The following is a 72,089-nucleotide window of genomic DNA, read 5'->3' as shown; positions in this document are numbered from 1 at the left end:
CATAGGGTGATTCATGACATTGAAACAATATGCGATAGAAAGAAGTTTCTAGAACATAGAGTCTCAATATTTGGTCTGGTCCCTTTTGTAGAGATTTGAATCGTCCCAGTAGTAAAATTTGCATTCATGTATGAGCCTTTTCTTTTGATGGGATGTGTAGTTTTCAGGGAATTGCTTACAGACCAAGAAGTTGACAATATCCGCATGCTAGGGTAGTTCTTGAATCTTAAGCAATTACTCATCAGGAAATAAGGCGTTCACCTCCAACAGGATGCAATCCACTTCTAGATTTTCTAATCGCAATAAATGGTCAGCGACCTTGTTCTCTGTTCCCTTTCGGTCGATTATTTCCATATCAAATTCTTGGAGTAAGAGAACCCATCAGATTAGTATAGGCTTCGAATCCTTTTTTGTCATCAAATATCTTATCGCAAAGTGGTCTATGTGGACAATCACTTTTGACCCCAACAAATAAGGTCTGAATTTTTCAATCACAAAAATCACCGCTAAAAGTTCCTTCTCAATGGTGGTGTAATTCGCCTGCGTGGAGTTTAGCGTTCTGTTAGCATATGCGATGGAGTGTAACATTGTCTCTACTTCTTGTGCCAAGACTGCCCCCATCGCATATCTGCTGCCATCGCACATCAGTTCGAATGGCTTCGCCCAATCAGGTGCGATCAGAATTGGTGTTGTAGTCAAAGCGTCTTTTAGTGTTTTGAATGCATTGAGGCAGTGTGAATCAAAATCAAAGGGTCTATCAGCTTCCAACAACGCATTCAAAGGTCGAGTGATTTTAGAAAAGTCCTTCACAAACCTTATGTAAAACATCGCATGTCCTAGGAAAATCCTCAAAACTTTCACATTCGATGGAGGTGGAAGTTTTTCTATAGCTTCAATCTTTGCTTTGTCCACCTCTAACCCATTCCTTGAAACCTTGTGCCCTAGCACAATTCCTTCCTTGACCATGAAATGGCACTTTTCCCAATTCAACACCAAATTAGTTTCCTCACATTTTTTCAGTATTTTCTCCAGGTTTCGCAGACAGATTTCATATGTTTGTCCATAGACTGAGAAGTCATCCATAAAGATTTCAACCGAGTCTTCAAGGTACTCTTAGAAGATCGCCATCATACACCTTTGAAACGTGCTGGGTGCATTGCATAATCCAAAAGGCATGCGACGAAAGGCGAATGTTCCATATGGACATGTGAACGTGGTCTTCTCTTGATCCTCTGGTACGATCATGATTTGGTTATAGCCTGCATACCCATCATGGAAGCAAAAATAATCATTCCCCGCTAATCTAACGAGCATTTGATCAGTGAAAGGTAGAAGAAATTATCTTTCTTTATCACCGCATTGAGTTTCCTATAGTTCATACAAATCCGCCAACCCGTGACGGTCTTCATAGGGATCAATTCGTTGTTTGCGTTAGGAACCACTGTCATCCCACCCTTTTTGGGGAACACATTGCACGGGACTGACCCACGTGCTATCTGCGATAGGGTAGATAATGTCGACATCAAACCATTTGATGATTTCTTTTTTGACAACCTCTTTCATTGTAGGGTTCAGTCTGCATTGAGGTTCTATTGAGCCCTTCTGATTTTCTTCAAGCCGGATTCGATGCATGCAATACGTTGGGCTAGTACCTCTGATGTCTGTGAGCGTCCATCCGATTTCTCTAATATATTTTTTTAAAACACTGGTCAACGTGGTTTCTTTTTCTTCAGGTAATGCGAAGGATATGATGACTGGTAAGGTTCCATTCTGGTCGAGAAATACGTACTTCAAGTGGGTTGGTAGAGTTTTTAGTTCTAGTGTAGGTGGTTTCTCCAAAGAGGGCTTCTATGTTTTTCTTTCTTCATCCAAATTCAGCATTTCATCACTCTTCAACATCTCTGTTATCGCATGGCAAGTTTCAATGGATGTTGTAGCATCCTCTCTTTCTTCATTCTCTTCTTCGGACTCCCAATTTTCAACGAAATTTGTTCATTAGGATTCTAATAAGCCTTTCTCATCTGGGAACTTCATTGCCTTGATAATATTGAATCTGAGCTTCTTTCCATTGACGCTCACTGTGATTTCTCCCTTGTGCACATCTATTTGAGCACGACCAGTAGACAAGAATGGTCGTCCCAATATGATTGGGACATCTGTATCCACCTCATAATCTAAGATAATGAAGTCTGCAGGTAGAATGAATCTGTCTATTGTTATCAAGACATCCTTTAATTTCCCTTCAGGGTGCACCAAGGATCTATCGACGAGTTAAACAGTCACCGTTGTGGGTGTTAGCTGTCCCACATTCAATCTTTTGAAAATTGAAAGGGGCATTAATTTTATGCTTGCCCCAAGATCGCATAATGCTTGACCAATATAGATTCCTCCTATTGAGCAGGGTATTGTGAAACTGCCTGGGTCGCGCATCTTTGGTGGAATTATAGTGTTACATTCTTCTGTCAATGTGATGCGTTATTTTATGTGATGAAAAAATGGTAGGGATTGCGTTGATGAAAAATGCGTTAAGCATGCAAGTTTTCTCGGCAGGACCCAAGTATAAATCCTACTGAGTTTCCTGGTAAGCTCAGGGTCGAACTCAGGAACTAAGGAAAACAATATGCGGTGATAATTTCGAGATCACTTTGCGGTAACAAATAAATCAAAGAGTTTGTTGGTTTGTTGTTTACAGTATAAAATGTATGTGACGGATTTGAGAAAAGAGTTGATAATATGGAAGATGCGATGAATATGCAGGGGAACAGGTTGAGAAGGCGTTTAGCTAACACTTCCTAGGATTGCATTCATGTTATGCGATCATGCTACACACATACAATAGTAAATCATCTCTCAATGCAAATGCTATGGCTTTTAGTTCTAGAACGCATGCAATATATGCGATGATGTTTATAGAACTTACACATAAGCATTTATTCTTGTCTATGCGATGACAAATGACACACACACATACAAGGCGAGCGCATATTACCATAACCTATCTCTAGGGTGCATGCGATGCATGTTGGCAAACAGAGCTTATCTTTAAGTCTCTATCTCTTGTTTATGCAGATCTAGTCTTGCTCTCTCGAGTCTAGATTCTAGCCTAGCTCTCTCAAGTCTTAGGATATTTCTTTAGACTCTCTCTCGAGTAGCTCTAAAGGGGTGATGGATGCAACATAAGAAAAGATGATCGCATGCAATGAAAATCCTAGGTCATGTTAGCTAAGTTCTTCTCAACCATTCGATAGATTTAGCTATTCATGCGTGCTTTAAAGAGAGTGAACAGATGTAGATAAGCAAGTTCCATTTTATAGATATATAATTGAAGTACAGAATGACAATGCAGAATAAAAATAAAGAGCCTGGTAGCAATTTCTTGCTTCCCGAGGCTTTTACACTGTTCTTCTCTACTTTGTTCAAAAGATAATCTTGCTCTCGCAAGAGTCGACACTCTCTCTGTTTTTTCACGCCTCCTGGGTTCTCTCTCGAACTGACCAGGGTAATCTTCCGACATCTTTTACCTTCTCTCGCTTCGCCTTCTAAGTATAAGAAAACTATGAACAAGGCTACTTCTATCTATGGGAAAATTATCGAACTGAACGAACTCCTTCACTGAAGGTGGCCTTTGGTATTTATAAAGCTTCGAGGTGAAAGGCTTTTTCTCTCTTATGATTGCACTGATGGGATGACATTAACTCTCTGTCTGATGCGCTGAATATTTTTCACCAAAAAGTTGAGTGTACTTGCTACAGTAAGTCAATAACAGCTTGTCAACTTAATTCGGAATCGACCGTCATCAGCTTTCTGTTCCATCTTGATTTATTACACTTTTCACCCAGATGCATCCACCATGATGCGCCAGCTCTATGCGACAACCTTCTTGAGCAGATATTCGTGAGCGCAAATGATTGCATAGCCTTGTGTTAATGCAATCTCTTAATGCGCTCGGACGTTAATTTCTTTGGATTGCATTTCTGCCTTGCTCAACGCATTTTCTTCACAAAAATACATAAGTTAGCTGTTTTAATGCGATGGATACATGCGATCACAATGTTGTGGACTTAATGCTTTTGGACGTAATATTGTATATTTTTATCAACGTAATCCTGCATTGTTTTATAACTTTGCGTTGTAATAATGTGCATTTCTGCCCGTTATCACACCCCCAAATTTAAACAATGCTTGTTCTCAAGCATAAGTTAAAGATTTCCTTTAGAAAGTCTACCGCCTTCTTTTTTCTAGATTTCTCAAGGATTCCTTATTCAAATCCTATACATCAAAATCTCTTTAATTCTCATCCAGATCTCTTCTTGAAATATTTCTAAAATTTAGGGACCGCAAGTTTAACCTTCAAAACTAGATTCCAGAGCATCACATGATTTATTTCATAAAAAAAACTTTTTTACTGGGGTATTTCCAAATGATTTTTATCCTTGCATATTTTAGACATATAATAATTTTTTTCTATGACCTTGCGTTGATCCAAATGCCTAGCCTTCGTTTTGGCTTGCCCCGACGTGTGTCATGCAGACATCCAACTACGAGCAAGGCACTCTTTCTCAGTCTAAACACATGCCTATTTGGCAGCGGAGTTGTGATCATTTATTTATGCGTTGATCACAATTCCTACCTTCGTTTTGGCTTGCCCCCACGGGTGTCATGCGGACATCCAACTACGAGTAGGATCTGATCGCAACATTATGATTTTTCTTTTAAATAAGGCTAAAAATAGCAAGGTCGAAAAATGAATACCCCCAAATTTAAAATGCGGCAATGTCCTCATTGCTAAAAGATTTAAAGAAGGCATGCGATGCTCTTAGGAAGTTTCATAAAAAGTCAGTTTGAAAGAAAGCTAGCAGACCACTAACTTCTTGAAATATTTCATGAGGTGACTGTCCTAAAATTTAGTTGACTCTAGCATATACGAAAGAAATAGAAGCATGTGTTTCATCATTGAAATCATCATTGGCAAAGAGAAATAATGCGGTGACTTACTAAATTAATCAATGTTAAATGATTGCGCCAACCAAAGAGGATGCGGTGATAGAATTTTCAAAATTAAAATGCGATACGATAGTGCAAAATTTGGAATAAAGTCAAGGAAAGATACAACCCCCAAATTTGCACTGTCATCTGCATTATTTGTGGACGCATCCTGCTTTACGGCGATCTGCTTTCTTTTGATTGCGGTGACGAAACAAAGTATTTACGTCTTCGTGTAGCACCTCCACAATCATTCACCTCAATCATTGCAAAAAAACATTGAGAAGGTCAAATAAAGCAAAGTTAGCGAAACCCCCTTTTTTTTTAGGCAAGATAAACGATAAACGAAATAACATAAGAGTAGTGAGAGTTCATGAATCATTAGTAAGAAAAGGATATCCTAAAAAACTTATGCCCCATATGATTTTCTATCGCATGCCATCACAGGGACCACTCGATTTTTTTTCTTCATTCCGAATTCCTCAGGTCTACGGAGGCGACCTTGCGATACCATCTTCTCCGTGATATATTTTCACTCATTGCCCATTAACTTTGAATATGTTGGTCCCATCTTCATTGGATAACTCAACTGCGCCATGCGGGAATACCTCTTTGACTATGAAGGGTCCGAACCAATGTGACTTTAATTTCCTAGGGAAGAGTCATAGCAGTGAATTAAATAGTAAGACCTTTTGCCCGACTTGGAGATTCTTTCCGTATAATTGTTTGTGGTGCCAGCGCTTTGCGCGCTCTTTGTAGATCTTTGCGTTCTCGTATGCGTGAGTTCTCCATTCCTCCAGCTCGACCAATTGGAATTTTCTTGCTTCCCCTGCTGCCTTTAAGTCGAAATTTAGCTTTTTCACCACCCACAGCACTTTGTGCTCCAGCTTCAATGGTAAATGACATGCTTTATCAAACACCAACGCATACGGAGACATGCCTATAGGTGTCTTATATGCGGTCCTGTATGCCCACAGTGCATCGTCCAGCTTTATTGCCAAATCTTTTCGCGAAGGCCTTATTACCTTCTCCAATATCAGCTTGATTTCCCGGTTGGACACTTCAGCCTAACCATTCGTCTGTGGATGATATACGGTCCACTTTATGGAGAATATTATATTTGCGCAGCAATTCTTTGACAGTGTGATTGACAAAATAGGAGCCTTCATCACTTATTATGGCATGTGGAGTGCCAAAACAAGTGAAAATAGTTTTCCTCAATAATTTGGAGACTACCGTTGCATCGCTTGCGGCGCATGCTACTGCTTGTACCCACTTGAACACATAGTCTATGGCTAACAAAATATATTTGTGACCATTCGATGGTGGGAATGGTCCCATGAAATCAATGCCCCAGACGTTGAAAAACTCCAGTTCTAAAATGGTGTTCATGGGCATCGCATGTTTCCATGAAATATTACCCATGCGTTGGCACCGGTCACACTTCATCGCGTAGTCTCTATCATCCTAGACTAGTGTTGGCCAATAATACCCACTTTGTAATACTTTCGCTGCTATGCACTAGCCTCCGAAGTGCCCTCCATAAGGCGAGTCATGACATTGTGATAATATGCGTTGGTGAGCAGCATCCGGTACACACAGTCACAGAATCTGGTCTGACCCCCTCTTATACAGATTTGGCTCATCCCAATAATAAGATCTGCATTCATGTTTGAGCCACCTCTTTTGGTGGTCGGTATAATCTTCAGAAAATTGCTCGCAAACCAGATAATTTACAACGTCTGCATACCATGGCAATTCTTCAATATGAAATAGCTGCTCATCTGGGAACGTTGCGCTCACCTTTGACTGATTACGGTCAACCTCCAGATTTTCTAATCTGGATAAATGATCCACAAATTTGTTCTCCATCCCCTTGCGATCAATTATTTCCATATCGAAGTCCTGGATGAGGAAAACCCATCTAATATTTTATCGCCGAGTGGTCAGTATGGATGAGTACTTTTGTTCCCAGCAAATATGCTCTGAATTTCTCCAATGCAAATATTACTGCAAGCAATTCTTTTTCTATGGTGGTGTAGTTAATTTGAGCAGGATTCAAAGTCTTACTTGCATATGTGATGGGATGTAGCATTATTTTTCTCTTCTGCACCAGCACTGCTCCAATGGCATAACCGCTCACGTCGCAAATTAATTCAAAGGGCAGTGTCCAATCTGGTGCGATCAACATAGGCACGGTCATTAATACGTTCTTCAAAATCATGAATGAGTTGAGGCATTTGTCATCAAAGTCAAACTTTCTATCTGCCTCCATCAACACACTCAGTGGTCGTGCAATCTTTGAGAAGTCTTTGATAAAACGTCTATAAAATCAAACGTGTCCCAAAAAGCTCCTGACAACCTTTACACTCGTTGGAGGTGGGAGCTTTTCAATCGCTTCAATTTTTGCCTTGTCCACCTCTAACCCGTACATAGAGATCTTGTGCCGAAGCACAATGCCTTCCTTTACCATGAAATGACATTTCTCTCAATTAAGCACGAGGTTCGTCTCCTCACATCTTTTCAATATCTTTTCCAAGTTGTCAAGACAGACTTCGTATGTGTGCCCATACACAGAAAAGTCGTCCATGAATATTTCTATATAGTCTTCAAGATATTCCGAAAAGATGGTCATCATACACCTTTAGAAAGTGCTCGGCGCATTGCAGAGGTCAAACAGCATGCGTCGAAACGCAAATGTTCCATACGGGCAGGTGAATGTGGTTTTTTTTAAATCTTCGGGAGCAATCATGATTTGGTATAACCGGTATGCCCATCCACGAAGCAGTAGAAGTCATTTTCAACTAGACGGTCCAGCATTTTTTCAATAAAAGGTAAGGGGAAATGGTCCTTCTTTATTGCCGCATTTAGTTTGCGGTAGTCCATGCAAATCCGCCATCCGATGACGGTCCTTTGCGATATCAGCTCGTTATTTATGTTAGGGACTACCGTCATCCTTTCTTTCTTCGGCACGCACTGCACGGGGCTGACCCACATGCTGTCTACTATTGGATAGATAATGCCCGCGTCTAACCACTTGATTATCTCCTTCTTTACGATCTTCTTCATCATAGGGTTGAGTCTGTGTTGATGTTCGATCGATCCTTTGTGATTCTCTTCGAGACGAATTCTATGCATACAGTATGTGGGGCTGATTTCTCAATATCTACGAGCGTCCAGCCAATTGCTTTTACATATTTTCTTTAAATGCTCAGCAACGCATGTTCTTGGTCTTTATTAAGTGCAAAGGAAATGATTACAGGTAGCTTTTCATTCTGCCCCATAAACGCATACTTCAAGTGGTTAGGAAGGGTCTTCAGCTCTATTATTGGTGGTTGTTCTAAGGAAAGTTTTGTTGTTTTTCTTTCTTTATTCACTGTCAGATTAACTTCTTGGGATGTGATCACCACATCTTCCTTGTTTGTTTTTTCTGTGATAGCATTGCATGCTACAATGGATGCAATCGCATCCTCATCTTCGTTTTCATCTTCAGGCTTCTCTTCTTCATTCAAACTCTGTTCATCATCGGATTCATTAAGAACTTCTTCATCAGAATATTTCATGGCTCGGATAATGTCAAACTTGAGCTTCTGTCTATTCACGCTCAAGGTGATCTCTCCTTTGTGCACATCAATCTGGGCACGACCGGTTGATAAAAATGGTCGCCCCAAGATGATGGGCACATTCTTGTTGGCTTCGTAGTCCAGGATGATGAAGTCTGCTGGTAATATAAATTTATCGATTGTAACCAGTACATCTTTCACCTTCCCCTCTGGATGCACAAGAGATCTATCCGCTAATTGGAGAGTCACCGTCGTGGGCGCAAGTTGCCCCACATTCAGCTACTTGAAAATTGACAGGGGCAAGGTATAGTGAAACTCCCGAGATTGTATAGCGCTTGCCCGATGTATAATACTCCAATGGAGCAAGGTATAGTGAAACTCCCAGGGTCGCGCAGGTGGGATTATAGATTTTGAACTCTACGTCAAAGCCACTGTGGCGCCAGTGCCTCTCTTCTTTGTCACCATATCTTTTAGAAACTTCGCATATGCGGGCATCTTCTCAATTGCTTCAGTGAACGGAATATTAATATGCATTTGTTTTAACATAGTCATGAAGCGTTGGTACTATACCTCATCATTTTTCTTTTTTATGAGTCTCTGTGGGAATGGTGGCAGTTGTATTCTTACGGTCCCCTATTCTTTTGGCTTTGAGGTGGATGCAATCTCTGGCTCCATCGCCTCTTTTTCTTCTGTTTTTTCTTGAGTCACCGCAATCTCAGGTTCCAACACAATTGAAGCAGTCCCGCTAGGCTTCTTCTTCTCCCCTGCCACAGTCCTCCTACTCCACAACGTCACGACTTAACATTGCTCTTTACCCGTACCCCCTGGGTTGTGTGGGAGTTCCGTTGAACTCGGCAGGGCCCTTTGCGGTATGTTCTTGTGTTTGCCCGCAATCTGGCCTATCTGAATTTCCAGATTACAAATGGACATCGATTGGTTTTGAAGCACAGTTTCGTTCTTTTCAATGTATTGCTTCAACAAACTTTCTAAAGTGGAAGATTGCAGTGCCTGCAAACTGCTGGCTTGATTACTCGTTTAACCGTTGGTTCGCTGGAAAAATGTGCGATCTTGGTTGGCCTTTCACCCCTAGCCCCCAGCGAATAGAAGATGCTCAGCTCCACACAACATAGGGATTGGCACGCATTCATTCGCAAATCAATCCTGTAGTGAAATTGAGGCTAAATAGCGCCAGTGATTCTCTGGTCCGAAGTTGTCGGAACGAATCGTTTGCTTTATCGAACAAAGCTTGAAAATTCTCAACGGGTGGCCCTTTTTTTTATACCACTGATTGGAAATTTTGCTTTTGATTTTTCCACGCGAACTTGGGGTGGTTTCTCCACCCAGGATTGTATGTGTTGGAAAACGAGGTTTTCTTCACAAAATAAATTGACTGTGGGTTTTTCGGGCATTCCTCCATTGCGTGTCCTTCACCGTAAGTAGAACACCTTGCAATCGTCTGGTTTATTGCGTTCACTTGCCCATTATGCATTGGCGGGCTATTGATTGAGATTCCCGGTATCAAGTTCATCATTTCAGTCATTTGACTCTGAAGGGATGTGATAGCACCATTGTTCGCATCACTGTCCTTGATTCTCAATCTTTGATCGCTTTCTCTCCAGTCCTCGTGATTTTTAGAAATGCGATTAAGGATGTTCTTGGCCTTATCATAAGTTTTATCCAGCAGACCTTCAGCTGCTGTCGCATTGGCAGCGATCTGCGAAGCAGGATTTAATCCGTGATAAAAAAAAAAAAAAAAAAAAAACTCCATTTGTAAGCAGTCTGGTAAGCAGTTATGCGGGCAATCTTTTACCAGCCTCTTAAACCTCGCCCAAGCATCGTTGAGCGATTCGTCAATATCCTGTTCGAAATTGGTAATCAACTTCTTTCTTCTGGCATTCTCCGTTGGAGGGAAGTATTTCTTCATAAACTTCTCTACTACTTGCTCCCATGAGGTAATCTCCCCCGGTTCGAGAATGTATGACCATTTTCGTGCCTGGTCACACAACAAAAAATGGAAACAAAGTTAGTAAAACTTCCTCGGTGGAGATATTTAGGAACATAAAAGTGTTGCAAATCTATATGAAACTCCGGAGGTGGGCATGTGGGTCTTCGCCACGCCTTCCATCAAACTGTCCGACAGTTTGGATCATCTACAGCATCACCCACTTCATTTCGAATCTCGATCCATCAAGAGCGAGCCTCATGATTCCTGGGGAGAAATCATGGAGGTTGGGCGACACATAGTCCCCAATAGGCCTATTACAGTCATTCACCAATAGGATGAGATTCGCCATGACATTATTTTCATTTGGTGCTCCATTTCCAGGTTATTCCGCCATGTTATCTTTCTCTTGTTGTTGCTGTTGGCGACTATCTCTCAATCTTTGTCGGAACGTTCTTTCAATCTCTGGGTCGTAATTCGCCAGAGATTGAAAGCTACAAAGAAATCAGAAAAATTACTGTTAGCACACTGTATTGTCGAAGTCCCCGGCAATGGTGTCAAAAACTTGATGCATTATTTTATGCGATGAAATAATGGTAGGGACTGCGTCGATGGAAAATGCGTTGAGCATGCATGGGAACGGGTTGAGAAGGGGTTTAGCTAACACTTCCTAGGATTGCATTCATGTTATGCGATCATGCTATACACATACAATAACAAATCATCTCTCAATTCAAATGCTACAGCTTCTAGTTCTAGAACGCATGCGATATATGCGATGATGTCTATAGGGCTTACACATAAGCCTCTATTCTTGTCTATGCGATGACGAATGACACACACACATACAAGGCGAGCGCATATTACCATAACCTATCTATAGGGTGCATGCGATGCATGTTGGTAAATAGAGCTTATCTCTTAGTCTCTATCTCTTGTTTATGCAGATCTAATCTTGCTCTCTCAAGTCTTAGGTTCTTTCTTTAGACTCTCTCTCGAGTAGCTCTAAAGAGGTGATGGACGCAACATAAGACAAGATGATCGCATGCAATGAAAATCCTAGGTCATGTTAGCTAAGTTCTTCTCAACCCATTTGATAGATTTAGCTACTCATGCGTGCTTTAAAGAGAGTGAACAGATGTAGATAAGCAAGTTCCATTTTATAGATATATAACCGAAGTACAAAATGACAATGCGGAATAAGAATAAAGAGCCTGGTAGCAATTTATTGCTTCCCGAGGCTTTTACACTGTTCTTCTTTACTCTGCTCAAAAGATAATCTTGCTCTCGCAAGAGTCGGCCCTCTCTCTATTTTTTCCTCGGCTCCTGGGCTCTCTCTCGAGCTGACCAGGGCGATCTTTCGATGTCTCTTCCTTTCTCTCGCTTCGCCTTCTAAGTATAAGAAAACTATGAAAAAGGCTACTTCTATCTATGGGAAAATTATCGAACTGAATGAACTCCTTCACTGAAGGTGGCCTTCGGTATTTATAGAGCTTCGAGGTGAAAGGCTTCTTTTCTCTTATGATTCCACTGATGGGATGGCATTAATTCTCTGTCTGATGTGCTGAATATTTGTCACCGAAAAGTTGAGTGTACTTGCTACAGTAGGTCGTTAATGGCTTGTCAACTTAATTCGGAATCGACCGTCATTAGCTTTCTGTCTCATCGTGATTTATTATGCTTTTCACCCAGATGAGCCCACCATGATGCTCTAGCTCTATGCAGCAACCTTTTTTAGCAGATATTTGCGAGCGCAAATGATCGCATAGCCTTGCGTTAACGCAATCTCTTAATGCGCTTAGATGTTAATTTCTTTGGATCGCATTTCCACCTTGCGTCAACGCATTTTCTGCACAAAAATATACACGCTAGCTATTTTAATGCGATGGACGCATGCGACCGCAATGTTGTGAACTTAACACTTTTGGACGCAACATTGTATATTTTTATCAATGCTAATCCTGCAATTGTTTTATAACTTTGCGTTGTAATAACGTGCATTTCTGCCCGTTATCATAATGCCACCGTGGCGATTCTTCCCGTGCTTCTCTTCTTTGAGATGATGTCCTTCAAAAATTTCGCATACACCAACATTTGCTCTATCGCTTCTATGAATGGATGATGTGCAATTGTTTCAATATTTCCAAGAAGCGCTGATACTGGCCTTCATCGTTATGTTTCTTTTTCAATCTTTGAAGAAATGGAGATAGCTGCACTTCCAATGTTTCATTGTCTGGAGGCTTAGAGGTGGTCGCAACTTCTGGTTCCCTAGTCTCGAACTCCTTTGATTCAGTCTGCAATAGAGGTTTCTTTGATTCAATCATAGGTTGCTTCTTTGATTCAGTCTTGCGAGCCTCCTTTCTGAATTCTATCGCCGCCTTCCACTTCTTAGGGTGACTGCTTAGCAATGTTCTTTCTCGGCATTCCCTGGATTGCATGGAAGCTCGGTTGAGCTGGGCAATGTCCCTTGGGGTTTGTTCTTTAGCTCTCCGCAATTTGTCCCATTTGAATTTCCAACTTTCGGATGGATGTAGCTTGGTTTTGAAGGACTATTTCATTCTTTTCGATGTATTGCTTCAATAGGTTTTCCAGGGATGATGAGGATGGTGGTTAACAGCTGCTAGCTTGCTGTTGCCCATTAGACCTATGGAAAAACCCTAACGGTCCCTCTCTCTGAGCCATAGGCTGACTACCTTGCTGTTGGTTGTTCTTCCCAGAAAAATTAGGGTGATTTCGCCATCCCGGGTTGTAAGTGTTTGAAAAATGGTTCTTTTTGACAAAGTAAATTGATGGAGGATTTCGTGGGCATTCCTCAAAAGAATGCGATTCTTCACATAAGACACAACTGGTGCTTGTTTGCTCTATCGCATTGACTTGCTCATTTCGAGCTCTTGAATTGTTTATTGCGATGCTTTGCAACAAGTTTATCATCGCGTTCATCTGATTTTGTAATGATGTGATGGCATCATTACTCGAATTACCTTCTCTGGGCTTCATTCTTTGATCGCTTTCTTGCCAATCTTCATGGTTTTTTTTAGATGCAATCAAGAATATTATTTGCTTCATCATATGTTTTGTCCAGAAGACCTTCTACTGCTGCCGCATTGGCAGCTGTCTGCAATGCAAAGTTGTCCATGATAGAAAATCTCCATTTAGAGGCAATCCAGTAATCCATTGTGTGAGCAGTCGCGTACTAGTCTCTTGAATCTCACCCATGCGTCATTGAGCAACTCATCTTCTCGCATTTTCTGTGGGAGGGAAATACTTCTTCATAAATTTCTCCACAACTTGTTCCCATGACGTTATCTCTCCTGGTTTGAGAGAGTATGCTCATTTTCTCGCTTTATCGCATAGTGAAAATGGAAATAACGTGAGTCGAACCTCTTCTGGGAAATATTAGAGAACACAAAAGTATTGCAGATTTCAATGAAGCTTCGTAGACGGGCGTGTGGATCTTCACCACATCGTCCTTCGAACTGTTTTGTTGTTTGTATCATTTGTAACATTACTTGCTTTATCTCAAACCTTGATCCATCCAATGCTGGTCTCATGACTCTTGGGGAGAAATCATACAAATTTGGTGACGCATAGTCCTGGATGAGTCTATTGCAATCATTTTCCAGTAGGATGGGATTTGCGATCATGTTGTTTTCATTCGCTACTCGTTCTTCAGGTTTTTCAGCTATTCTACGAACTCTTCCTTGCCGTTTACGTCTGTTTCTCTGCCTTTTGCAAAAAGTTCTTTCAATCTCTAGGTCGTCTTAAGCTCAGGAGTATTTCCTTCGCTCATACGATGCTTGCTTCTTCCTTCACAGGTGGAATGACAATACTCCAAAGGTCGAAAGCTGCAAAGATCAAACAAGTTTGATGTTAGCGCAATCTATACTGTAATCCCTGACAACGGCGCCAAAAACTTGATGCGTTGATTTATCATGCAATGAAAGGAAGTGTGGATGCGATGATCATGCAAGTTTTCCTAACAAATCCCAAGTATAAGCCTTCTTAGGGTCCTGGTAAGTCCAGGGTTGAATGCAGGGATTACTAAATAGATATGCGACAAATTCTCTGATCTTTTTGCGATGGTAATTAAGAAGTAGATAGTGATTTAACTTTGATTTTCTAATGCGATGGAAGTAAATGCACAGCGATGAAAGGGTGGTGTACTAACAAAGATGCGATAAAGGGGTTGAGAAGAGGTATTGCTAGCATTTCTTAAGATATGGTACAAGTCATGCAATCATGCTATACACAAATATTAAGCACTACATTTCTCAATGCATAATGACACATTGCTTATGTCTAGAATGCATGCGATGTGTATGGAATGCAGCAGATAGAACTTATTTCTAAGTCTCTACTCTTGCTTATGCGATCTAATCCGACTCTCTCAAACCTAGATTTTGTCTTTAAACTACTCTCTCGAGTACTCCAAATGATGAATGAAGCATACATAAGACAAGATGATCGCATAAAGTGCATAGCTTAAGTCATGCTAGCTAAGTACTTCTCAACCCATTCACAATTTTAGCTACTCATGTATGATGTGAAGAGACTGAACATAAATTGAAATGAAATTTCCATTCTTGCAAATAAAGTGTTTAAGTACAAAACAATAAATATGGTAAGTATCAAGCCAAGTAAGCAATGTCTTGCTTCCTCTGGCGTTTACACCACTCTTATCACTTCAATTCTTTCCCAAGTTGTAAACTCTTGCTCTCGCAAGAGTTTGGTGTTTCTCCTCCATACTGTTTTCGATAGTCTCTCGACCTCTCCGAAAATGAATTTCTTCTCAAGAATTCCTTTCCCTTTGCTTGGTCTCGCTTGGAAGTCCTCCTCGTTTGATAGCATTGGGTATTTATATACTTCCAGAAAAAACAGTTCTTCTCACTAATGATTGTGTGGATGGGCAGCATTAATTTTCATACTCTGTTGCACCGTCTGATAGTCACCAAAAGTTCAATGTATTTGCAACGATATGGTCTTCAACGGTCGTCAACTGAATTTCTGATTTGACCGTTATCAGCTTTACGTCCCATCACGTTTTATTACATTAAGCCACTGCCTCTATGTAAGGTCATCACGCAATCATCTTTGAGGTACCCTTGTATCGCAAACTCAGAACGTGCTATCGCATTGTTCCTGCACAGAATAACTCCGTTTAACTGCTTTTATGCGATGAGGGTTAGCGATCGCAATTTTTCTTTTAGTTCGGTGCATTCAATCGTAATATTTCCTATTCACCATCGCTTTCTCCCATTGTTTTAATAACTTGAGCTTTAATAACTTGTATTTCTACCAGTTATCAGTAGCCTACAAATAGGTACAACTTTGGGTGAGATTCCAGTTTCTTATAATTTACCTCAAGCACATATGTTGGGCAACCCCAGATCCTGAAATGACGTAAACTATCTTTGCAACCGTTCCATAATTCTAAAGGTTTTATGTTAACACTCTTGGATGGAACACTATTCATAATATATGTTGCAAGCGTAAAAAGTTTAGATCAAAGGTGCAAGAAGACACACATTTTCAAAAGGAGAGACCAAAGAGACAACGAAAACCAACCAAAAAAACATGTGCAAAGAATATAAAAAAGAAATATGAGACGAAGAACGAAGTACAACCTCGAACTTCAACTCAAGTATATGCAAAGTTGATGACGGACACTGCTCCAAGTTTTAGCTTGAACATTTCTCAAACTCAATCTCAACCTAAATCCCAATCTCAATCTCAGTCTCAATCTTGATACAGTTGTAAAGAATATAAAAAAGAATTACTTTATATAGTTGTAAACCTTCAAATTGAACATTTCTTTGTACTTAGTTTTCTACTGTATATAATTGTAAGTTTCATTCTTCTTGTTGACAATCAACTACTTCTAGAATTTATAAAATTAACATGTTTTTTTCATTGTTTTGTTGTACTATCACTATCTATATCAAGAACTTTAGCAACTATTGAAAAACTTTAACATCAATGTACACTTGTTTATCTGAGTGGATCAATTATTGATAAATTTGAATTGAGATAGTTCTGTCTTTATCTATCTGAGATAGAAAGTGGTAAAGCACTATCACTGTCTATCTAAGATAGCTATCTCTGTCTATCTCAGATAGGTAGTGATAGAGAGCTATTATTGATAAATTTGAATTAAGATAGTTAGAGATAGATCATTATCTCTATCTATCTCATATATAAAGTGATAGATGGCTATCACTGTCTATCTTAGATAGACAATGATAGAGGACTATCTCTGTCTATCTCAGATAGACAGTGATAAACTTCAATGGTTAACACTAATATCTGTCTGTTTCTACAGTATCTATATCGTTTGTACTCTATATTTATTTAATTGAGTGGATCTATTTAGTTGAGTAGATCTTAGAGAGATAGAGCACTATCTCTGTCTATTTCAGATAAACAATGATAGATGGTTATCACTATTTATATCAGGTAGACAATGATAGAAGACTATTTCTATCTATCTCAAATAGACAATGATAGACTTTAATGGTAAACACTAATATTTGTTTTGATATTTTTTATATCGTTTAAACTTTATATTTGTTTAGTTGAGTGGATCTTAGAGAGATAGAGCACTATCTCTGTCTATCTCAGATAAACAGTGATAGAGGATTGTCTTTGTGTATCTCAGATAGACAGTGATAGACTTCAATGGTAAACACTAATATTTGTTTCTACAGTTTCTATATTGTTGGCACTTTATATTTGTTTAGTTGAGTGAATCTATTTAGTTGAGTTGATCTCAAAGAGATAGAGCACTATCTCTGTTTATCTGAGATAGAAAGAAATACAATTTAGTTGAGTGGATCTTAGAGAGATAGATTGCTATCTTTGTCTACAGACAGAGAAAGAGCGTTATCTCTGTCTATATGAGATAAACAGTGATAAAACTTATCTCTGTCTATCTGAGGTATACAGTGATAGAGTTCTATCATTGTCTATCTGACATGGACAAAGATAAAGCACTACCTCTATCTATATGAGACAGACAGTGGTAGACTTCAATGATGAATAATAATATCATATCGTATTGTTTTGTTGGTAGATAATTGTTTATCATACAAACTAGTTTATGATAAACAATAATAATTTAATATCAATACATACTTGTTTGTCTAAGTGGATCAATTATTGATAACTTTAAATTCAAATAGATAGAGATAGAGTACTATCTGAGATAGACAGTGATAGAGGGCTATCATTATGTATCTTAGATAAATAGAGATAGATGACTATATCTGTCTATCTCAGATAGATAATGATAGAGGTTATCTTTGTCTATCTTAGATAATCAGTGATAGAGGGCTGAGATAGATAATGATAGAGGGTTGAGATAAACAACTCAAGAACAAAATTAATCAGAAAATATTATTCATAAACTCTAATGTCAATCCATATGTCTATACATGTATTACAATGAAAAAATAATGATTAAATCATTTGATTAATTGGTTCAAGTTTACAAGTCCTACTATTGTGACCAACGATACAACGAGTACATTTTGATGAACTTTTAAATTCACCTACAAATGGAATTTTTTGTTTTTTAGGTCTTCTAGCTTGACGTTTAACAGTAGGAGGTAATGTTTTCATGACATCATCTTCAGCTCTCTAATCCAAATGAACTCCAAAAGGTCGAACACAACCACTGTATGTTGCTGATAATGTTCTTCTATAATAAAAGTCAACTACATAAGAATAGGTATCTAAATTAAGCATTCAGAGAATAGCAAGTGCATGTGTACATGGAATTTCCTTAAAATCTCATGCTCAACAACTACAAGATCCCAAATCTAGTTTCACAATGAACTGTTTGTGTCCACATTATCTTGTATTTGATGTTGCTAATGGGATCAACCTAATAGATAAATATGAGAAAGTAATCAGTATCAACAAATAGAATACTATCATTGTCTATCTGAGATAGACAAAGATAGTACTCTATCTATGTCTGTCTCAGATAGACAAAGATGGATCACTATCGGTGTCTATTTGAGATAAATAGACAATAAGAAAAAGACAGAATTCTTACCAAGAAACTTTTTGACTTTTGTGTTCTCGTTGTAATATGTTCTCAAACCATGAAGTCAAAAGAGTTTTCATTGAAAAATTAGTTTTACTTCGATTATAATACCACTTTTGCAATATATCTCTAATGAACTTTGCATGCTAGCCAAGGGTAATTCTCTAGCATCTTTAAAAACTGAGTTTATACTTTCTGCAACATTCGATTTCATCATTCCATGGCTTCTTCTTCATGAATATGCCCGAGACCACTTCTCAAACCCAACACTACTAAGATAACTTCTAATATTTGGACAAATTGACTCCATGGTTCTCATGTGGTACTCAAAGTGAGTAGTGGTGTGGGCATTAATACAACTAAAGAAATAGTTATCAAGTAATGAATTCTTAAAATGAAGTTTCAAGTTTCTTAAGAGATGTTCTATGCACACACAATACTCAATATTAGCAAATACTCTTAAAACACCATTACGAATGCTAAGATGTTTATCAGAAACAATGGCTAGATTCTCTCGTCCCCAAAACTACTTCTTAAGTTTTCAAAAAATCATGTCCATGATGCATCATTTTCAGAATCTACGATACCAAATGAAAGGGGAAGGATTGATTGTTACCATCTACTGATGAAACTGTTAATAGCATGCCACCAAACTTACATTTCAAAAATACACCATCAACAGATATGATAGGTCTACAATACTTCCACCCCTCGATTGATGCACCAAAAGCCATGAAGCAAAACTTAAAATGATCACTATCATCCATTTCTCAAACGGTGTAGGTACCTGTAAAAACAAATAAAAACATTTCTATCAGCATAAATAGTAACAAGAATGTATGGATAGATAGTGATAGATGTCTAGATAAACAAGGATGGTTGTCTATCATTGTCTATCTTAGATAGACGGCTATAGACATCTATCACTGTCTATTTGATATACAGTGATAGACAACTATCACAAGATAGATAAGGATAGATAGATAGTGATAGGCATCTATCCTTGTCTATGTGAGATGGACAGTGATAGATGTCTATCACTGTCTATCTACGATAGACAATGATTGAAATTTGCTAGGAAAAATGGATCATACCTAGATTTATTTCATTCAACTTTTCAAAAAAATCTTGGAATTAAGATGTATCATTAAACTGCATCATCTTTTAACATCTTTACTATGTGTTCTTTTGCCCTCCAAGCTTTTTAATAACTTATATTAACTCCAAGTTTTGTACGAGCCTTATGGATAATGTCTCTAGGAATGGATTCATTAGTAGACATGAACCTAAAATCATCAATCAAGCAATTGTTAATTACTGATGAAGAAGCTTGCCTATGAAAACATTGAGTTTTGTTCAATGGACAGTCATGCTAAAAAATGTACTTCCTAAGCATCCACAACGCATTGTCCTTATACCAAGATGCCTTAACATACAAATTGCAGCCTTTTTGCAAACATTTGAACTCAACAGACTTTGAATTTGATCTTGTAGTCCTAAATTGAAAATTATTCTTCACTGTATTTATATTAAAAACACTTTGGAAGTACTTCTTTACTTTCAAATACACTTTTTACCTTCAAATTACCATAAAAAAAATATATCTCTTACAACTTCATCATTTGAAGAAGAAGAAGAACTATTATAAATAGAGTGAATATCAATCAAAGATAGAATTCTATCTTTGTCTATCCCTGATAGACAAAGATAGACATCTATCTCTATTTATCTGTGACAGAAAAGGATAGAGTTCTATCTTGGCATCTATATCTGTCTATCTGAGATAGACAGAAGTAGAGCTCTATCTATCTGAGATAGACAAGTAATAATATAATACATCATCAATCATTTATGCACTTTCAGTCGAATAAGATATTGATTGTATTCAAAATTTTAAGAATCTGATGATTCAACCATATAAGCTATTATAAATTGAGTGAAGATCAATCAAAGATAGAGTTTTATCTTTGTTTATCCCTAGAAAATATAGGTGTCTATCTTAGTCTATCTCGGATAGACAAAGATAAAGTTCTATCTCTGTCGATCTAAGATAGACAAATAATAGTACAATATAACATTAATCATTTATGCACTTTCAGCTGAAGAAGATGTTGATCAAGAACCCGATGTTCCAACCATATAAGCTATTAAAAATAGAGTGAAGATCAATCAAAGATAAAGTTCTATCTTTGTCTATCCCTGATAGACAAAGATAAGCGTCTATCTGTGTCCATCTATCTGATAGACTTCTATCTTTGTCTATCCCCAATAGACAAAGATAGGCATCTATATCTATCTGTCTGAGATAGACAGAGATAGAGCACTATCTCTGTCTATCTGAGATAGACAAATAATAATACAATACATCATCAATCATTTATGCACTTTTGGTAATAAGATATTGATCGTGTTCAAAATTTTAAGAATTCATTGTTTCAACCATATAAGCTATTCTCAATTGAGTGAAGATCAATCAAAGATAGAGTTTTATCTTTGTTTATCCCTAAACAAAGATAGGCGTCTATCTCCGTCTATCATAGATAGACAAAGATAAAATTCTATCTCTGTCTATCTGAGATAGACAAATTTCAATTGAGACATTAGAGGAATTATTTCCAAGTTCTTTAAGGTAAAATTTGACCTTTTTTGTTGTGTAACGGTATTTCTTGCAAAATTTTATTGTAAAATTGAATTATTTACCATTTAATTAAAATGTCAAAGCTATTGAAAATATATATGTACAAATATAGCAAACATTATTGTATATCAACAAACATTGATAGACATTGATATAAATCTATCAATGTATTTCAGTGTATTACTATAATTGTCATCTGGCTAGGAAATAAGAGTTTTTAATAAAAGATTATAAATTAAAGGGGCATTCCGAGAATTGAAATCGGGACCTCTCGCACCCAAAGCGAGAAGCATACCACTAGACCAAATGCCCAACATGTCTAAATAGTTTCCCCTTTTTATATTACTCATATAACAAAGTTAAAAGTTAAAAAAAAAATAAAAAAAGTTTAATAAGTCTTCAAACTTCCAATTTTATATCTAATAAGTTTTTTAACTTCAAAAAATGTCTAATAAGGCTTTAAATTTTATATCTAATAATTTTCTAAAACTTACAATTTTTTGTATAATGTTATTGGCCTATTCGAATTTTTTATAATGTATGAACCTATTTGACATAAATTTGAAAGTTCAATGTTTATTAGGCACATATTTAACTTTATGTTTAAAAGATTCATTCAAGTTAAAAAAAAAAAAAAAAATTAATTGTATATGTCATAAACCTATTAAACACAAACTTGAAAGTTTAGAAACTTTGACATTTTTAAAATTCATAAACCTATTAGACACAGAATTGAAAGTCTAAGGACTTTTCAGATACAAACATGCATGAATGTTCAATGATTAAACTTGTAATTTAACCTTGATAGATTTTCAAAGGATCAAATGCCGCTTCTTAACAAAATTCTAATCTTCAAGTTTATTTTTCAAATAACAGAGATCAATTTTGTTCTAATATCTTTCTCACACAATCAAATCTATTCTCCTAATTTCTTTTAATGGATTAGTTTAATGCAACTATTTTAAAGAAAAACCAAATTTGTACTTTTTTAAAAGAAAAAAAAAATCACACACGCCAAATTGAGTATGGCTCAAGTGGCATAGTGCTTGCAATATTAACCTTGAAGTTAGAAGTTCAATCCCTTCACCACATATATTATTTTTAAAAAAAAAGTTATGTACAACAATTTAATAATCATTTAGGTTCAGGACTGAAATTTATTTTACAATAATTTACATTCTTATTACACTTGATTTTTTTAGAAGTAAAATGGCTAATAATTATTTTAAAAGTTATAATAATTCTAAACTATACCTAAAATGAGAAAAATAATGACAACTTTTAAAAGTTGGATGAAAAATGAAGCATTAAAAAGTATTAAAAAACTCAATAGGAAAATAAGATGGGAAAATTTTTAAATCATGCTAAAAAAAGAAAGAAATTATGAGTAGAATCCAATTTGTTTAACATAAAGAATTTAAAAAGAAAATTGAAATAATATTGGGGCATTCCGAGAATTGAACTCGGGACCTCTCGCACCCTAAGCGAGAATCATACCACTAGACCAAATGCCCTTTTGTTGGGAATTGTTCAAAGCAACCATATTTAATGTAATTCTTTTTAAACCTTTTTAAAAAGTGAAACATTAAAATTAATTAGAAATAATAATTTCAAGGGAAAATAATCTGTTGGTCTTGTTAATGAAATAAATTTAAAATACATAATAATATACTTTTTACTTTTCATAAAATTTTTCTTCTAATATTGAAAATACAAATTACTAAAAAAATGTATAATGAATGGGTTCATAAGCTCTATCAATTTTGATGGGCTGACATTTCAAATTTATTAACCTTTTATCTTTTTATTCATAATTTTTTTCAAATTTCCTTAAAAATCTCAACTATTGATATAACTCTCTCAAAACTCTCATAAGCTTACTTTGGGATAAAGTTGGGATAAAGTATCTACCCTTATTCATCTGCTACAGACCATTTAGGTTATAACTTAAACATGATCCACTTGTATGTCCTTACTTAAAGAAACCGATTAAGGTTCGTGAGCAGAAGTGGGGATCGGACCCAAATCCCAATTTTACATAAGCATACAATTTTAAGAATCATTATGTATTAAATTTAAATTACAGCATGCTAAAATGAAATAGAGAAGAGAGGAAAGGAAATAGGAGAGAACTAATCCTTGAAGATCTTTTTCTTCACGTGAATCTCTTTGATCTGGAACAATCACGATAAAAAAAAAAAAAAAAAAAAAAACGTAAACTAAAATGGCCACGAACTCGAAATTCTAATTTGGACACCACCAATTAGAGCCTTCCGTATTCTCTAGAATGAGAATCACAGAAGTTTGTGGGTTCTGTGGTTTTTTTTAGAGGGAAAGGAGAATTGAGAGAGGAGAAGAGAGATTGGGAATTTTTTTGAGAAACTATTATGTACTGTCACCACACTTTTCTCTGTCAAACGAAAAGAAAAAAAATGTCAATCCCAACCACCCACTCACACTATGTAAGTTGAGAGAGAATATGGGAGGAAAGTTATTCCCTCCCTAAACAAAATTCAAAATTTAAATAAATTAATTTTAATTTTAATTAATTAATATGTATGTACGTACGTACGTACGTATGTATGTATGTAACTATATGTTATGTCATATATAACATTATGTATGTGTATAACTATATGTTATATCATATATATAACATATAACCTATAATTTAATATTGTATCACATACAACATAATCTATAGATTTAATTCTCTCAACAACGATATTTAATATAAATACCATTTATATTAAATTTAATTGTATGAATCCAATTCTCATAATTAATATTTGAATCATAGTCAAATATTTATTTCCTCTCAAATAAACTTTATAATGTATCAAATACATTATAGTAATTATATCATCTATAATTAAATTAAATTAATTATATCACATATAATTAATTCTCTCCATTAATTTGAACAATTCAAATTAATCCAAAATTGATTCTCATCTAATCCCTGTTGAGCTACAAAGGGGATCTCATGAACCTATAGCTTGAAGCTTCAATGGTACTTGAATAATTAATTAAACTCCAGTTTAATTAATTATTCAACATCCATTAACTGTCGGGCACTCCATTAAAGACCGACAACTGCACTCTTCGCACTACAGATATATTTCTGTGTTCATTGGATACAACCAGTCAATAGAGCGATAACCCTTCACAAATTGCTCATAAGTACAGCTAGGCCAAATTACCATTTTGCCCCTATAGTTACATCTAATTCCTTAAGTACCACTGATCCCTCTAATGAACAATAAGTCATAGTCTAACTATGACCACCCTTCTCGAGCCAGGAGAGGGTGCAGGGCCATATTGTTTAAACCCCAGAATCAGCCTTTAAGGGATCAATTTATCTACTTATCCTGACAATAGGAAATGAGTGATTCCATCTTGTGTAGCTGTATTCCCAGCTCCCCGATTAGACGAATTCCTAAAATGGTAGGCTTCTTAAATTGGCGATCTGGCCACTCTAACCCATATAAATCAAAGGACTACTTTCATAGGCAGAAGTTCACAACTCACTCAAGATTCAGATCATGTAACTTATGGCCATTCTAGTGAAATGTAGACCTCTATATGAACGACATTATATAATGAGACTAGTTATTTCGTGATTTCGTCTTATACAAACTCCTTTATAACATGCCTCCACATGAATGATCAAGATCAAATTATTTGTAGCACTTTACAACAATTGTAACATCTATAAAGTGGGTCATATTCGTAGTGTCACTAGGATAAAGTATACAGCTTTATTCATCTACTACAGACCATTTAGATTATCACTTAAACATGATTTATCTGTATGTCTCCACATATATGTTTAAGCTACAGAAGATAACCTCGGATGTTAGTTTATTGGTTTATGGGTTTAATGCTACTAAATGTAAAATAAAACATCTCATATTTTATTAAATAAATAAAATATTTGTACAATACAATTATAAACTACATGGCCCAGATTTAGGGCACCAACCCCAACATCTACATACATGTGTAAGCTATAGAAAAATAATCTCGGATGTTAGTTTATTGGTTTTGTGGGTTAATGCTACCAAATGTCGAATAAAATTCCTCATATTTTATTAAATAAATAAATCTTTGTACATTACAATTACAAACTACAGAACCCACAAGATTTAGGACATCAACCCTAATATATATATAATTTTGATATTTGAATTATATGATTATGGTACCTTTAATCATTCGAGGATTTTTCATAAATAAATATCATTATTTTGAGATTCATATTAATGTGATATGACTGCGGCCATAAGATGTATATTAAATTTTCCATAAGATGTATGTCCACCATTAGAGAATGAGTTTTCTCATAATTAAGACTAGACCATTGCAAGAATTACTGTGGAGTCTGTCTCGACATATCCTGTGACCTCATTCTATTTGTTTTTCTTATAAATACTCACTTGTTTCCTACATCTTTGATATTCTCTGATGTTTGGACTATTAGTACTCACGAATTGAAAAATGAGTTTATTTCTATTGGATTGTTTCTTTCCACATAAGTCAATCCTTTCTATGTTGACATTTAATACTCATTTTCATAGATAATATCGTAAGCAACATTGTATGCAAAATTGTTGTCAACTTATACAAGTATGGTTTTATCTTTTTCCTATCATGACATATAATTTATCGAGATCTCTTTATTATCCATATTTACTTCAAGATTCTTATGAATACTCATATTTAGGATTTCTTCTGAAATATTCATATTCTTAATTAAGTTATTTTGACTACCTTTTTTAAGATCTTTATCTTTGGAACCCATTTGTCTACCATACTTCAGGAATGGTGCATACTCATTAGTAGTGACAACTTTTTTGCATTGAGATATTACTTTTAGATCGTGTATTTGCAACCAATATATATAATTTAGTCACTTTCTTGCAACTCTAAATGCTCTATAAATACATCTAGCATTTGATTTATAATATTTTACAAATGAATTATCTTTTGAACTTCTAGTTCAAAGTGATTTGTATTATGATCAAAATGAGATAAAACTTATACATTTCATTCAATTTCTTTTTCCAACTTCTTCTTAATTCCTCACCCTAATGTTGGAAAATTTGTCTCATTAATGACAAATAGAAAATTGTGTTCTAAATACTTCACCCGTCTGGGGTTTGAAGTATTTATTAATTGATGTGAAATCAATTTCAATAGAGATTTATAACCTTTTTTGAGGACTCATTTTAATTGCTCCAATCATCGTAATTGTTGTTGTGGAACAATTTAAACATCTACTGCACATGAAATACATTTGGCTTCTGGCCATGAGCTTATAAGCCATTGGCTTAGAGCATATACAATAACATTATCTCATATAGATTTAGAAACTTTACTATTTTAACATAAGCTACTTGATGTTCAACATTTATCCCAATCAATTATCAAATATTTGAGATGCAAACTCACTAGCATTATCTAAACAAAACTTTTGATTTCAAAAACATGAAATTATACTTAACTATTTGAGCAACTAACCTTACAAGTGTAAGGTTTTGAAATGATAATAAGCTTATATGTGATCAAACTCAATGTGCCAACAAAAACCATAAGATATTTAAAGGGTTCACTTGGTAGATTAATAAATCCAAATATATAACCATGAATATTTTCCAAAAGCAAGAGAGACTCAATTTCAATTTTAACTAGTGAGAGTTCGATAATTAATCTCTAGAAGAATCTTTTAGTTCTTTGGTAGATATCAATGTATATTTCCAATAATTAGTTTCACTATTGACCCAAAATGACTCATTATGTCAAATAATAAATATATTTAGATCAATGAACTTCAAGTTCATTCACGTATATATTTCAAGTACACGAATATGTGTGTAATACAATTTAGAAGAAAAAGCAGATAACTTTTTTTATGCATTTCTCATAGGAGACAATAGATATAGTATATAAATATCAAATATTGTTCTTGTTATCAATCTCTCTTAGATGATATCTATTACAATGTATTCCTTCCAAATTTACTAAATTTCTCTTTGATTTACAAGAGAATAAAGTATATCAATTGTAAATTTTGCTCCTCTGGCAAAATATTATTTTCTTTTCCAAAATCTTTAACCAAGTCTACAGGACTTAATATCATGTTTGATTTTTCACTTCAAGCATTTGAATTTTGGAAAACATAAGTATAATATGCGTAGATGTACTATATACAAAACATAAGTATTATTTATTCTTAATCTCTTAAGGAGATTTAAAAGAAATCCAAATATCTCTTATACAAGTAAATCAAAAACAATAATCATTTATATCTCATTCAAATATTGATAAGACTAATAACCTTTTTCTCTTATTATTTAAAATATACTTACCATAATTCTCTTTTCAGTAATATATTTGAATCATAAAAATTAATGAATTTAATTTAATTTCAAAGAGAAAAAAAATACTCATGTGTTATCCCTTTCATAATTTTAGTACAATTTTGTAAATTGAGAGTTTGATTCTCAAATTTAATTTGAAGAATTTTGTAACTTAGTGATGACGGGAAATTAGATGTCAATTACTCGACAATTAAAGTTCTGTGGACGCAATATGTGATACATGTTCTTAATGTATGCGTTGATTATCATGCGTCGGTGATCATGCGTTGGAATGAGTATGCGTTATCAAATGTATGTGATGACCATGCGTTCCTGTCATAAGTTTTCTTGCGCTCATGCCAAGTATAACGCGAACGCAAGTTTCTCGGGTGATCCGAGGTCGAACTCAGGGACTTGTAGCTAGATGAATGCGGTAATGTGCATGCGGCGGTTGAATAAAAGAATGGTGAGGGGTTTCTATGCTAACACTACTCCTACTCCTAACTAACAGACAGTGCAATGAGAATATGACTGAGAGGTAGAGACACGAAAACTAATGACAGGAAGCAAATGGATGGAAAAATAGATAAAATGTGGAGATGTCTTCATTGTAACCCTTAAGAGTGACCACAATCGCAACCTTAATCAACGCAAGCTATGCGATCATGCTACACACACTTGAGCCTAATTCTAGGACGCAGGCGATGTATATGCAATAGTGTCGAGAAGCCTATTCATGCTAAACCTCCATAACCCACTCACGTGCTCTCGCCGCATGAGCGTACTAGCCGCATACCACCGTATCCTACTTCTGGATGCATGCAACATCCTATCCGTAGGGTGCATACGTTGTGTAATAGCAAACGGAGCTTATCTCTAAGTCTCCATTCTTGCTTATGCAAACCTAATCTAGCCCTCTCGAGCATCGATTCTAACCTAGCTCTCTCGAGTCTTAGGTTCTTTCTTTAGACTCTCTCTCGAGTAGCTCTAAAGGTGTGATGGCCGCATACATAAGATAAGGTAACCACATAAACTTGGCTGACGCAAGATTATTTCTATCATTAGTGAACAATAGCTTACATTGCTTAATGCGACCAACCATTTACCCTCCCGAACAGTTAGTTGTTGTTGACTTTACTCATAGACAAGCGTTGTATCCGCCTATAGAAAGGTGTAGCTACAGCTTCACACTAAGCAAATAAGGTTTACTCATACACTCACGCAACGCACACTTTTCGATGGTTTGCTACATGCTTCATATCCCTAATCCACATGACTAAGTATGCGATACTCTAGCAATCTCACTAAGTGATGCAATGAAAGTTAAGGATGCTAAGAGAAGAAGATGGAGATGGAATCGGAGGAAACATAGAAATGCATTGAACACATAATGTATTAATTCCTTAATCACAAAATGTAATACAATACAATATAAGAAAATAAGAGAAAATGAAAGGACCAGCTAGAAGCAATGACTTGCTTCCAACGGATGTACGTCAAGGCTGCCGGTGGTGCCATGGAAGGGCGGTGGAGCTGACTCTCTCGAGATCTAAGTCCAGTCGAAGGCTTCGGTCGTCACTCGGAATGGATGAGGGAGATGAAGAACTCTCAAGCTTTCTTCTCACGCATTAGTCTAGATCGTAGGGATAACCCTAGATCCGCTCTAAGGCGAACCTCAAGCGAGATCGTTGGATGAATTGAAATTCTGCTCATCGGCTTCTTTATATAAAGCTTGGATCGCCGACAGCATTAATGGACTGCTCTGATTCTGACTTTCGCAGCACGTTAGTCCTTTCTGAATCTCTACTGCTAATGGCGTGGTAGGTGAAATGTCAACATCGTCTTTTTTATTTTCCTGAGATTTGCGTTGATGCGTTCATTCCACCAACCTTGCATTGATCCTTCTATTATACGTTATCGTGTAGCCGCAATCGTGCAGTGACCGCACTCGCTTAATACCGCAACTTCTACACGATGACCGCAATTGCTTGACGATCGTAACTCCCATGCAATGGACGCATGTGGCTGATTACCGCAACACCCATGCGTTGATCGAATGTGTTCGCCTTTGCAATGGAGAGATTCTCCACATGCGGTCGTCTATGTAGTAGTCCGGCTTCCGCGTTTACATCCACTTCCTGCGTTAGCTACAAAAATAGACAATTTAACGCATAATAACACATAATAATGGGTTAGCTGAGATTCTCAATGCTGAACGCCGCAAGCTCGTTTTCTCATGAATTCCTAACATAATTGCCACATATTCTGTTTAACAACCCTCATAATTCTAAATAAAAGGTCTAAAATGACATGCATTTCTGCATGTCATCACTTAGGTTTCACATTAATATTAATCTTTATTTAAAAAAGAAAAGAAAAAAAAAAGAAAAAGAAAAAGAAAACTCTGCATAATATGAACTTAAAAAAATGCATAGTACACGTGTAATGCACGTGAGTAGAGTACTTTATAAATTTCGGTAAAAGTACTCTATAGTTTAAATCATTAATTTTTCTAGATGTGCTAATAGAAAACTTAATTTTGTATATAAAACAATCATTTTTAAAAAAGTTATTCCATGAATTTCAATGTGTAATTAAGTTCAAAAAATTAAAACAAAAGAAATGGTGAGAGAGTAATTAAACGACTAAATGTGGTCAAAATATTCGAGCTAGATTGAGATTGTTATGGAATTTGTTGCAATGATTATAATTATTATTGAGCTAATTTAAGCCAAAAATCAAATTAGTTGCTAAATTTGCTAATTATATCCATTGGCTTATCGTTAAATCAGCTACTTTAAACTAATCTCCACCACTTACATTAAAATTTACACCCCACATTTTTCTCAAACTTGTTATTTTATCCTCATCTTTTTCATTATTTAATCACAGCTTGAAACACAAACACAAACACAACACAAAAAAGAAGAACAACAAGAGAGTGGCTGGCCCGTTCCCTATCTTGTCATTTGATCGGTCGGTCAGTCGGTTTTAGAGCGTGCAGCGAACCAAACCAGTGAGGCCTATTATAAAAGGAAAGGATGGCTAGCTTTGCAGGAACCACACAAAAGTGCATGGCTTGTGACAAAACGGTTTATCTTGTAGATAAGCTGACTGCTGATAATAGGGTGTTTCATAAGGCTTGCTTCCGATGCTACCATTGTAAGGGCACTCTCAAGGTAATAATATAGCCATATTTAATCCCTCACTTCAAAAAAATAATTCTATTTGTTTTTCCCTTTTTATGTTTGGTTTCGAAAGCGGTTTTTAGGTGAGTATCATGAGCATACATTAGATGCATGTTTGATGAGAACGAGTTCATTTATAGCTTAATCTTCAAATTGATTTAAACGTGTTTTTTTAAGTGATTCTAAATATGATTAGTGAACTATTTCAAAATTACTCTCAATACCTAAATTCTCAATACATTTTTAAAATCACTTTATATATTGTTTGATAACCATTTTATTATACAAATACAAGACTGAAATTTCTTTTTATAATATTACTTCTTGTTTTTTTTTTTTTTTTTTATTTACCATGATAAATTTGAAGGTCAGTAACCTTTTATTGTAAACTTTGTTAAATAACTATTAGACCAAAATTGATCATTAAGGTAAATTGAACAGTTTATTTTTGTAATTTCAATTAAAAAAATACTAATTAATAGATTTTTTTTTTTTGGTGGGGTTTTGCAGCTTAGCAACTATTGTTCCTTTGAAGGAGTGCTCTACTGTAGGCCACATTATGATCAACTCTTCAAGAGAACTGGCAGCCTTGACAAGAGCTTTGAAGGCAATTTCTTTTTTCTCTTTTTGATAATTACAAATCACTCCTAAAATTTTCCCATTTTGCAAAATCATACCCCTCTTATTTTTCAAAATTATTTCAAACACTCACATACTCCAAAAATTATACCCCTTAAATTTTAGGAAGGAGTACACTTGCAAAATTGGAACATTATATTATTTAAAACTAATTTTAAAATAATATATTCATTAAAAAAAATATTCCAACTTTTTAAAAGGAAAATTCTTATAAATAGACCAATCCCAAATTTTTTTAATGTATATATTTTTTTTATATATTTAAAAAGACCCATTTTAAAATGATCAGGTAATTCTAAAATTGAATATTTTCTTCTCTTTAGGAACTCCGAAAGTAGTGAAACTAGACAAGCCCACCGAAAACGAGGTAATATTTCTTTTTTATCAATATTTAGTATAATAACCAAATAATTATTAAACGGAAAGTGAAATATTTCTTGTTTTTTTTATTTTTGTTAACCATTTACTAATAATTTGGATTGGATTTTACTATGGAACAGAATGCAAAGTCAGTCTCCAACATGTTCGCTGGCACCAGAGACAAATGTTCAGGCTGTACCAAGACTGTTTATCCCATTGAAAAGGTACTTTCCAATCAAAATATGGAAAAAATAATAATAATAAATAAAAGGATTAATTAATCATTTTTTATTATTCGATCACTTGATCTCCACTCCACATGTTATCCAAAACTTAAAACCGGTCATATTCTGAATATGTAATTCAATTGGTTAAGATATATATATATTTCTAAGCAAAGGTTCGGGGTTGGATTTTGGAATGGTTGGATATAGGTAACGGTGAACGGGACCGCGTATCACAAAAGCTGCTTCAAATGTAGCCATGGAGGATGCACAATAAGTCCATCAAATTACATAGCACATGAGGGGAAACTGTATTGCAAACATCATCACATTCAACTATTCAAGGAGAAGGGAAATTACAGCCAACTTGAAACTGAGCGCCAAAAGAACAATAATGCATCAGTGGCAATGACATTAACCTCTCCAATGGAAATTGCAGCTGAATCATAGTCTCTATTTTTAAATAATTTCAAATATTAATCTCTTCAGCTGGTTGTGTTCCTTAAAAAAAACAAAAAAGTTGTTCAATGTTTGTTGATTTTGTTGCAAAATTTGTGTTGTTTGTTTTCCTCATTTCTTTAATTAAGTGGGGATTCTCTGTGGAAGTCAGTTTGTTGATGTTTTCACAATTATTTTAAGTTGCAAACATTTCAACAGACTTTATAATATTTATTATTATTTCAAGAGCTTATTGGGTAAACCTATATTGTGTATCCATATTTAATTTTTATGAAACTCAATAATTATAATTACATCATTTAATCTATTTCATTATCAACCACCAAATTTCCCAAGACCAAATTGTATGAACAGAAACAACTTTGTGTGTATAAAAACAACTTGAGTTTTCTATATTAAATTTACTTGGTTTTGGACCTTTGGTAACAAAAACAAAGTATCATTCTTTTATAGTAATTTTGACATTATACTATAAAACACTTTTGAAAAAAAATGTAACTTACGCATTAGTACTTTTATTTTAAATAATTTTTATAACTGGTGTTTAAATGAAAAACAACTTTTTGAAAAATATTTTTTTTATGAAAAAAAAGTTCACAAAATTAAGAATAAGATATAATCCCCGGAAGGATCTTTTACAATTGTATTTTTCCCTACATTTTAATTCAATTCATGTAATAAAATAATTTATTAGATTTTGGTATTGAGAGTTCCTCCTCAATATTTTTTGTGTCATGGTGGTGGTCCTTGCCGCACTTTGTATGTTTTTGCATGGAGTTAGAGAATTGTCCAAATATAAAGTTTTCTTATTTAATCAACGTTATGAATTTTTAGCTTAATTTAACATTTTTGTTCAACGGTATAACTTAAAATTCAAAACCTTTTTAAAAATTGATCACCTTTTTATAAAAGTTCAACACCTACTGAAGTGAACATTATGGAAGTTGTGTACTCTAACGGGTCTGTTAAATTCTCCTTGCTACAGTTTTTATTAATATCCCTAGTTCGGAGCAATTTCACAAACCGGTGTTAAAATAATTCAACTTTACCATGTTCAACAGTGTTCTCACTATTGAAGTTTGCACATTAATTGAGGAACTCCCTCCCTCCAATGTTTTTAATGACTCCACCCGCTAGTGACCGGCTTCGTGACAATCATCGTCTTGTCAATGACATGCTTGGACAACCACTATACCTCCATGGCCAACTCCGATGATCAACTTCGATGACCAATTCCAACAACAACCACCCTCGACAACATGCTTTGATGACCACCTCCCACAACCAAACTCCAATAACCACCTCCAGCACGACCTCCGACGAAGGCCATCTTGGGAAATCATCTCCAACAACCATCTTTGATGTCCAACTCCACATGACTACCACCTTTGACGACCAACTTCGATGACCACCTCCAGTGGTCAACTCTATCAATCATCTCCAATGACTAACTCTAACGACCAACTTAACCGATCATATATTAAAAAAACAAAACAAGAACAAGAACATAAAACTTGGTCGATAAAAGTGCTTTAAATGCAAAATTAAAATTATTAGTTCGTGATGTTTAATAGTAGTCTTATATTAAGTTTATACCCTCATTGTTTTACTTTTGGTTTCACCCCAAATGTCTCATCTAATTGGTGATAATTATTCTTCTTTATATATTCATGAATCATGGTCATCCATTTATCTAGCTAATGTGGGATTTTGATCGCATTTCCAACACTAACATACATGCATAATAAATCATAATCTACAATTTGAGATAAGATTTTAAAAAAAAAAACCCTAAACACCTCAATGGCCTATTTTTCGTGTGTATATTACACTTATACATCCCACAAATGTGAAAATATATTACAATTTTGGTTTGTATAAAACAATAATATTTTGTATGCCTCATGTACAATGATTACATGTAAAATTGTAAAATATATGTGAGTTTTAAGTTACATCTCAATTTATTGTTAAAAATTTGAAGAAAAAAATATGTTCAATTGAAGAGTTAAACAAAAAAGTTAAGCAAACAAAAAATTGAACAAAAATGATCACAAAAAAAATCATACTTTTTAATATTACAAAAAGTTGAGGGTGAAGAAATCAATGCACAAGTTATGTAGGACAATCGTTGTGCCTCGAAAACTGTTACGATAAAACGTCTTTGAGAATCCCATTTCAAATCCAAAAATAAGATGGAAAGAAAAAACTAGAAACGAGGGAAACGAGAGCAACGATGAAAAACAAGAGGCGGAAAAAGAAGAAAAAAAAATGAGGGTTGGATTGGATTGAGTTAGAAACCTTATTCAGGTCTTTCTAATAATTGACCTGGCCAATCCAAGTTAGCTACACGTTGATCCAAAAAATTCCCTCACATCAACCCAAACCATCTACACCCCATAAAACCATATGCAGAAATTCAATCACAGCTTGATAGGAGATTTTAGGCCAATTGATCCGCATCAATTTCAAACACAACTTGGTAAAACCATAAATAACCAGCCCAAAAGTCGATGGTTCCTCCCACCATTGCCCCCTCGCAATGGTTGAACTTAAAAAAGAAAACACATATCTATACACACACAAGCAATTAGAAACGATCAATGCAAGTAAAAATTTTAATGACTAAATTCCATCTGTATTCACAAATGTAAATTTGAACAGACCACTTGTTTTCACATCTTTGCCACAACAAAACCTCAACCTAATCAAATCATCAACCTCGACATAATAAAAATGTACAAATGTTTAGGACAAATAAATTGGATTCGACAACTCAATTTCATCCGAGCCATAGACTAAAGGATACATGCATTTACAGTTTGTATATCCTAAACAAACCTACAGTAATGCACAGATTTTCATTATTTTCTCCAGTTATCATTTTCCTATGGTACAAATCCCCCTCACTCCATTTGCTCATCCATCAATTTGCAGAGCAGAAAAATGGTCAGTATCATATTCATAACCATGCCAGAATCCAAGGCCAAAGTAGATGAGAGCTCAATCAGTTTAATATCAAGAACCACTTACATCCATGTAATCCTTTAACAACAACTCAGCAACAGAAACAAGGAGCTCAACCATCTCAAAACCAGCAGCAGAAACAAAATCTACCTTTCCCAGGCTAGAGTCTCCTCCTAAAACATCACATGAATCATGTAAAGTTTCCTCACCGGATCCAGTATTTACCTCAGCTGACCAACTGATGGGTAAGGAGCTGCTAAGTGCAGTCTTTATGAGTTTTGCCTCGTTGATTATGCCCTTGAGAGCCCCCATCACACTTGTAGCTGGACCTTCAGAAGTAACTGACTCTTTAGCCTGCAAAATTAACAATAGTTACGATTGTGACAACTTGAGTCCCATAATAAGTCACTTGATATGCTTCTACATCCAATAAGCAAATATTATTAGTGATAGAGCAGGACTAAATTACAAATTTAATCCCTAAACTTTTAGAGTAGTGGAAAGTCTCAACTAAATCTATGAACTTCTAACTTTTATTCCAACAAGTATTTTTTTTTTTTTTTGAAAAAAATTCTAACAGATCCTTATCATTCATGCTATTATTTAAACGTTGACGTAACATGCTCGTTTGATGATTTGGTGTAACATAGCAACTGAGTGGTCCAAGGTAGCATGTCAATTGCATAAAGTAGGAGTTTGAAATGTTTTCTACCAGCCTACCCCATCAATATTTCTTTTTACCTTGCCATTATTTTCTCCACATGGTATATTGCACCAAAGCATCACTCATTTGTGTCGCAGGTCAACATTATATAGTCAAGGTATTAGTAGCAGGGACAAATTAATATCAAAATTTTGAAGATGTAATCAGATAAATGTAGATCTATATGGATATGTGGTCCAAGGTAGCATGTCAATTGCATAAAGTAGGAGTTTGAAATGTTTTCTACCAGCCTACCCCATCAATATTTCTTTTTACCTTGCCATTATTTTCTCCACATGGTATATTGCACCAAAGCATCACTCATTTGTGTCGCAGGTCAACATTATATAGTCAAGGTATTAGTAGCAGGGACAAATTAATATCAAAATTTTGAAGATGTAATCAGATAAATGTAGATCTATATGGATATGGTGTATGTCTCCCAGGTTGGTTATAAAAGTATTCGTTTTTAGTAATATTAAAAAGAAAAGTTCAAAGATGTGACTGAAACTCATTGAACTGTAGAAACTAAATTTAGGAACTAAATTAATTCAAGTCGAGGATTAAATAACAAGTTTAGTTTCTGAACTTTTAAGTTTGTCTAAAAGTTTTCTAAACTTTAAAAAGTATCTAATAGATATCTGAACTTCGAACTTTTAATTATGTCTAATAAGTCACTACTTTAAGAAATGTCAGTTGAGATTTCAATTGGACCCTAAAACTTTCAACTTAAAACATCCAATATGTCAAGAATCTAATAGACACAATTGAAAATTAGGGCCTATTAGACACTTTTTAGAGTTTGTAGACTATATAAACACAAACCTGAAAGTTTAATGACCTATTAGATGTCTTTTAAAGTCTAGAGACCAAATAGGAATAAACTAGTTCAAACAATAAACTTGTAGTTTAAACTTTGAGAATAAAATGTTACCTGAAAAAATGTTGCCAAATCATTAGTGCTAAATAAATGGTGATGAACTTTTCATAATAAGAAAGACGCCAGGATAATCACATAAATGATGAAATATGACCCATAAAGAGAGACTAACAACGCTCAACTTCAAGAATCAAGCAGCTGCTGCAAGATCAGAAATCCCTCATACATGAAAAGTAAACTATTAAAAGACAGCTAACGTTTTTTAACTATGTATGTGGAACGTTTTTTTAACTATATAACTGGAGTTGTGAAGGTAACCACCTTCAGAAGAGAGAGACGAAGCCTGTGAATTGAAGAGGTCAGTTGCTCCATGCTTTCAATACTTTCTCTAAGAGTTGCGTTTTCAATTTTCATTCTGCAAACAAAATCAAAATAATCGAGCCTTTCATACATGAGTAGATGCCATTCGATATCACATGCAATACCCATACATACATGAGTCAAAATCCTACAATTCTAAAGAACACCATAAATGTTAACTAACCTGGCAAATTCCAGAGCAGACTTCCGAGAAGAGTAATTTTCTTCATTATCCAAGTGAGCTGCAGCTTCACTTCCACTGATTTCCGGTGCACCTACCCAACGTCTCAGATATGTACCCTTCAGCAAGCCTTTTAGTTTCCCCTCTCTCTCGTGAGTAACAAGTTTCCTTTCCACAGTGTCGACTCCTCGTTTCAAGTCATGAACGCTTTTCCTTGAACAAGAACATATCATGCGGGTCAATTGTACTATCCATATCCATAATATTAATCACTTTAGTTAAAAGGTGTTCAAATCATTTTGAGGGAAAAATACAAAAAGGCAGTTGCAGTCACAAATTGTATTTACTGGACCCAGCTCCTTGTTTCAAAGAAGCTATCCACTATGGTACATTGTCATGAGAATCAAACACAAGACCACAACGTCTCAAGTTGCTATGCAGACATAAACATACTCTTTAAGTACTTGTAGTTCTTGCTTTACTTGTGCAAGCTCCATTAGTGCTTTAACTTTTTCATGGGTAACCTGAAATCAATATCATTATCATTTCAGAATCAGCTCAACCCACCATCACTTCCATTCCAAATAATAGCAGCCTGTAGGCACATCATCTTTGAGACATTTTATGACGATTATTCTGAAATCTTGAAGCCAAGGTGAAGGGTATAAAACCTGCAGTAAGTTTCTCTGGAGCTCCTCTGTTTTTCTTTGAAGAGCTGCATTGACATCTCTCTCCAGCATGTGCCTCTCTTCTTGTTGCGAAAGAAGTAACAGAGCTGAAACCTAAAGAAAGATCCATAGTTAAGAGAACAATTAGAAGAAAGATGGGACAATACATCCGAAGATAATATAGAAGTGGTTATTGCTGAATCATACAAGACTAGTTAACACAACAGAGAAACAGAAAAGAACTATAGGAAATAATAACCTTTTCTTGAAGTGCCAAAGCAAGGGCTTCAGAGGCCTCAACATTTCCATCAGCAACGGAATCTGGTAAGCCAGGAATTTTCATCTACAATGCATTCAAACAGTCGTAAAAAATTTAACCCCATCTTCATGACAAACCTTACACTCGCTCATGAAACTTTTCACTGAAGAAATGATGAAATAATCTGGCCTTAACATTTCATTCCACGTGAAACCAAAATACCATAAGAGTAAAAGACCCATAGACATCATGCACATTAAAGTTCTCATTCAGTTAATATAAATTAATTTAAGAAATTACATCTAATAAATAAAAGATAAATTTACAAAATACTTCTCAGAAATTCCATTCCCACATGTTAAACACTGCTTATATATTTTCAGACTTGTAGTCAATATCAATCTCATGCACATCCAAACATAGGTTAAATCAGATTCTTTTTAATCCTAGGCTTCAGAATTTCATTCCTGCATGCTAAATGCCTCGTTATAGCTTTAGTCTACAAGATATCACCTGACTATATATGGATATCATGTTACTCCACCCCAAAGAAGCACAAAGAAAAGAAGAGCAGAATAAGGAAACCCATTAAAAAAAAGGATTAAAAGTAGTTTCGCTGAATGACACTATATACAAACTACCAATAGACAAATGGACTACGGTGTGAGCCGATAATGCTATTGATATAACAAGAAACTGCATAGATGCTCTATTATCACTTTTCCCAGTTGAAAGGCAGTTCATTTCTACATCTAGTATACCCACCTTGGTATTGGTATTCAAATGCTCATCCTGGGAATCATTTTCTGCTTTCAGCAGTTTCTCAGAATCCTTCATATTCTGAACTCCCCAGCCATATTGCATAATCTTTTCTTCAATCTCTCCAATTGTCGAATTCATATTAGACATTTCTTTGTCCAATAAATCCAATATATGATCTCGATATTGAGAATAGTATTGACAAAACCCTGAAATCTTGCTCTTGACCATATCGTCCATGCGAATCTGCATCAGAGGAAAACAAGATGATTTATGCATAAAATTAGGTTATATCTACTCAAAAGGTGGAAGTACTGACCAGCTTCAATTCCAAATCATGCACCTTCAGCTTTAAATGCTTTTCAATTTCCACACCCTATGCCCACATAAAGATTCCCAGTTAAACCCATGAAGTTAAATGCGAAGTTGAAATATTGGAGAAACCAATCATACCATCCGTAGCTTATTTTGAAGATTGTCTACTGTTTTCTTCGTTTTCTCCAGTCCTTCTTCCAAAGAATTCTGTCTGAAGAGAAGTTAATCCATTTGCACACAGAACATATTTAACCAAACGATTGGAATAGCAGCACTATGTGCAACAAGGATGATTTGATTTGCTAGTAATATGAAAAGAATTATAAGTCGAACAGACTATTTAGCCTACGCAATAATTAAAGATCGTGCATGAATGGTTAACAAGCTATTGGAAAGAATTCGACTAAAAAAGACTCTTAAATAAATTCTTAAAGAAGAGCCCATCGAACTGTATAATGACACTCTAACTAAAGTGGGATTATAAAAAATAGCATTGATTTTAAAGAAATTTACAAGTTCCCTAAGCACTTTGAGAAGCAAGAAATCCCACAAACTATTTTTAGAAAACAACCTACCCCAACACCTTTTTTTTTACAAGAAACTATTTCATGGATAGAATGAAAATAACCGAGGTATATAGAAGGATTCCATAGAATATGTGTTAGAGGATATATGTAAATAGAGGAGCTCATTAGTTTCTTGTCCGTTATTGTCTTTTCACTATAGTCTAGGGCTTTCATGTATGCCTATATATATTAAACTCTAATGTATAGAATGAATGAGATTCTTAGTATTTTGATATCACAATAACATGGTATCAGAGCTCTAGCCAATTAGGGTTTGGTAGACCTTAGGTTTTGAGAGTTTAGAACCCATTCATGTTTAGGGTTTTGGGAAGTGTTTGAGTTTACACTTCTGCTTGTCGCTGCTGTCTGCAGTGTGTTCACCATCCGCCGCCGCTGCCGTTGCAAGTTTGGTTAGTTTTATGTGTTCTTTTTGACACCGCTCGTTCCAAAGGGAAGCCCAACCGCTGATCTACAAAACCATGGTGGTTCGGCATCCATCTGATCAACGCGTGAGCTTCACGCGCCGCCATAGTCCTCTGCCGTCAGTCTTGCACACCGGCGTGAGAGCACGTGTGTTGCTGGAATCTTATCCAACTTTTGGTTTTTTTCTATTTTCTGCTACTCTGGACATGTTTGTGTTGTTGCTTTGGTCATATTCAGCTGGTGGTAGCTGTCGGTTTGGAAAAGAACCAATTTTTTATAGGAAACCTTGTTTAAGTTCAGGTTTTCAGTGGATTTTTCAGAAGTTACACAATCTATTGGGTATGCTTTCATGGGTTCAGATTAAATTTTGTAACTCTACATTTGTTATTCACATATGGCTGAACAAGACCGTGTAGTGATATCTACTGTGGTTCAATTACGATCTCAATCCATCCATGGTATGTCTAAAAAGCCCGTTCATTTTTTCGTTGAGTTTGCTAAACCTCAACAATACCAAATATCATCAAAAGCATCTTCTTCATCATTTATACATGCCCCTATTACAACCATTGCTAATTTAGGTAACATGAATCATTGTCTTCTTTCATCCTCTACGCAATGGGTCATAGACTCTAGTGCTACTGCTCATATGACAGGTAATCCCAACTTATCTTCCACCCCTTTGTCTTCCTACACCCCTCTCCAGTGTTACCTTAGCAGATGGATCAAAATCTTCTGTTCTTGGATTTGGCACTATAACTCCCACTCCATCCCTTTCTCTGTCATTTGTCCTACATTTACCTAAGTTTTCTTCTAACGTGATCTCTATTAATCAAATAACTCGTGACCTTAATTGTTGTATCTTATTTTATCCTAGCTATTGCTTGTTTCAAGATCTTGTGACGAAGAAGATGATTGGGAAAGGACATGAATTTCGAGGACTTTATATTTATTATCACCCAATATAGACATCAACAACCGTTGCGGGTTCTGGCGTTGTTTCTCCATTTGATGCCCATTGTCATCTTGGTCATCCCTCTCTCAGTCTCAAAAAAGCTTTGTCCTCATCTTCATTAGATCGTGATTCATGCCAGTTTATCAAACTTCATCATATTAGCTCACGCCCTAGAATTGATAATCGAGCCATTTCTCCTTTCGAATTAGTTCATTCCGATATTTGGGGTCCTTGTCCAATTGTGTCCAAAACTGGTTTTCGATATTTGTTACCTTCGTTGATGATTACTCTCGCATGTCTTAGGTATATTTTATGAAGAACCGTTCTGAGTTACTTCATAATTTTTGTAATTTTCATGTTGAGATTCAAACCCAGTTTGGTTTTCCCAAGTGTTGAGAAGTGACAATGCCATTGAATATTTTTCAGAAGCACTTACATTGTATCTAAATAAGCATGGAATTATTCATCAATCATCTTGTGTTGATACTCCTCAAAATGGAGTTGTTGAACGAAAGAAACAACATCTTCTTGAAACTGCACAAGCATTATTCTTTTAAATGCATGTTCATAAAGCAATTTTTGGGTTGATGCAATTTCAACATGTTTCTTGATTAATCGCATGCCTACATCAGTTCTTGAAGGTCAAATTCCATATTATGTTCTATTTCCTACAAAACCTTTGTTTCCTATTGAGCCAAAAATATTTGGTTGTACTTATTTTGTTCGGGATGTTCATCCTAATCTGACCAAATTAGATCCTAAATCTTTTGAAGTGCATTTTCTTAGGCTATTCTCGTGTTCAAAAAGGATACAAATGTTATTGTCCTAGTTTAAACAAATGTCTCGTATCTCATGACGTTACCTTCTTTGAGAAGAAGCCTCAAACTGCATCTTTGTCTAGTACGAGTCAAGGGGTGGACGATGATCTCTTTCTATATACCATTCAGTCTCCCACACCCAATCTTAATCCATCTCCTTCAACTCCAACACCCAATCTTATTCCATCTCCTTCAACATATGTCCTCCTTGTCCACCTATTATTAAACAAGTCTACTCTAGACAACAACCACCTCTGGATGATTGTCCTATTCCAAGAGTTCCTACATCATCAAATCCAGGACCGAGCGATGACCTTCCTGTTGCTTTTCGTAAAGGTAAACGTTCTTGTACTTTCCCTATTTCTTCTTTTGTCTCTTATGACCATTTATCAACTTCAACATGCCCTTTTGTTGCATCTCTTGATTCTATCTGATCCTCAAAACTATTCATGAAACTTTGTCTGATCCTCAAAACTATTCATGAAACTTTGTCCCATCCTGGTTGGCGCAATACCATGATAGAGGAGATAAATGTCGTAGATGGTACATGGGATTTAGCATATCTTCTGACAGAAAAGAAGGCAGTTGGATGCAAACAGGTGTTTGCAACTAAGGTCAACCCTGATGGCTCAGTTGCTCGGTTAAAAGCGCACTTGGTTGCCAAAGGCTATGCTCAAATATATGGAATTGATTATTTTGATACTTTTTCTCCTGTTGCAAAACTAACTTCTATCATATTATTTATTTCCATGGCAGCATCTCACGGTTGGCCTTTGCATCAGCTTGACATTAAAAATATCTTTCTCCATGGTGATCTTCAGGAGGAAGTGTATATGGAGCAACCACTTGGATTTGTTGCTTAGGGGGAGAAGGATAAAGTGCATCAACTTCGCAAATTATTGTATGGGTTGAAACAAAGTCCACGAGCATGGTTTGAAAAATTTAGTCATTTCAATTAAAAAATAGGCATAATTACATAATTAAGTCATTTCACTTTATTGACCATGGATCCTGTTCCAACTAGATATTATAGAAATTTGCTAACTTGGATAAGTGTTACAATTTTTACCTTAAACTTGGATAAATGTTGTAATTTTTACCTTAAACTTGAATAAGTATTACATGTTATACCTTCTAATAGCCTTTTGTTCGAAGAATAGTTAAAAGACAGTTATATGTATGTTCAATGAAATATATAGTATATGTATAGTACAAAATAGATAGATGTCAAGTTTAGACACCAATATATCAAATTTAGTGGGTGAAGTGGGTGAGTTAGCAGATATTGAACCAAATATAGAAATTGTAGTTGTGACACTTATCTAAGTCTACGGCCCAATTCGATAAAATTGAAAATTTGAAGGTGAAAATGGATACACCTTGCCAAGTTCAGGGTGAAATTCATTTTTTCCCCTGATTAATTATCAGAAGTTAATCGAGAAATGTCACCAGAAGAAGAAAAGAAAAACATATCAAATAATCCAGAAGAATAATAAATAATATCATACAATGAGAAAAATCCAATTGCTAAATAGAAACTTACTATATAAATCCAATTGCTAAATGGAAACTTACTATATATCTAAACGTTGAAGAATCATTGAAACTCCACATTTCCGGAGGATCGTGTAAAAGACACTGACATTTTTCGTCCAAACTAGTATCCATAAATCCTTCGAGAGAACTCTGTCTGATCTCGTAAAACTTATTGATTACCTAATAGATAGAGAGAAAATAGTTGTTAGAAATGAGCAAAAGGAAGAAATGAAGAACTTCATGCTATGACCTCCATACATTAAATATTGAATTCTCTGAAAAGGAGCATAGAGGGTAACAAATCAGAAATAATGATTAGAGAAACATATTAAAAATTAATTTTAAGGTTAATTTGCGCATTAATCAAACTTAAATTTGTGAAAAACTTGATATCATTGGAATTAGTGAGTTCACATAAATTTTTTCATTTTTTCTTTTTCTTTTTGTTTTTTTTTTTGTTTTTTTTATTTTTTGTTTTTTTGTTTTTTTGTTTTTTTGGGTTAACAATTAGTGAGGGAACAGACGAAAATTGAATGAAGAGTAAAATTGCAACACTTAACTATGTCAAGGGTCCAATTCGATGAAATTGAAGGTTTAGGATGAAAATTCATGCAACACGACAAGTTTAGGAGTAAATTTTGAAGATTTTCCCTTATTTTTATTATGACATGACACAATTTACATTGATAACATGACATCGTTCAAAGGGAGAAAATCTGATCCAGGGATTTTTTTTTCTTATAATGGATAACTAAAATTTCATTGAAAAGAAAGGAAAGAAGTTATACAAAGCTCCTCCAATTCGTTGAGAGAGAGCTGAACCTAAAGCTAGAAGAGAGAAAGTTGACACCAAGAAATATCCAAAAGGCCAGGAAATTCGTGAGGACTTCAGTTGATTTCTGTCTTTCATTCTGAAGAGACCAAATAAGAGCTCTGAGTCTGCAGAAACGTAGAGCCAAGTTCTTTGTTTTTTGGGAGGATGCACCACGTGGATCAAAGCCAGCCGGGAAATGAAATCATTTAGGAAGACACCAGCATTCCAAAGGATGTGAAGGAAACTCCAGAGTCTGGTTGTATAAGGGTAAGTGATAATTGGGTGTGTGAGGGCTCATGTTCCAGGTATTTCTTCTAAAAAAAAAAAAATTGGGGCCTCCAATTTAGGTGAGACCTTCATTGGTGTTCTCTCAGTCAACATTGAAGTTCGAAAATTCTTCAGTTCAATTTAGAAGGTACATCCCTTGCATTTCTCCTCCAAAAAGTCCTCCAATTGATTCCAACATTGATTCTACAGCAAGTGTTAGTAGTGAAGAAGAGGATTTTGAATCTCATTAGTCCGTGCCAGAGACTCAATTCTTCGAAGATCATTTTGAGGAAGCAGTGAACCTTTTTCAAGATTCAGCTGGAAAGAAGGGGCTGATTTCAAAGTCAGCAAGTTCCATCCCGGTGCCTCCTTCACAAATTCCATCAACCTCAGATCAATTATAGAAATTTGTGATATTCAACTAGGGAAATAGTTCCCTCTTTGTTTGAAGTTAAGCTTTGGTTTCTCTGGTGTTTTGTTATCCCTTGGAGTATTCAGCGCCTTTAATGTCTCAAGAAGGAAGCCTTTTCAGCCTCTTATTTCTTCAGCATGGAGGTCTTGGCTTTGAGGTTTTACTTTTCAGTTTGCTTCGCTGACAGCGTGTGGTGGTTTTCAGCCCCGTTTAATCCCTTTGGACAGTGACTGCTTCTTTTTTAATCGTTTTGGTTTGTTCGAGTTGTTCTTCAGAGCCTTCTTCTTCTTATCTTCTTTGGTAGAACTTTCAAGTTCAATTTTTTAGAGTTGTTGCAGTGGAAGCTTTTCTTCAATTTGTTTCGGGCTTGTTTAAGTTAAAGGCATTTAGATTTGTGTTCATCTTGAGATATGTGTTCATTTGGAATGTTTTCAATTTTTCTTTAAAATTTAATAATTTGATTCTAGCCTTGCATTGGCAAGTTTGTTGTTTTTATTTTCCTCTCATGTCCTTTGAGCTTTTGACTCTTTCATTAATTCAATGAATAGTCTTGTTTCCATTTAAGAAAAAATAATAAGGGTAAGTGATAAAAGTATGGGCCTGCGTTACATTTTGAGATTCACACAAATGGCACCAATTTGAAGAGATGGGCAACTATGGGCAATAATGTTGCAGGTGGTGATAAGTGTTAGAGGCAGGAATGACTAAACTCCCAAAGTAGGAATTTAACCTTTTTTGAGTAGAGATCCTTCCAGATAACCTTGAAACCCCTTGTCAACATCTCCTTCCCTTAATCGGAGCAAGGATGTGAGATTCACACAAATGACCCCAATTTGGAGAGATGGATAACCATGGGCATCCAAATTGCAGGTGCTCGTAAGTGCTGAGGCCGGATGACTAAACTCCCAAAGCAGGAATTTAACCATTTTAGAGATCCTTTCATCCTCCCAAATAACCGTGTAAAGCCCCTTGTCAATATCCCCTCCAACTGGAGCAAGAGAGCGTGAATCAATGATCGGACCTTCATCAACTTCATTAAGCTGAAACTTATGGTGACTAGTATTTTCTTTAGCCAATAGATGGAATCGGCTTGGTTGTGGCCCCACAGCCACTAGTATTTGGTTGGACTTGAGCATCTATCTATCAAATACTTGTAATAGTGATAATTAATGGAAAAGAGTAATACTTATTATAGAATCAGTATGGAGCTCCATTTCCTCTCTCTCTCTCACTCTTTTACCCCTTTTCTGGTGTGCTTGCTTCGCTTCTTATCTTTCTCCGCTTCCATGGGTTCTCCATTGGTTATCTTGGCTCATATAGGCCAAGAGATAACTACCCGTCCCATAGTTGTCAAGTTGAACATTAAAGACGACTTTGACCGGAAATCCAGAGTCAGAAGCATTAGCACTAGAATCCCAGAAAAGAGTAAACAAACTTTCTTTCTCCTTATTTTTTACTGAGTTAAATCATTTTCTCGAGCTTTCCCTCCAGACCTACATTTCTTTTGCAGGTCTCATTGCTCCCACTAATATTCTAATAGAAGCTTGTACAGAGGCAAAGGATAACCAATGTGACTTTTTTATTATTATTTTTAAGAAATAAAGGTGAAAAGAGATAAACAAGGTGACTTCATCCTAACAAAGATTGAGTTATACAGGTGATTCTTTTCCTTCACGTGGATACGCCATCCCTCTACCTATTAATTCTTTCCAGCAGGATAAAGCCTAAGCTCAGACGCATAGACAAATGAAGAAGCAAGGGTACCAGGGTAGCTTAGCAAAGGGGCTGGATCAAAATAAAGAACCTTCAGATCAACTTGTGGAACTCAAATACTTTCATCTTCTCGAATGTGCTGAAACGTGTTCCTGTTATAGTGTTTCTACTGAGGAGAAGGATAACTATCGAGGCTTCATCCCGACAAAGAATAAGTTACCCAAGCGATCCTTTTTCTTCACTAGGATACACCTTTCTTTTACATCAGCAAAGGAGACATTAGAGGAGGAGGGGGAGGGAAGGACTGCTGGGCATTACATCAAGATAATCCTCAAAACTAAAGATAAGTGATGGACTCCTAGGAACATCTTCGTAGGGTGTCGCTTAAAGGCAAAATGAAAATTCATTAGAATTGTGCTGTTCAAGCTACTGTATGGCTTCTTCAAAAATAGATAAATAAATAAATAATAAAAAAGAAGAAGAAAGAGAGAGAAGAGAGAAGGTAAAAAAAAACAAAAGAGAGAGAGAGAAGAGAGAAGAATATAGATAAATCAAAGGATCTGTATTTTATTTTTTTTAATAAGAAAAGTAGTACGGAACGGAAGGCTTTTCTGAATTAATCTTTTAAAATAACCTTCTTATTATTAATTACTGGAAGGCTTTTCTAGTCTTTTGGGAGGAAGTTCTCTCTCCCAGGCCATTTAGATTTTTCCATTCCCTTTCCGGTTTAATGCATTCACCATTTTTTAAAAATATAAAAAAGAAAAAAAAAATGAGATGAAGGAAATTAGGGGATTTCTTTGTAATTTTTTTAATTTCTTTAATTGTTTTAATTAGCTTTGCTACCACCAAGGCCTCTTTTGTCACTCCATTCAAAAACCATCAAATAACTCTTCCTACCATGATTACTAAACTTGAAGATTTCAGCTAATCAGGCACCCTTATTCCACGTTTTTTCCACCAAGAACAAAGAACAAGAATCCAAAGCCAAATAGCTAATCAGAATCCCAAACAAAATAAAGAATGCAAGTATATGAAGGGATCAAGCTACAGTATAACTTCAACTTAAATAATTCATTTAAAGCAACTCATTAAAAATGCCGAGATTTAAGCTAAAATAGTAGTAGATATCCCATGATCCTGACAATTTGCAAGGAGAGATGGAAGTTCAACATTTGTCTCCTTACATGTGCCAAGATGTATACCAGGGACTCGGAGTAAAAACCTCTTTTTACTCAATAAAACCCTAAAAATACATAAGATGTTCAAGAATCAACCCAACAAAATGCCTGTTCGATTTTGAGATGCCAAGAAATATGTCAATATGAACCCTCGTGTTGAACTTCCTCTCCTTTGATTTATTGTTTAGGGTTAAGACAACCATCTAACATGACTATCAAAATTGCTCAGACGTCATTAACTTTTTGATGGCAACAAGATTTTCAAATTATCAGCACGGAGGAAGGATGGGAAGGTAGGGATTTTCTTGAAAAGTTAGGGGAAAAAGGAAAAAAAACACCAGAGTTACGTGGAAAACCCTAGACCAGGGAGAAAAAACCACGATAAGAGTTTTTATTTTTAATTCAGATACACAGTACACAATACAAGAACATGTATAAATAACCAAACAATGAGAAACCCTAGACGGATAAAAGACAAAAACGCCCTTAGGGCTAAAATATAATTTCTAACACTCCCCCTCAAGTTGGGGCATAGATGTCAATGAGACCCAACTTGCTAACACAGGTGTCAAAAGTTTGTCTGGGTAACCCTTTGGTGAGAACATCTGCAACTTGTTGGCTGGACGGAACATAAGGAATGCAAATACTACTGTTATCCAGTCTTTCTTTGATGAAGTGTCGGTCAATCTTAACGTGTTTGGTTCTGTTATGTTGAACCGGATTGTGTGCAATATTAATGGCAGCCTTGTTATCGTAGTAAAGTCTCATCGAGTCATGACTTTCTTGATGTAAATCTACCAAAACCTTCTTCAACCAAATCTCTTCGCATATACCCAAGCTCATAGCCCTATATTCGGCTTCGGTAGTGCTTCTAGCCACGATGCCTTGCTTCTTACTTCTCCAAGTAACTAAGTTTCCCCACACAAAGGTACGGTATCCTAAGGTAGATTTTCTATCTATAATAGAACCGGCCCAGTCAGAATCTGTGTAGGCCTTGATACACCTTTTATCATGCTTTCTGAAAACCAAGCCCTTTCCAGGAGAAGACTTCAAATACCTCAGGATCCGTGTGACTGCCTCCATGTGTCTTTTACACGGAGCCTGCATGAACTGACTGACCAAGCTAACCGCATATGATATATCAGGTCTGGTATGTGACAGATATATAAGTTTCCCCACAAGCAGTTGATATCTTTCTTTGTTTACAGGAACATCATCTGCTGACTCTATCAGATTGAGGTTGGCTTCTATAGGTGTATCTGCAAGTTTACACCCTGTCATTCCAGTTTCTTTCAACAAATCGAATGTGTATTTCCTCTGAGACACTGAGATCCCTTCTACTGATCTTGCTACCTCCATTCCTAGAAAATATCGCAAGGTACCGAGATCTTTTATCTCAAACTCATCTGCCATTCGTCATTTCAACCTGTAAATTTCTGTTGAATCATCTCCTAATAGTATAATATCATCAACATAGACAATCAATACTGTTATTTTTCCTGGTGCTGACTTCTTAGTGAACAAGGTGTGATTTGAATGCCCTTGAACAAACCCCTAAGATTTAACAAAGGTGGTGAATCGATCGAACTAAGCTCTAGGGGACTGCTTCAATCCATACAAGGATTTTTTTAATTTGCATACCTGATTGCCAAACTGGGCTTCAAAACCTGGAGGTGGGTTCATATAAACCTTTTCTCCCAGTTCACCATTCAAGAACGCATTTTTCACATCCAACTGATGGAGAGGCCAGTCTTGATTAACAGCCACAGAAAGGAGGACACGAATAGTGTTAAGTTTTGCCACAGGTGAGAAGGTTTCTGAGTAATCCACTCCATACGTCTGAGTGAATCCTTTTGCAACCAATCTGGCCTTATATCTGTTGAGAGTTCCATCTGACTTGTCTTTGATAGTAAACACCCACTTGCACCCTACGGTTTTGTGCCCTCTCAGAAGACTAACCAGATTCCATGTTTTGTTAGTCTCAAGGGCCCGCATCTCCTCCATAATTACACCTCGCCATTCAGGAATTTTCAGAGCCTTGTGCACATTGTCCGAAATTATCACATTATCTAGGCTGGTGGTGAAAGCTCTAAATCTCGTAGACAGGTTACTACAAGACAAGAAGCTTGTCATAGAGTGTTTGGTGCACGACCTAGTACCTTTTCGCAGAGCTATCGGCAAATCCAAGGTAGCATCAACCTCAATCTCATTGGTCTTGTCAACCTGTTGATCTGTACCCAACTGTTGTTCATTTTCAGTCCCCTGAGCACCACTAGGCGCTTCATTATTGCCATCATCCCTGACTTCACTGTCATCATCTCTGACATCACCTGAGTCCCCTATATCACCTTCCACATACTCATTGTCATTATGACTAAGGGTACCTTGAACCTGAGCCGGTTCCGGTTCTGACTCTTGAACCCCTTCCGGCGGAGCAACAGGGGAAACAATTTCGGGAACCATTTCCTTTCAGAGATGCTTCCGATAGTAGGTTATCCAAGGCACTTGTTTTGTAGGAAGGATAGGTTCATTTGTTTCTGTTTCAGGGATAGGTTCGGGAAACAAGTCTAAGGGAACAGAGTAGGTGGAAGTATTAGCCTCTTCACTCGAAGTCTCCCCCTGAAGAGAACTAACGGGAAAGAATGGTTTGTCCTCCAAAAATGTGACATCCATGGTGACAAAATACTTTCGAGAGGAAGGCTGAAAGCACTTGTAGCCCCATTGATGGAGCGGATAACCAACAAAGACGCATTTTTAGGCCCTAGGAGCAAATTTACTTTGGTGAGGACTATGATTATAGACGAACACAGTGCACCCAAAAACTCTAAGAGGAACATCAGGGAAAAGGCGAGTGGACGAGATGGATTCTTTAAAATGTTCTAAGGGGGTTTGGAATTTGAGCACACGGGAGGGCATCCGATTTATGAGATGAGCTGCAGTAAGAACAGCATCCCCCCATAGATACGAGGGTAAGGATGCAGGTGGCGATTTTTCCGTTCGGCCACCCCATTTTGCTGAGGTGTATAGGCATAGGAATTTTGGTGGACAATTCCTTTCGAGTTTAAGAACTCACGAAGGGTCTGATTAACAAATTCACGCCCATTGTCACTTCGAAGAATGGCGATTTTGGTATTGAACTGGGTTTCGACGGTAGTGTAAAACTGTTGAAAGACCGTCATCACTTCAGACTTGTCTATAAGAAGAAACACCCATGTAAGACGAGTGTGATCATCGATGAAGGTAACGAACCACCGTTTACCTGATACCGTTGTGACATTCAAAGGGCCCCAAACGTCACTATGTATCAGGTGGAAGGGCCGGGAAGGTTTGTAGGGTTGTGAGGTAAAAGACGCCCTAGGCTGCTTAGCACGGATACAAACATCACACGACAAAGATGACACATTCACATTACGAAATAAATGGGGAAATGGATATTTCATATAATGAAAATTTGGATGTCCAAGACGAAAATGCCATAATAAGAAATCAGTTTCAGAAATAGTAAGAGAAAACAGTAAACAAGTGCTAGATAAACTCCTAAACGAAGCATCGTCGGAAAGAAAATAGAGCCCCCTATTGTGCCGGGCAATGCCAATCATCTTCCCCGAGCTCAGGTCCTGAAACAAAACATTATATCTAGGTATGTAGGCAATTCTACAGGAATTTCCATTGGCGAAAAACTTAATGGACAAAATTATTTTTCTTGGTCACAATCTGTGAGGATGGTTCTCGAGGGGCAGCACAAGTTCGGGTAACAATCTGTGAGGATGGACAGAATTATTTTTCTTGGTCACAATCATTTGAACCACCCGGTCCAGCCGAACCCTTTACAGCAACTTCTTGTCTCCCATTATTTTTCCTCTGATCAGCCAGCTCCTCCCGTTGGTTTTCCCACACCGACAAAAACGATATCTTCAGGGGGAGACTTCGAGTGAAGAGACTAACACTTTCACCTACTCTGTTCCCTTAGACTTGTTTCCCGAACCTATCCCTGAAACAGAAACAAATGAACCTATCCTTCCTACAAAACAAGTGCCTTGGATAAACTACTATCGGAAGCATCTCCGAAAGGAAATGGTTCCCGAAATTGTTTCCCTTGTTGCTCCACCGGAAGGTGTTCAAGAGTCAGAACCGGAACTGGCTCAGGTTCAAATGATGTTGTGGGTTCTGGTAGACCGATATATCAGGCACATTCAGAGAGCTTGGAAAACTCGATGATGAAGGAAGACTCGAAGATGGAAGATTCGATGAGTAGACAGAACTAGGTAACGTCAGAAGGGAGAACGACTGACCTGAAACACTTCCGCCGACGGGATCTGGAGCGGAATCGGCGGCTGTAAAACTCGGTGGCTGGAAACCATAGGAAGTCGACGGCAGACGCTCGTATCTGGGCTGGGCTGACGCTGGATGGTCGAGTCTCGACGGCAGCGGCGGCAGTGTGGTTGAAGTCATCGTTGGTAGTGGCGGGGGTCCTCCAACGGCAACGACGGCAGTAACGGCTGGATCAATTAGGGCTGGTTGAATCTGAATCGGTCCAAGTAATGACCGTAGGTATTGATCAACGGTAGCCCTAATTTCAGCACTGTTAGAGTTTTCTCTTGGAGTTCCATCCCCTACTAGAGTCGATGACTGAATCTCTTCTATTCCAGCGACATTCTCATCACCATGCTCTGATACCATCTTGAAAAGTTAGGGGAAAAAGGAAAAAAAACACCAGAGTTACGTGGAAAACCCTAGACCAGTGAGAAAAAACCACGATAAGAGTTTTTATTTTTAATTCAGATACACAGTACACAATACAAGAACATGTATAAATAACCAAACAATGAGAAACCCTAGACTGATAAAAGACAAAAACGCCCTTAGGGCTAAAATATAATTTCAACAGATTTCAATGGCTAGGTACCTGTTTTGAAACCTCATTCCGCTCTTCTTGCTTGGCTAGGTTAATTCGTAGTGTATCATTAGTTTCCCTCAAATTTACACAGTCAGACGACAACTCCTCTAATCTGCATTACCAACACAAGATACATCATGATTTTGGATGGAGGGAGGAATAGAAAGTACAGGTAGGGAAGTGGGATAACAATATGTAGCAATCCCATAAAACCTAATAGAATATATGTACAATAAAAAGCACCGGTTACTAGAAACCACATTGTCCACCACCATTTAGAACTCCATAAATAATATTTGAAGCTATTCTAAACAGGGAAAAAATAACAAAATAACAAAAAATGAGGAGAGGAACACATGATGTGTATTATGAAGCTATCTTGCTACACTATCTAACCTAGCTTCACAAATGATACAGCCAAAGCACATAAGAAATACATTGTGAGGAGAAGACAAAAAGAAAATAGAAAGTCAAGTGAAACGAGAAGTAAATACTTGTCCAACTACGGTTAGAACTTCAGCCCTTTCACTGTTAAGGATGGTTTTACGAGTTCATAGATGGTTTATTTTCTGTTTGTTCAGTACGTGTATGGTCTTCCGGCTGCTTATTTAGTTTAGTTGGATGTTTGGTTCAGTTAGAGGTAGATTGTCTTTTTTGTTTCAACTTCCAAGCATCTTTCAAGCATGGTTAATAAAAGTGAGATTCTCAATGTAAATTGATAGGTTTTGAAAAACATTTTTGAGAACAACGTAAATTGATAGGTTTTGAAAAACACTTTTTAATATGGGTTCTGTATTGCAAAAAACTTCTGAAAAATAAATGACACCGCTAGAGTCCTTATTGGTGAGAAAGTCCAAAGGGAGACATTGAACCTAATCACTACCCAAACCTCCTAGGGACTTTCCTTATCACTAGAACTCTCCTATTTCTCTCAAGCCAATGTAGATCAATCAATTATTTGCACATGATTCATTGTATCACTCTAATGTGATTTCAGCAACCAATAGGCAATATCTGATGAAAAGATATGAAGTACCTATTTTGGACCTCTTTAAGCTTTTGCGACATCGACTCTTCTTTCTCCTTCGCCTTCTCAGCCTGTTACCAATCATATAGCAGTCTCAAAATTATTTCAATTAGAAAGAGGAAAGTATAACCAGGAAAATTTAAATTTTGAATAATGAGTGCTTGCATGACCTCCATAATAGAATGATCCCGTTCAGCAAAAGCAGTAGCAACACAACCTTGGAAAAACTTAAGCTGCTTCTCCGATTCCAAATTCTGGAAATAAAGAATGTTTATGATTACAACTGAGATGGAGGGTGAAGCAACTACAATTGAAACAGAAAGTTTAACATGTGACTTTTAACTGAAAAAAACCTTCTCCCTTCTCCTTCCTCCCTTTTTGTAAACTTCTTTAATTAATTATTAAGGATGGTATTGGTATATCCAATTCCTTTACAATTCTTTTTAGAAAAAAGTTACTAAAAGAAGCAAAAGCACAAGTACACGAGCAGGAATCAAGAAAAAGACCTTGGCAACCTCTGAACTGTGTAGATCTGCCAGCTGACTCTGGTGACATTGAAGAGAAATATAAGCTAGTAAAGGAGGTTTATCCCTAACTTGAATGAAAAACTAACCATCATACTTTTATTCTGTAGGCTTCTGCGAGTTCCTCTTGAAGATTGTGATTATCTCTGGTACAAGCAGCAAATTTCTTTTTCAGGTTCTCAATCTCCTGTTCCAAGCCAGCTGTCCTAATAGGGACGTAAAAGTTTAGTAATCCCATTATAACTCAACCATTTCAATAAATCCAAGGCCAACCTTCAACTACAATAAACACATGGAAGCCCACCTCTAAATAGGAAAACAACTTGGAAAAGTTATGGTACCTCTGAAAATGCATTCGAGTAGCCACAGAAAGGTAACCAGGCCCAGATTGCTGCATACATAATTGTTCGATATCTTTTCTTAACTCATCACGCTCTGCAGGATGTAAAAATCAGCATTGAAATGATTACATCATTATCTTAAAATAAATGCAGTAAAGAATAATATGGAAAAACCCAGACTCAAACACCAAAACAATTAAATGGCTACACAAACTCTACCATACAAATAAGCAGAAGAAGACTCTGAATTGTCAATTTGGCCTCAAAACTTCGTGCAAACAAAGAATAATGATAAAGACATGTTGCACAACAAATTACAATGGAAATGTAGTACTTCTTTGCAGAAAATGATCCTTTAACATTACATTCTTCTTTTGCTTTTGATAGTGAGTTTTTTTCATAGAGAAAGACTACACGAGCATACAAAAACGAAGAAACCCAAAAAACCGGAGCCAACAATAAGGGGCTCCAATCAAGTTAAAAAAATACCTTTAAAATAATTACAAAAAGACCTAGATACCAAGGCCCAAACATAGAATCTAACAAGGGACTAAACATTCTAACCCCCCGCCGCCGAAAGACTATTATTTCTCTAATCCCAATTACCTCACAAAATGGCACAAACACATGCCTGCCACAAAAACAACTCGTTTTCTCAAAAGGAGGATGGAGAAAAAGCTCCTCGATTGTGAGGTAAGTTGTTCTATACCATAGTGAGAAATTTTGATGTGTTAAAGATAGCTCAAGAACTTTGGGGTGTCTGTGTTCGATGTGATTTGGAGGATTAAGATACCTAAGAAAGTCAAGTTTTTTATTTGGCAAGTCTTGCTTGGTCGTATGAACATTCTCGATAGGCTTGTTAGGAGAAGAACCTCACTTGTAGGGCCTTTTTGTTATATTCTTTGTCGGAAGGCAGAGGAAGACCTGGAGCATCTCCTTTGGGACTGCCAGTATGCGAGAGGACTATATGGAGTTTCTTTTTGCAAGAGTTTGATGTGAGCATTGCTGAATAGGGAGACGTTCGTGTGATGATCGAGGAGTTCCTTTTCCATCCGCCTTTCAAAGAGAAAGGTCGTTTTCTGTGGCTTGTTGGGATTTGTGAGGTTGTTTGGGATATTTTGGGGGAGAGGAATGATAGAGTGTTTAGAGGGAGGGAACTTGTGAGGTGTGGTCTTTGGTGAAATCTCATGTGGGCTTCGATTTCAAAGCTTTTTTGTAACTATTCTATAGGAAACATTTTACTTAGCTGGAACTCCTTCCTTTAGATGGGATTTTTTTGGTAGGCTTGTTTTTGTTCGCCCCTGTATTCTTTCATTTTTTTCTCAATAAAAGCAGTTCTTCTTATCACAAAAAAATAAAAAAATAAAAAGAGAACTTTCAAACTCTAAGCCTTCAAAACAAGTCTCATGCATTTCTTTTTCTTTTTCTTCTTTACCTGTTTTATCAACCCACCTTCTTGCCCAAAGACCTCCTAAGAAAATTAGAGTTTTTTCTTGGGAGATTGCTTTGGAAGGAGGGTTAAACACTACAGATTTCCCTATCTTTGGTTTTAGGCTCCTAGTATATGTTTTATGTAGGATGTTGGAAGAGCTAGATCTTATCCTGTGCAAATATTTCTCAACTACATATAGAGAAATTTTCTTGAGATCTCAGTGTCGGTTTGGCTTGGTGGGAGGCTACTGAGTACTGAATATGATAGAGAAAGTGCTTATTCTCCCTCCTTTTCTTAATGGAGGTTGATTTCATCAGCAGGTGACACGTCTTTCCAATTATATGGAATATTAGATTCGAGAGAAACATGAATGGTCTAAGGGATTTAAGTGTGGCTCACTCCAATACTTCTCTTTGGACATTCTCTTTGGAACTTTTTGTAAATACTTCTTTTTGGACGTTTTCTTTGAAACTTTTTGTAAATATTCAGTATCTTTCAGATAACAAGTAACGACCGACCGTAGTCTTTTGGCATAATTGATAATTTTATTTGTTTCTGATTTGCCCAGCACCGTTTCTTCAGGTGCAACTAAGATACAAATACAAAAGTACAAGAGACTTTCATAATATGCTATAGCTAACTAACTCAATGAAGTCTTTAATTCTACTTTGTCTCTGTTTTAATAACCATCATTTTGGATGCAACAAAGATACGAAACAACAAAAGAATTTTTCAGAATAAACAAACTCTGAAGTATTCAATTCTATTTCACTTCCCTGTTCCTCGCACCATTTCTTCGGGTGCAACGAATATGCAAAAGTTCAAAATAATATACTGAAGCGATATTGCCCACATTTAAAAACCATGTACAATAAATGGGAGATGGCATACCATGTTCCAACTGTTGAATACGAGTGAGCAAATGTTCATTATCAGGTAACTCTTGATCCATTTTCAGTGTGACAATAATATACCTGCAAGCTAATTAAACCTAATAAAGTAAGTCAACTCCATGGTTATGCAAGCTCTACATAGAAGAAGCAACACAGTCCATATAGTTACTGCACCCGCACCCATATTATAAATCAAACAACCGTTTTGAAAACCCTCTTTATCCAAAGGTTAAAATAGAGAGATCTAAAAGGCTCCACCACTACCCTTCTACATAATGAGTCAGTGTCCTCCCCTCAATTATCCATCCACCATTTTATCACTGTTTCTACAGGGTCTTAATTTCATCTATACACGCCATGGATAATCTACGAACCCATTTCTTCTTAAACCCCAACTAACAAAAAGAACGTATGACCTTCACTACTGCAGCAATTTACACAAATGCATGGCGTACGCACTGAATAAGTTGTCAATCAAATAAACCCAGATAAAATCACTTCAATTTTCACAATAGAATGGACATTCGGCACAGATAACCATAAAATTTTCCTATATTAGTCTGAAGAGTAACTAGAATTAAGAAAATACCCGCCACAACCATGTCCAATTGGGGTTCACCGTTCGCTTAAATTCCCGATTCTTGAATCAAAAGAATCGACAGAAAAAGAAGAAGAAAAAGAAAGGGCTTCGAAATGCAATCGAAACATACATACATACCTGATTACTTGGGCATATTAAACAAGAATTGTTGGGTATGTGGGACTGCAGAGCGGAACTGGGTGGAGAAGGAAAAGGAAGAAGAATTCTGATCTTGAAGTAAAAGCAATAAGGGAAAATGGGGAGAAACGATCGAGAGGAAAGGAGAAGGTAGAAACCAAAAAGAGAGAGCCGTCTCCTTCCTTCTCCCTCTTCTCTCTCCGGTTTGCGGCTGTTGACAGGACAGCTTGTGCTCCCCGCAAAACAACGGCCGTTGGCTCTCTCTGTTCTTTATTTAATTGGGTTGGCAACATTTTTGTTAAATTACAAATTAGGTCGAAAATTTGTCTAATTGTAATCAAATTCTATTGATAGATCAATCGTAATGGACCTCAATCGCAAATATAATTATATTACTTTTTATCATATTTTCGTTATGTTTATTTTTATCTCTGAGAGTCCGTAACAATAACGGTAACGATAATAGTAAATGTGTCAAAATTCGTAGTTTTTCTTTGAATCAATAATAATAATGGTATCCATAGTCATAACTCATCATTTTCAAACATAATTCAATTGACCACCTCACACCCGTCATTCAGTTCAGATGACATTATTTTACTTGATTATGGATTTTCAACTAGGGCCCATTTGTTAGTACGAATGCATAACGTCCATAAACAATAACAAACATTAAAAAAATAGGTCCTGCTTTTCAAATTATCTTTTATTTATTGTGATATATCTTCCGTAAACGTGTACTTAGTACATAACTTTGAAATTTATGTCTATCGGGTAAACTTTTAAATATATTTATTATGTCTATAAACTTTAAATTTTGTGTCTAACAAATCTTGGATGAATTTAAAATTTTTAAAAAATACTTGATCTAATAAATGTAAATTTAAATTTTATGTCTAATAAAATTCTAAATTTTCAATTTTGTGAGGTAGATCTAAAAATATGAAAAAACAAATTGGATGTTTATGTAAATTTGTAATTTTAGCCCACATTTATTAAGGGCAAAAATAAAATGAGAGAGATTTAATGCTTAAGATTTAAATCACTAAAAAATTTTAAGTTGTTCTGTGTTTATCTTTAAAGTTTTAAACTTTCTAAATAATGTCTTGTTTGACTTTTAAACTTTTAATTTATTTTATTTTAATCTACTTTCAAAATATATATTTTCTTCGTTAATTTTTTTTTTTAAAACATAATCATGTTGGTCTTTAATATGTTATTTTTCTACTTTAAATCTATTTTCAATATTTGTCTATAACTTGACTTGAATCATCCTCGTATTAATATACTAGTATGTTCTAATTGAAACTATGTTATTAATCTATTAAAAAAAGGCTATTTTAAAGGTTGTGGACTAAAATATAGATTTTAAAATTTTTTATATCTAAACCATCCCATCCTCTCCCAAGTTTATTTTTTTCACTTAAGAGGAGACGTGAAGACAACAAATACCACCTTTTTGTGATACTTATTGTCCGCCTTGACCTGTTTTGGCCACGACTTATGAAACCAAGTAAACACCTCAACTTAAAAACAATTTATTTTATTACAACATAATTAATATTTATACAACTTATGCTTGTAAACTCCCAACTCCAATACACACATTCCGAATCTCTCAAGTACTATACAAATAATCAACTTTGTGATGTGGAAAACCTCAACTTCACGTGGCACACTAGAACTCTTTCCTTTCTCTATGGTTCACCAGCAGGAATTCCTGTACCTCCCAGCTTCCCAGTGCTTACTTGGATCCCTGACTTCCCCCAATCTTCAACCTACCCAACTCCAAATAATGTAACACTATGTGTTTTGGTACTTAATGAGCAGCAAGAGATGGGTTGGGCGTGCAGGACATGGTTGCTGGGCATGAGCAAACTTATAGGCGTTGGCTAGTGGACTGTTGGCACGTGCATTAAGCTAGCGCGGCAGGGTAAGGTACGAGTGCAGGCGTGCGCGTGTGGCCTGACGAGTGGTTGTGTGCGCGAAGGGTGTGTGAGGTTTGTGATGGGCACACGCATGTCGTGTTGGCGAGGAGGCGCAACAGTTGGATGCAGCATGTGTTGCGCGCATGGGGTTGGGCGGCAGAGCTGGGCACGTGCTTGGCCTGGGTCGTAGATTTACCTCTTTTAATTTGTAAATCTCAAATTTTTCAGGTAATTTTCACTAAATTATTTTGAAATATTTGGATGTTATTTTATTAATTCGAGGCTAAAAAAATTGAATTTGAGAGGCAAGACTATTAATGTAAATGATATTTGTAAAAAATTAGAATTTTAATTTAATTTGAGGAAAATTGGATTAATTTATCTAGAATAAATTGTGGTTTTAAATTTTTATTCCCTTTCATTTTGAAGTTTTGATCCAAAATTGAATTAATGAATTAGGAGAAGGTAATTGGATTATTTTATTTAGTTAAGAATTAAAGTTTTTAAGAGATTTGGGATTTTGAAGGAATTGGAATTTAAAATTAATTTGGAATTTAGGATAATTGAGTTATTTTATTAAGGATTGAGGATTTGAAAAAAAAAAAAAAAAAAATTGGAATTTGGAATTTGGAAAGGGAAAAGGAGATTGGTTGGGACTATTGCCTTCCCATAATGAATAGATATATTGGTGGGTGATTTAAGCTTTATGAGGTTCTAACCAAAGAGATTAAGAATTGTGTCGTCTATTTCGATAAGTTCCTAGGTTTTGAAACCTTTTTGGTTTGAATAATGTTGTTATAATTTAGAATTGGAACTCTTAACTTTTAGTTATGCATATGTTAAATTACTAGCGTGAAGTTGGAATTGATCTTGGGTCAAGTCATAAATTAAGTATGTGCTTGAAATAGATCTTTAAGATGAGTTTTACGCATTTGCTTAGGCACTAAATATCTAAGTTAGTTTTGGTTTATATTAAGAGTTGATTCGAGATTATTTTTCAAAGCTAAAGGGGAGATTGGTTTGCTTGGATAAATATTTGGGTTTAACTTCGAGGTAAGTAATTTTCTACGGGGACACCCTTGAGTTGGACACATAAATTAAATGAGAATATTATGAAAATGTTAACTAGATGGTACCATAAAAGCATGCAATTGACTGATGGAATGATTTACTAAGCTATGTAATTCCAAGAGCACTATGAGTAGTATGTTGAGAAGCCATGGACGATGATATTATGTTTAAACCTCTTTGACTATTATGTGCATTGTAGGCTAAGGGATGAGTGTTAACTCTCCTATCGGGCTATTTACACTTTATGATTGTGAACCACTAGGTTCACCATTTATGACCAATTTGTATTCCTATGGAATCGCTACCTATGCCATGTTTTGTGATCCTTTGAGATCACTACTTATGATATGTTTTGTAGACTTTCGGGTCCACTATTTTATACCTATGTCATGCTATGCTATGATATGTACATTATGTCAATGTTAAGTTAGGTTGATAGTGTTGGGGTTGATGCCCTAAATCTCGTAGGGTCATGTAGTTTGTAATTTTAATATACAAACATTTGTATTTATTTAATAAAATATGAGATATTTTATTTGACATTTGGTAGCATTAAACCCCACAAAACCAATAAACTAACATTCAAGGTTATCATATGTAGCTTAAACATGTATGTAGAGACATACAGGTGGATCATATTTAAGTGATAACCTAAATGATCTATAGTAAATGGATAAGGTTGGATACCTTATTCTGATGACACTACGAGTACGATCCGCTTTGTAGATGTTACAATTTTTGTAAAGTACTATAAATGATCTAATCCTGATCATTCATGTGGAGACATGTGAGCGAGGGTATTCTATATAAAGGAGATTGTATAAGACTGGACCATAAAATGACTACTCTCATTATATAACATTGTTCATATAGAGACTTACATTTACTAGGATGACCATAGGTGACATGCTATGAATCCTGAGTAAGTTGTGAACTTCTGCCTATGAAGGTGGTTATTTGATTTGTATGGGTGAGAGTAGCCAGATCATTGACTTAATAAACCTACCATTTTGGGGATTCGTCTTATTATGGAGTTGGGAACACAACTATATAAGACGGAATTCACTCCTTTCCTAATGTCGGGGTTGTTGGATTTTATGTTTTAAAACTCGTGGTTTGTAAACAATAAACTTATTCTATATATTAATCATCAAAGATTTTATTGAAGTTTGATTCAATAAAGTAGTTATTGAATATATGAATTGCTCATTTCATTTTAGAAATAAATTAAATAAAATTAAAATTCATGGCTATTACATGAGTACTTGAACTTTATGTGGAGACATAAGAGTGGATCAGGTCTGAGTAAATAGCTAAAATGATCTATATTATACAAATAAGGTTGGGTGTTTTATTCTGGTAACACTATCGGATGTGCCCACTCTGTAGTTATTACATTTTTTTTGTAAAATGCTACAAATAAAGTGATCCTGATTCGTTCATATGGTGACATGAGGAGTGGGGGCATCCTATGCAAAGAGTTTGTATAAGATCGGACCACGAAATAAGTCACTCTTATTTTATAATGTTGTTTACTGTTTAAGACTGACCATTTCAAAGCGATGACCTACGTAACTTAACATTAATCCTGAGTTAACTATAAACTCCTGTTTATTCGAGATTATCCTTAGATTTGCATGGGTGGGGGTTGACTCAATAGCATCGGCTCAAGAAGCCTCCCATTTCAGGGATTAGACCAGGTAGATAGCTAGGGACATAGGGTATAAGATGGAATTCACTCCTACCCGCTTTTAAGGATAGTAGAGAGGTTGTTCCCTTAAGTGCTAACTCCGGGTCTTGAACAAGGGCCCCACCCTTCCATTGACCTGAGAGGGACTTAGTTTGATGATTAGATCACAAACAAATTGTTCATTAGAGGATTAGTGGAACTTAAAGAACAAGAGGTAATCTCGTGGGTAAAACAGTTATTGACCCAACCGTTATTACGGACAACCTGTGAAGGGTTAACTTACTAATTATGGTTATATTAAGTGGATACAATATATCTAAAGTGAGAGAAGTACAACCACTGGGCTTTAGTGGAGTGACCCGGTAGTTAATTAGGTTAAAGAGTTTAGCCGGTTAATCTTAGATTATTGAAACCCACGATCTGTAGGTCCATTAGGTCCCCCTACTAGCTCATAAACGAATTAAACCTTAGAATAACGTGATGAGTAAATTTGAAATGTTCAAATTTGAATCAAGGGAATTAGTAATTATATACAATATAATTGCACATTTAATTACCGAATTAAACGAAATTGGAAAATTGATTTATATTTAAATTCAATTTAAATATAAAATTACGTGAATAAGGATTCATGCTTGTGGGGTTGATGTTTTAATTAATTTAATATTTGATATTAAATTAAGAGAATTAATTAAGTTATTTAATTAATTAAATCAATTAAATTTAAAATTGAAATTTTGAATTTTGAAAATTCAAATTTATAAATAAAAAAAACAATTTTGTTTAATCTATTTTTTGGAAAATTAGATTAAGAATTGAATTTTAAATGAAAATTCACTTGATTGTTTTAAAATCAATTTTAAAATAGAATTGATTTTTAAATTCTTTTTTAATTTAATTAAAAATAGAATTTAAATGAAAAGTTGCAAAAACCCACTAAAAGTGGGATTTTTCCACTAAAAGCACCTTACTCACAAATCCATTCAATTCCACTAAAATGACCGAAGTAGGAGCTATTGTTTGTGAAGGAACCATATATTAAGGGTCTTTGAACGAAACCAGATCGTCCCAATTTTTCAAAATTTTATACAATGAAAATTTGCAGTAAATAGAGCAAAATTTATGCATTTAACAAAAAAGATACAACATGCTTTTAACAATAATACAATAAAAATAAACTAGGGTTAAAATCCTTACCTTTGAAGAACAGTTCTTCAACTAAAAGAATTCACTCGTACTCCAAATGGGTACCACTGTGAAGGAAACCTTAGTATTCTAAAGGTTTGAATCCAGGAGGACGTGGGGCTCTAACTATTTTGGAAGAAGGAGATGAGAGAAGGAGGAAGATGATTGGAATTTGCAAAAAATGTTTTTGTGTTGAGAGAAAGTCTCTGTATCTCGTTTAAAAAACTGCATAAAATGAGGAATAACTTCCCACTCTCACGTCTGAGAGAGCAAAAGGTGGGGAGGGAGTTACAACTCCCTCCCATAATTATTTTTTCTCAATTAAATAAATTAAAAAATTAATAAAACATTTAAGATATATATATATACACACACAGATATACTACATTATCATATAATATATATATATTAAACTATATGTTATATCAAATATAACAGATAACCTATAGTTTTTATATTGTATCAAATACAATACCTATACTTTCATTTTTCTCACCAATGATATTTAATATAAATCACATTTACAATAAATTTAACAATATGAATCCAATTCATATAATTAATATTTAAATCATATTTAAATATTTATTTCTTCTCATTAATATTTTAATGTATCACATACATTATAGTAATTATATCATATATAATTAAAATTTAATTAATTATATCATATACAATTAATTCTCTTTATTAATTTGAACAATCCAAATTAATCCAAAAACTTATTCTCATTAAATCTCGTTGAGCTACTGAGGGGATCTCATGGACCTGTAGCTTGAAGCTTCAACGGTACGTGAATAATTAATTAAACTATTTAATTAAATTATTCATCATTCGTTAACTGTCGGACACTCCACTAAAGAACGTCAGCTGCACTCTTCGCACTACAGATATATTTCTGTATCCATTGGATATAATCAATCAATGGTACAATGACCTTTCACAAATTGTTCGTAAATACAACTGGAGTAAAATTACCGTTTTGCCCCTATAGTTACATCTAACTCCTTAACTACCACTGATCCCTTTAATGAACAATAAATCATAGTCTAACTATGATCAAAACCCCTCTCAGGCTAGGAAAGGGTATTGAGCCACATTTTCTAAACCCTGGAATCAGTCTTTAAGGGAGCAATTTATCTACTTACCTCGACATCGGGAAAAAAGTGAATTCTTTCTTGTGTAGTTATGTTCCTAGCTCCCCAATCAGACTAGTAGGCTTATTGAGTCGGCAATCTGGCTACTCTCACCCATACAAATCAAAGGACCGCCTTCATGGGCAGGAGATCACAACTCACTCAGGATTCAGGCTATGATACCTATGATCATCCTGGTGAAATGTAAGTCTCTATTATGAATGACGTTATATAATGAGACTAAACATTTCGTTGTCTGGTCTTATACAAACTTCTTTGTGTAGAATATCTCGTTTCACATGTCTCCACATGAATGATCAGGATCAGATCATTTATAGCGCTTTATAATAATTGTAACATCTACAAAACGGGTCATACTTGTAGTGTCACAAGGATAAGGTATCTAGTCTTATCCATCTACTACATACTATTTAGGTTTATTATTTAAATATAATCCACCCGTATTTCTCTACATACATGTTTAAGCTACAAGATAACCTTGAATGTTAGTTTATTAGTTTGTGGTTAATGCAACTAATTTTGAAATTAAAACATCACATATTTTATTACATAAATAAAATGTTTGTACGATATAGTTACAAACTATAAGACCCTACGAGATTTAGGACATCAACCACAATAATCTCCCACTTGACCTAAAACTAGTGGGGTGTACAATGTAAAAGTCAAACTAAAATACAAAATACACAAATCAATAAACTAGGGCACAATATGTTCAGTACAAATCTTCCATTTTCCTTAGTCCAAACGTGGCCTGTCCCATCGACCCATACTTTGCAGGTGACCCTCAAACACTTTAGCCATGAGGGCCTTTGTAAATGAATCAGCAACGTTGTGCTACAAAGTTATATGCGTGACAATCACGTCTCCTCGATGCACAATCTCTCGGATAAGATGATACTTTCCCTCTATGTGTTTCAAGCGTTTGTGACTCCTAGGCTTTCGGGAATTAGTCCAACACCACTTTTATCACAATAAAGTGTGATAGACTTTGACATGTCTGGAACAACTTCCAAATCAGTCAAGAATTTCTTGAGCCATACAATTTTCTTAGTAGCTTCACGAGCTACTGCATACTCAACCTCCATGGTGGAGTCAACAATACACCCTTGCTTGGTGCTCCTCCAGACTATTGCTCCTTCATTAAGAGTAAACACTGATTCTGGTGTGAATTTCCTAGAATCCTTATCAATTTGGAAATTAGAGTCTTGTATATCCTATAAGGATCAAATCCTTAGAACCATACACAAGCATGTAGTCCCTCGTTCTCCTTAGATACTTGAGGATATTCTTAACGATGGTCCAGTGATCATATCCTGGATTTGACTGATATCTACTGATTATCCCCACTGCATAGCAAATGTCAAGTCTAATTCATAACATCACATATATCAGGCAGCTAACAGCCGATGCATAGGGGATCCATCTCATTTTCTTAACTTCTTGAGGTGTCTTAGGACACTGTTCCTTAGACAATATTACTCCATGCTTGAAAGGTAGTAAAACTCTCTTGGAGTTCTGCATCAAATACTTGACAAGTATCTTGTTATTGTATGATGCTTGAGACAGAGCTAGCGTTTTGTTCTTTCGATCTCTAAGATCTAAATTCCTAGAACAAACTGAGTCTCTCCCAAATCTTTCATTTGGAATTGGATCGCTAGCTAGTTCTTAACCTCAGTCAGTATTCCTACATCATTCCCAATGAGTAGGATATCGTCTATATAACTAAGAAAGCTACTGAACTGTTAATGATCCTCTCGTATACACAAGGCTCATCAATATTCTGATTAAAGCCATAAGATTTGATTGCAGTATCAAACCTTATGTTCCAAAATCGAGAAGTTTGCTTCAGCCCATAAATGGACCGATTAAGGCTGCAAACCTTTTCTTCTTGCACTTGGGTTATGAATCCCTCAGGCTGCTCCATATAAATGGTCTTCTCAAGATTGTCATTCAGAAAGGCAGTCTTGACGTCCATTTGCCAAATCTCATAGTCATAATATAAGGCAATGGACAAGAGGATTCAGATAGACTTGAGCATGGCAACAGGTAAGAAAGTCTCCTCATAGTTGACTCCCTCAACTTAGGTATAACTCTTTGCCACTAGTCTAGCCTTGAAGGTTTGCACCTTCCCATCAACACCCTGTTTTCTCTTGTAGATCCATTTGCAATCTATAAGTTTAACCCCACTAGGTAGATCTATAAGACCCCAAACCGAATTGAAGTACATCTACTCCATTTTGAGATCCATAGCTTTGATTCACTCATCTTTGTCAACATCCTCCATTGTCTTCATGTAAGACAATGGATCCTCAACATCTCTGACAGCTACCATAGCTAGGATTTTTGTTAAACTCATGTAACGAACAAGTGGGTTCGCAATCCTCCCACTTTGTCGAGGTTCCCTCAACACTTGAGGTGCATTTTACATACTAGATAATCCAACTTCAACACCTCTTGTTGAGGTGTTGGGATCTTCAACAATTCTTGTTGAAGGTTCAGTAGTTTTTCTGGAAAGTTCATTCAACACAACTTTACTGCAGAGCTTGTGCTCCCTTATGTGGTTTTCTTCCAGAAAAGTAGCGTTTGTCAACACAAACACTTTATTTTCTTTAGGGTCGAAGAAGTAATCATCTCTCGTTCCTTTGGTAGCCTACAAATAGGTACAGCTTTGAATGAAGTTCCAGTTTCTTAGGATTTGCCTCAAACATATATGATAGGCAACCCCAAATTCTGAAATGACATAAACTAGCTTGACGACCATTCCATAACTCCAAAGATGTTCTGGTAACACTCTTTGATGGAACACAGTTCAAAATGTACGTTGCAGTTTGTACTGCAAAACCCCCAAACGAATCAGGTAAGGAAGCGTAACTCATCATAGACTAAACCATGTCCAACAAGGTTTGATTTCTTCTTTCTAATAAACCATTCCGTTGGGGTGTACCAGGTGCTAAGAGTTGGGATACAATTTCATGCTCTATCAAATAGTTCTTGAATCTTAGATCTAAAAACTCTCCACCTCGATCAGATTGAAATGTCTTATTGTTCTATTTAATGCATTTTCAACTTTAGCCTTAAATTCTTTGAACTTTTCAAAAGATTCAGACTTATGTTGCATTAAATAAACATACTCATATCTTGAATAATCATCGGTAAAGGTGATGAAATATTCAAAACCACCTCTTACTTTGATATTCATTGGACCACAGAGGTCTAAATGTACCAGTTCTAGAAGTTATTTGGCCCTGTGATCTTTTCCAATAAAAGGTATTTTAGTCATTTTCCCTTCAAAGCATGATTCACAGATAGTTAAAGAATTTTCTTCTCACTTAGAAGTTCATTCTTCACCAACCTCTCAATTCTATTGAGATTGATGTGTCATAATCTCAGGTGCTAAAGTTGGGCATTTTCTTTAGAAAATTTTTTAAGTCTTTTATGTTGAGTTACCGCAATTTTAAACATTTCAGTGTTATGGAGGGCTTTAGTTGCTAACGATCTTAGCACATATAAATTATTTTCCAGTTCAACTGAACAAATATTGACACCATTCTTAGAAATAAACACTTTATTTATAAAGAATTTATATAATATGATTGTTCAAGTAAACACTTTACAGAAATTAAGTTCCTCTTTGAACCAGAAACTACATATGCATTTTCTAACAAAATATATCTATTTTGTAAAGTTAACTGGAGACATTCCACTGCCACAACTGAGAGGATGTGCCCAGTTCCAACCTGCATCATCATCTCTGCGGCTTCCACTTGCTGCTAGGAACTAATTCCTTAAAATGAAGAACAAATGTGGTTAGTGGCGCCCGAATCAATTATCTAGGTCAAATCATCATTTTCCACTAAATAGGTTTCCAAAACAAGCAAATCATATTTACCTTGCTTGACCCTCTTCATTTTCACAAAGTATTTCGGATAGTTCCTCTTCCAACTTCCTTTCTGGTTGCAATGGAAATAGATTCCCTTTGCAACTTTGGCTTACTTGCCCTTTTGGGCAGCAACTGGTGGGTTAGCTTTCCCCTTTTCACTTTTGTTCTTCTTCCACTTTTTGGTGCTGGAAGAAGAAGGCACAGACTTTGTTCCAGAGGTTGAACTTCTATGGAACTTTTTAAAGGATGAAGTAACATTTGTTTCACCCTTCTGTTCCTTGATTTTCATCAAAGACTGGAAGGTCTGTAGCTCATTGAGCAAGGTGGTCAGGTTGTAGTCGATCGTGTTCATAACATCATTGCTACGAAACTATAGGAAACTTTCAAGTAAAGATTTAAGAATGAAGCTAACCTGACTAGCTTCATCGATAACGGACCCATTCATCTCCGCCATGTTGAAGTAGACCATCATGTTGAGAACAAGTTCTTGAACAGATGTCCCTCGAATAGATGTCCCTTCTTGCATACGGGCATTGAAGATGTGTTTGAGAGTGTCGTGTCTGAGCTGTGTGAATGTTGTCTAAACGTTCCCTTCAAGGACTCCATAATCTCAAGAGTTGTAAGTATGGGCTCATGCTTCTTGGCCAAGACTTCGAAAAGGCTTGCCAAGATGTATGTTTAAGCCTTCTCATTTGCTCGTGTCCATCGCTAGTATGCTTCTCGAACATTTCAAGCAACATTGAGAGTTGGAATGGGAGGACAGTCCTCCATAAGGATAAAACGAAGGTCATCGATGATAAGGATTGTGTTGATTTTATTTCTCTATGAAGTGTAATTTTTGCCCGTTAATTTGTCAACAGAGAGTAAATTTAGGATAGCGGAAGTCATATTTAAAGAAGTTTGATGAAATCATACAAATTATTTATATTAGTCTACTTGCAATAAACCACTTAAGACAAAACCAATCGATTTTTTAAAAAATAGTCTAATGTACCCTAAACATATAATTTGCAATGATGTTTCAGTGAGGCAGGACAAAAGTCACCATAGGGTGATTAGGTGCTCCTTCACTAAAATGAGACAATCTCAACTAATAGACGAACAACTCCTTGTTACTGTCGCTATTAGTCACCATTGTTCGGTCCAGGATTTGTTAAACTCACTTAACAATTCTTGTAAGTGTAACCCCTCATTTTAGATCCTAGAATTTTGCCCCAATAAGACAATCGTAGGAAAAAACCGATTGGGACATGAAACTAAAGTGACCCTATCCATTGCTGAAGTTTGGATAAAACGTCATGCAAAAATATCACCCTATAAGGGGACACTCAAGGTGCCACGAGGCCATGCATGAAACTTCACTTCAAACTAATGAGAGAGACCGGGGGATGTGTTGTCACACGTCCCGCTCCTACTTACTATAAATACTCTCTCCATTCACCTTGATATTGATTTATATAAATGTCATCCGTAGGGGGGCACTTAAGGTGCCTCGAGGTCGAGTATAGATCTCACGGTGTGAACTTTTAAGGAGAAACGTTAAGAGGAAAAATGAAATATCATATACCCTGTTTTCCTTCTAATGAGTATTTTACCTAGGATTAATTAACTTAGGAAAATCCAGCTACTGATTTCAACTAAGTGAAAGTTTAATTTGCCAAATAACAACACTTGCCTTTAGATAGTTAAATAATTTTGATTAAGGTTGTTAAACTCTTTAACAAACTTTGATCAAACTTGCATGCTTGTAACAAATCTATTTAATTCACCTTTCCAAGTAAGTTCCTAGGTAGGGGTGTTATGTTTCCGTCAACTTACATACCCCAACCTAGACAGAACTAGTCTTAGACAAAAGGTCCTTTATAGATATATTTGTTACAAGATTAATCTTTTATTAAGAATCAATTTAATCCGATTAAGCCGATTAAAAGAGCAAAGTTAAAAAATTCTAATCTCATTAGAAATGTGATCTTAGGTCTAACTGAATCATGTTTTAAAACAATTTCAAAAGATGATTTTAACATAAGATTTGCATGCAATTCTGAATTATCAATTTTAATTTCTAATTTCATTTAGTTATAACCATTATAAATAAATGAAATAAATTAAAACTACATTGCATACTACAACATACTTTAGTAAATTATAACATTTATAAATTATTTAAGGTAGTGTCATGCTTCATGCAAATTCATTTCATTACTAATATATGTAACATTTAAATGATAAAACGAAACATGCTACAACATACATCCATACATTCATTGAACATTATATTATAACAATTATAATATAAATGATGCATGGATATGCTATTAATGCATACATGCATATATTATAACATTTACACTATGTGATGCATGTGTTAGGATTGATGCCCTAAATCTCGTAGAGTCCTATAGTTTGTAATTGTAATGTACAAACATTTTATTTATCTAATAAAATATTTGATGTTTTATTTCAAAACTAGTTGTATTAACCACAAACCAATAAACTAATATCTGAGGTTATCTTGTAACTTAAAAATGTATATAGAGATATATGGGTGGATCATGTTTAAGTGATAACCTAAATGGTCTGTAGTAGATGAATAAGGCTAGATACCTTCACCTGGTAACACTACGAGTATGGCCCATTTTGTAGATGTTACAATTGTTGCAAAATGCTACAAATGATTTGATATTGATCATTTATGTGGAGACATGTGAGCGGGAATATTCTATACAAAAGAGTTTATATAAGACCAGACCATGAAATGTTTTGTCGGATTATATAACATCGTTCATAATAGAGACTTACATTTCACCAAGATGACCATAGGTAACATGACCTGAATCCTGAGTGAGTTGTGAACTCCTGCCTATGAGGGTGGTCCTTTGATTTGTATGGGTGAGAGTGGTCAGATCGCTGACTCAACAAGCCAACCATTTTGGGGATTCGTCTGATTGGGGAGTTGGGAACACATCTACACAAGAAGGAATTCACTCCTTCCCAAACATTGGGGTAAGTAGATAAATTGCTCACTCAAAGCCTGATTCCAAGGCTTGAAAAATTTGGCGCCACACCCTCTTCTAGCCCAAGAGGGGTTTGGTCATAGTTGGACTATGATTTATTGTTCAATAGAGGGATTAGTGGTACTTAAGAAGTTAGAAATAACTATA

At 35.7% G+C, this 72,089-nt stretch overlaps 2 protein-coding genes, 2 non-coding genes and 1 pseudogene across 12 annotated transcripts; 2 read left to right on the top strand and 3 right to left on the bottom strand.

Moving 5' to 3' along the window:
• Positions 1–10,330: 10,330 nt before the first annotated feature.
• Positions 10,331–10,437, top strand: LOC150036149 (small nucleolar RNA R71). Its single transcript, XR_016529916.1, has one exon. It is a non-coding gene; the product is annotated as a small nucleolar RNA R71 (small nucleolar RNA).
• A 7,506-nt stretch (positions 10,438–17,943) lies between these two features.
• On the bottom strand, positions 17,944–18,854 carry LOC150036148 (uncharacterized; annotated as a pseudogene).
• A 3,761-nt stretch (positions 18,855–22,615) lies between these two features.
• Positions 22,616–22,687, bottom strand: TRNAP-AGG (transfer RNA proline (anticodon AGG)). The gene has a single exon. It is a non-coding gene; the product is annotated as a tRNA-Pro (tRNA).
• A 7,889-nt stretch (positions 22,688–30,576) lies between these two features.
• LOC120078554 (LIM domain-containing protein WLIM1-like) lies at positions 30,577–32,396 on the top strand. The gene is made up of 5 exons (XM_039032832.2): positions 30,577–30,714; positions 31,234–31,330; positions 31,686–31,729; positions 31,863–31,946; positions 32,157–32,396. Exons 1-5 carry the CDS (start codon positions 30,577–30,579, stop codon positions 32,394–32,396), a joined length of 603 nt encoding a protein of 200 aa, XP_038888760.1.
• Positions 32,397–35,021: 2,625 nt separating this feature from the next.
• MEE13 (myosin heavy chain-like protein) lies at positions 35,022–58,286 on the bottom strand. Of its 9 annotated transcripts, none has more exons than XM_039030982.2 (18): positions 58,015–58,286; positions 57,295–57,377; positions 54,972–55,065; positions 54,728–54,836; positions 54,613–54,651; positions 54,277–54,360; positions 54,116–54,177; positions 53,089–53,191; positions 43,835–43,975; positions 39,636–39,704; positions 39,502–39,558; positions 39,189–39,428; positions 38,424–38,507; positions 38,168–38,278; positions 37,950–38,020; positions 37,500–37,709; positions 37,277–37,370; positions 35,022–35,726 (listed from the first exon to the last, which is right to left on the bottom strand). In XM_039030982.2, the coding sequence occupies exons 2-18, from the start codon at positions 57,353–57,355 to the stop codon at positions 35,424–35,426; spliced, it is 1,932 nt and encodes a 643-aa protein (XP_038886910.1). In that variant the 5' UTR covers positions 57,356–57,377; positions 58,015–58,286; the 3' UTR covers positions 35,022–35,423. The 9 variants fall into 9 exon arrangements, with proteins under 9 accessions (XP_038886910.1, XP_038886911.1, XP_038886909.1 ...); XM_039030983.2 differs by having other exon boundaries at positions 57,295–57,394; positions 58,015–58,280; XM_039030981.2 differs by having other exon boundaries at positions 57,295–57,384; positions 58,015–58,280.
• Between the last annotated feature and the right edge of the window lie 13,803 nt (positions 58,287–72,089).

The sequence above is a fragment of the Benincasa hispida genome, chromosome 5 (assembly GCF_027475165.1).
Source record: "Benincasa hispida cultivar pf3 chromosome 5, pf3_genome.v1.1, whole genome shotgun sequence".
In the NCBI taxonomy this organism is placed as follows: Eukaryota; Viridiplantae; Streptophyta; class Magnoliopsida; order Cucurbitales; family Cucurbitaceae; genus Benincasa; species Benincasa hispida.
This window is presented reverse-complemented; position numbering and strand designations above follow the sequence as displayed.

Excerpts from the sequence above, each read along its gene's own strand:
- LOC120078554 (XM_039032832.2), top strand. The coding sequence starts at position 30,577 with ATGGCTAGCTTTGCAGGAACCACACAAAAGTGCATGGCTTGTGACAAA. Across the intron at positions 31,331-31,685 it reads CCTTGACAAGAGCTTTGAAG|GAACTCCGAAAGTAGTGAAA; the intron begins GCAATTTCTTTT and ends TCTTCTCTTTAG. Across the intron at positions 31,947-32,156 it reads CTGTTTATCCCATTGAAAAG|GTAACGGTGAACGGGACCGC; the intron begins GTACTTTCCAAT and ends GGTTGGATATAG.
- MEE13 (XM_039030982.2), bottom strand. The coding sequence starts at position 57,355 with ATGGATCAAGAGTTACCTGATAATGAACATTTGCTCACTCGTATTCAA. Across the intron at positions 39,559-39,635 it reads TTCAAAATAAGCTACGGATG|GGTGTGGAAATTGAAAAGCA; the intron begins GTATGATTGGTT and ends ATGTGGGCATAG. Across the intron at positions 38,021-38,167 it reads TCCAGAGAAACTTACTGCAG|GTTACCCATGAAAAAGTTAA; the intron begins GTTTTATACCCT and ends TATTGATTTCAG.